This window comes from Gastrolobium bilobum, unplaced genomic scaffold, assembly GCF_033153095.1.
Source record: "Gastrolobium bilobum isolate Gb01-03AN ecotype WA unplaced genomic scaffold, APGP_CSIRO_Gbil_v1 utg3760, whole genome shotgun sequence".
In the NCBI taxonomy this organism is placed as follows: domain Eukaryota; kingdom Viridiplantae; phylum Streptophyta; class Magnoliopsida; order Fabales; family Fabaceae; genus Gastrolobium; species Gastrolobium bilobum.
In genome coordinates this window covers 257,895-329,983 of record NW_026898344.1, presented here as the reverse complement: position 1 = coordinate 329,983, position 72,089 = coordinate 257,895, and the positions used below count along the sequence as shown (strand labels likewise).

The 72,089-nt window shown below is 33.6% G+C and overlaps 5 protein-coding genes across 8 annotated transcripts; 4 read left to right on the top strand and 1 right to left on the bottom strand.

The window, feature by feature from the left end:
• The first annotated feature begins 15,558 nt into the window (after nt 1-15,558).
• Nucleotides 15,559-18,905, top strand: LOC133315072 (protein CPR-5). Of its 2 annotated transcripts, none has more exons than XM_061516623.1 (5): nt 15,559-15,971; nt 16,320-16,376; nt 16,638-16,673; nt 16,821-17,552; nt 18,094-18,905. In XM_061516623.1, exons 1-5 carry the CDS (start codon nt 15,765-15,767, stop codon nt 18,628-18,630), a joined length of 1,569 nt encoding a protein of 522 aa, XP_061372607.1. In that variant the 5' UTR covers nt 15,559-15,764; the 3' UTR covers nt 18,631-18,905. The 2 variants fall into 2 exon arrangements, with proteins under 2 accessions (XP_061372607.1, XP_061372608.1); XM_061516624.1 differs by having other exon boundaries at nt 15,906-15,971; nt 16,331-16,376.
• Nucleotides 18,906-24,743: 5,838 nt separating this feature from the next.
• LOC133315079 (protein HEAT INTOLERANT 4-like) lies at nt 24,744-41,850 on the bottom strand. The gene is made up of 15 exons (XM_061516632.1): nt 41,832-41,850; nt 36,132-36,264; nt 35,952-35,990; nt 35,804-35,857; nt 35,632-35,695; nt 35,468-35,526; nt 35,041-35,165; nt 34,880-34,939; nt 27,521-27,579; nt 27,286-27,365; nt 27,067-27,105; nt 26,542-26,601; nt 26,407-26,454; nt 25,899-26,027; nt 24,744-25,127 (listed from the first exon to the last, which is right to left on the bottom strand). Exons 2-15 carry the CDS (start codon nt 36,255-36,257, stop codon nt 25,080-25,082), a joined length of 990 nt encoding a protein of 329 aa, XP_061372616.1. The 5' UTR covers nt 36,258-36,264; nt 41,832-41,850; the 3' UTR covers nt 24,744-25,079.
• A 7,436-nt stretch (nt 41,851-49,286) lies between these two features.
• LOC133315083 (uncharacterized) lies at nt 49,287-49,733 on the top strand. Its single transcript, XM_061516639.1, has one exon. The coding sequence runs from the start codon at nt 49,287-49,289 to the stop codon at nt 49,731-49,733; it is 447 nt and encodes a 148-aa protein (XP_061372623.1).
• A 3,916-nt stretch (nt 49,734-53,649) lies between these two features.
• On the top strand, nt 53,650-65,841 carry LOC133315068 (E3 ubiquitin-protein ligase RKP). Its single transcript, XM_061516613.1, has 12 exons — nt 53,650-53,797; nt 53,968-54,073; nt 54,529-56,153; nt 57,181-57,996; nt 59,297-59,457; nt 60,419-60,557; nt 60,918-61,001; nt 63,081-63,362; nt 63,458-63,589; nt 63,915-64,114; nt 64,372-64,573; nt 65,110-65,841. The coding sequence occupies exons 3-12, from the start codon at nt 54,651-54,653 to the stop codon at nt 65,407-65,409; spliced, it is 3,819 nt and encodes a 1,272-aa protein (XP_061372597.1). The 5' UTR covers nt 53,650-53,797; nt 53,968-54,073; nt 54,529-54,650; the 3' UTR covers nt 65,410-65,841.
• A 772-nt stretch (nt 65,842-66,613) lies between these two features.
• Nucleotides 66,614-68,367, top strand: LOC133315081 (uncharacterized). 3 transcript variants are annotated; one of them, XM_061516634.1, is made up of 6 exons: nt 66,614-66,676; nt 66,750-67,142; nt 67,285-67,335; nt 67,414-67,547; nt 67,671-67,765; nt 67,863-68,367. In XM_061516634.1, the coding sequence occupies exons 2-6, from the start codon at nt 66,882-66,884 to the stop codon at nt 68,045-68,047; spliced, it is 726 nt and encodes a 241-aa protein (XP_061372618.1). In that variant the 5' UTR covers nt 66,614-66,676; nt 66,750-66,881; the 3' UTR covers nt 68,048-68,367. The 3 variants fall into 3 exon arrangements, with proteins under 3 accessions (XP_061372618.1, XP_061372620.1, XP_061372619.1); XM_061516636.1 differs by having other exon boundaries at nt 67,874-68,044; XM_061516635.1 differs by lacking the exon at nt 66,614-66,676 and having other exon boundaries at nt 66,726-67,142.
• Nucleotides 68,368-72,089: the final 3,722 nt, after the last annotated feature.

Sequence of the window (72,089 nt, the reverse complement as noted above, 5' to 3'; positions counted from 1 at the left end):
AAACACCAAAGATCCTTGTGGGAATGATATTGAGGTCTCAAATATGCTTTATATTACTTGTGGCTGCATATACTTGCATACTCTTTAGCAAGGTCAACATTACACACCCATCAAAATCCAAACTAGCATTTCTTTTTCTTTTAGTTGTGAGACCCATATAATTATATCTTTATATAAGATAATGTTATCTCATGTAACATGAGAAAAACATTGCCCTAATAATAATAATGATGAATGATGAGCCATTAAAATTTGTGTATAAGAGGAGTGCTAAAAATTAAGCCCACCAAAGGAATCAGCCCATGGATATTTTCTACATGAATTACATAATGAAGTCTTAACAACGGGACTAGGACATGTTTGGATGGGTTTTTTTTTCTTCAAAATTTTTTTTTTCAAATAAAAAAAAAATCTCAGAACAAATTTGTTTGGATGCCTACTTTTAAAAAAGCAGAAGTCATAAAAAAACTTAAAATCTTGTTTTTTTTATAAAAATAAGTATTTTTTTAAAAATCTAAATAATTTTAACTTTTATAAAAAACACTTCTAAAATAAATAAGACATAAAAAGTATTTTTTTTATAAGCTTATCCAAACGGAACCTAAAAGATGCAGTTTTTCTTGGTGTCGCAGTGTTCTTCTTGGTTCCTTCTTGTTAGGTTTTTTACTTCCACATTGTTGCAGCAGCCACGATTGCTACATTTCTTTTGTTATTTCTTTTCTGTTCAGTCAATAGTGTTTCTGGTTGTATGAGCTCTGCTTCAATTTTCCCTAGTTGAATAACATCAGAGATTGAGAAATAGTAGAGCAGTGCAGTGAAGTGTCATTAAAGTATTGTAAGTGAGTTGCCATCATAATTGGTTAATAACCGTACTTAGAGTAGTAAAAGAGCATGCTATTTATTATTATTATTATTCGTTCATTAATTAATTAATTAATTTAATTCAAGTAAAATAGGATCACGTGAACGCAAAACTCTCCGCATTAAATTTTTAATACAATTGCATTTCTAGAAACTCCAACTTTTAGTTTCTTTCATAATAGGAGATTCTATCCTAACATTTGAATTATCAAATGCATCAATTGTTATTCAATTTCACAGTGTAACAAGCATCAATTATTTTTCAAAATGAAAAGAGTAGGTGCAATCAAAATGAAAAGAATATAAAATTAAAGAAATAAATAAAATGTTTTTTGAAAATTCAAAAATAATATTATCGCTATCAAATTACATTGCAATCGCCTTTTCCTTCCATTGAATACCATACCATGCTTCTGAGTTCTGATTGCGATGCTATCTGACTTTCTAGAAATCGCACAAGCCGGCAAGACCATGATTAGATTTGCAAATGGTATAAAAAAAATAGTAAAAAGCAGAATTGTTTAAAATTTCAATTTCATTATATTGTTTTATTCAGTTGTCAATAATCCTCTAGTTACGATCGTAAGCCCAAGTAAAGGTTATGCATGTGAACAAGCATGATGTAAGCTCACCACAATGATTAGCTTTCAGCAAATGCAAATTAATCTTTTCTTATAATGATTAGACCGAGATTTGGACCTATATTCTCAAATTAACAAAGTTTCTTATTGTTAGCCCACTCCTAATAATATTTTATAACCCCATAATAGAATAAAAATTTCACTAGTTGATAAACTCGCAACAAATATTAGGCCTGCTTGTTTATGTTTTATTTTTTGAAAAAAGATTTTTTAATGGAAATATAGGTTCAATTTTTTATAATAATTAGATTTTTTTTAAAGAAAACGTTATTCTAATATTTTTCTACGAATCTAAAAAAAATATTTTCTAAAAGAAAATATATTAAAAAGTTATTTCCGAAAATTACTTTTGTAAATTTTTTTTTAAAAAAAATGCCCAAATTTATCTCCCAGAATGCTATAAAGGGGTGTTTGGTCGGCCAAAAAGTGAGATTAACGATAATGTAATCAAAAAGTTATTTGGTAGGCCAAAATTTTACTAAAAATATTGGGCGAAATTTACTGAGTCTATGTTTAGTTGATTATAAAATATAATTGGAAATTTGATGTGATATTACATATATACCCCTACTTTAGTTTCTTTTTCAACCAGATAGGGATTACACAGGATCACTTTTGTCACTTTTATTGCTACCCCTTTTTCTATTCCCCCATCAATCGAACAATACCATTGGTGGTATTGTTAACAGTAAGTTTTTTTCACAAATTACACACAAAATTGATTACTGGACATTCAGGGTATGCATGACAATCTTTCTAGAATCAATTTTTTTTAATTTCTGTTCACGAGAATAGAAATAGATAGAAAACTCGTTTGGTAAAATCGGTTTATTTTTTTGTCCCAAGGATGAATCAATTTAATTTTTGTGCTGAGGATCAAAAAAAGAATAAAAAAATTTGTTTTTTTGTTTCAGGGCACAAAATGAGAAACACTTATCTTTTTCAATCATTCTCCACCTCTACCATCATCATAACCACCACCACCATTATCCCGACACGACCATTGCCACTATTGTCCCTGCCGTCATCGTACCACCAGTGTTGTCGTCACCGTCACCGATATCACGATGCCACTGCCACCATCACTACCATCATGCCACGGTCACCACCACCACTACCATCATCGCAGTCACTGTCATTGTCATCGCCATCACCACGTCACTGCCACCACTACCACCACCCCCACCCCCACCATGCCATCGCCACCATCGCCATCACTGTCACCAACCACCATCACCATCGTTGTTGTCACTGTTATCACCACCATCGCCACCACTACTACCACTGCAACCAACCACTACTATTATCGCCGCAGTCACTGCCATCACCACCACCACCATGCCATTATCACTATTACCGCCACCGCTGCCACCACTACCATTGCCACAATTACCACCACCATAGCTGTAGCCACTGTCGTCACCACCACCACCACTGCTTTCACCACGCCACCGCCGCCTCCATCACTATTACCGCCGCGCCACCACCACCATTACCGCCGCGCCACCACCACCAATCCATATGGAAAGGAAAGTGATGATCCAAATTTTTTTTATGTTTAATAGGAATTATTTTTTATTATATTATTTGTTGTGTTATCAAACACAATTCTCATTCTCGGAATAAAAATAGAACATGTTATCTAACACATTTTTTTTTCTCAGAAACTGTTATAAGACATAGAAATAGAAAGAATTATTATTATTTTTTCAGAAATAGTGTCAAGGAACAGAATATTTATCATGTACACCCCTAACTTTCCTAGATAATTTTTTAAAAAAATTGATACCAAACATGATATTCCTATAAATCCATTCTCATTTTCCTAAATATCCAAAAAAAAAAAAAAAAAAAAAAAAAAAACCTCTTACCAAACACCCCTAAAGGTTTTGGATCTTGCATTTCAGCTTACTTGCAAGAGCAAGACAATTAAATCAGTGCATTTTATCTAGACGGTGAATGGCTATACAGACAGACAATTTAACTTGTTCTTGGTGGCAGGGATCGAAACAGAGCAGCTAGCGAACAAATTTACCAAAAGAAACAAAAACTAAATACTTACTCCACCAAAAAAGACTAAATACTTATAGCCAAATATTGCTTAAGTGGGTGTATTTTAGCAACCTTAAAATAATTTATTTTTTTAGTAAGCACCGTAAAATTATTTGTAATAAAAAAGTTTACTGATAGAATTTTAAGGGAAAAAAAGTGATTTTTTTTCTTCAAAATTAACCAAAATAAAAATGTTCTAATAACTATGTTGCCGATACTCCTTGAAGTATGAAAAGGTTATATTACTTTTTCTTTGTTTTAAAAATAACAATCACGTTCTTTTCTTTAAATTTTCACTAGAAAATTAATTTGTATTTTTTTTTTTTTTGGATGCAGTATTTTTTTTTTCTAGTACATATATATTCCAACTCATACGTCTTGTGTTTAGTTCAAATCTTTTAAGAGACAATAAATTATCAAATGTTTATTGGACTAGTTAGGTTTAGCATTGAAAAATCTAATCCAAGGAAAAAAAATGTTGGACAACACCGGGAAACTCCTTGTTTCGCCAAGGATTTGAGTTTAGGATTGAAGGTGCATGAATTGAAGTTAGTGCATGAACTTATTTTCAAGATACGTGCATGAATTAAAGTTAGTGCGAACTTATTTACTTGGAGCAAATCATTTTTTTTTAGTTTTGGGTAAAGACATGATATTGAAGAATTTCAATTTGGATTTTGAACACTTTACCCATAAAACTGTGAACCATTAAAAAATAATGATAACTCATAACTATATATAATGATGGACTCATAAATTTTTTTTTATGCCTGCGCAGGTAGTAACGGGGGTTCAGGGGCAACGCTTCAAAACTATTTTTTAAATAAAATTTAAATGTATTAAAAAACAAAAGAATATAAAAAAGAAAAAAAAAAAGAATATCAACTTAACATAAAAAAAAAATAGTATGTAGGCCCGACGGTGGCATGGATCATACTTCCTGTGCAACTAGCTGACCACATGATGATGCAAAAATCTCATACCTTAATCTCCCTAAAGCTTTGAGAAAAGGAAAAAGAAGTTGCATTCAACACCCCATATCCCATTACATATCTTAGCATAGCCTTTCAAACAGATACAAAGCCTTCTTTTCAACCTTAAACACCATAGATACCCCACAGTCTATACAAGAAGCCTTAAGAGATAGGAATTGGTCACAATCAATGATGTAAAAATTGAGACATGGGAATGTTGTTAGTAAATAATTTTTTGTGTCTGCACTTGCAGACATGGGCACCTATGTAGGTCTGCCTACGACTATATAGAGAGTATTTCATGCATTTTAAGAATATTGTAATTTTAGATAAAATTTAAAAATAATAAATTAAAATAGTATTTAAAATTATAAAAAATTATATGTATAATTAATTCAAGTAAAATCTACAAAATATAACTTAAAAAAATTAAAGGTATAATAAAGAAGACATATATATATATATATATATATATATATATATATATATATATATATATATATATAAAAGTTAAAAGGTGAGAAGTTAAGAACAACAAATGTCATTAAAAGTAAACTAGAAATTTAAAATATTTTTAAAATGATATGTTCTAATTTAAAATATAAAAATTGAGCGACTGATATTTCAAAAAGGCAGAGTAAATTTTAATGTCAAAAGAGAAATTTAAAAGAAATTATTTTAAAACTACAAGCTTTTATAATTTAGAGAAAAAATGAATTTTAAAAGTATAAGCAACTATTTTTTAAAAGAAAAATATAAATAAATGTAGTTACTAGTTTTGAGTTTTAAAAAATGATAAATCCCGGTAAAATCATGTGTCTTAAGTAGGAAAAGATTATAGTAAAAAATTATGGGAATTAATTTTCTCATGTTACATAAACAAAATATTATCTCCTACACTCACATTTCTCAAATGGGTCCCACAAGATTTTTCTCTCTCTCTCCTTTAACTTTTTTATCTCTCCTACTTTTTGTTTGAGCATGAGATAGTACTTCTCTTATACAACATAAGAGAAGTATTACCCAAAAATTATTTTACTCTTAAGAGTGAAAGACTCTATTCTTTTCTATTTTGTCATGGGGTTGAATTATGTAGTAATTTATTTAAAAAAAAAGTTTCAACCTACAATTTTTTTGCAATTAGTTAAACCCCACAGCTCTCTCTCTATATATATAAATATAGGAGTTTATATTTCTGCAGCTGTTTTGTATGTGCAGCAATCAAATATTTGTCATATATATACTTGAAAGCATTAAATGCGGGAAATTATAACCATAAAAAGGATGAAAGCATTAAATATGTGGAATCATAATCATACACTTGTCGTTGTTATACGTAAAGCGGCTGCAAAAATAATTTTAATATATATATATGGGTCAAGATCATTTCACACCAGTGTAAGTTACACTCTCAACCTTGACCATTGAGATCACTTATATCTAAGGGCTCTAATTTTTTAGTAATGTGAGCCATTGAATATAAGCGGATCAATGCTCAAGATTGAGTGTAAAACTTCTAACTCTTACACTGGTGTAAAAATATCCTGCACCTATAAGGGTAAAGATCATTTCACACCAGTGTAAGTTACACTCTCAACCTTGACCATTGAGATCACTTATATCTAAGGACTCTAATTTTTTTAGTAATGTGAGCCATTGAATACAAGTGGATCAATGCTCAAGATTGAGTGTAAAACTTCTAACTCTTACACCGGTGTAAGAATATCCTGCCCCTATAAGGGTCAAGATCATTTCACACCAGTGTAAGTTACACTTTCAACCTTGACCATTGAGATAACTTATATTTAAGGGCTCTAATTTTTTAGTAATGTGAGCCATTGAATACAAGTGGATCAATGCTCAAGATTGAATGTAAAACTTCTAACTCTTACACTGGTGTAAGAATATCCTGCCCCTGTAAGGGTCAAGATCATTTCACACCAGTGTAAGTTACACTCTCAATCTTGACCATTGAGATCACTTATATCTAAGGGCTCTAATTTTTTAGTAATGTGAACCATTGAATACAAGTGGATCAATGCTCAAGATTGAGTGTAAAACTTCTAACTCTTACACTGGTGTAAAAATATCCTGCTCCTATGTATATATATATATATATATATATATATATATATATATATATATATATATATAGGCATGATTAATTTATACTAGTGTAAAAATAATAAGTTTTATTTCAAATCTGAATCGTTGATTTCTATAAATCTAACGATTATAATTTATTATGTCATACTTATTAATTTTTAATCATTAGATTCGGAAATCAATGATTAAGTTTATCCTATCCAGTGAAAAAATCCATAAATTTAACATCTTAATTTTTTAGATTGAAATGACTCAAGCTTTTTCATTTCTCCTTATTATGGAACATATCTCGTACCGGCTTGGTTCGTTGATCCAATTATAGGAGACTATCCACACATTAAATGGATTTAAATAAGAAACTTTTAATAAAAGGCCCGACATCATATTTTAACCAAAAATCTTAAAGCATTGGGTGTTCACAATTATGTTTATGAATTCTTTTATTTATGTGTCATAATTAGCCCATCCTTTTTCAATATGTGACTTCTTATCACTTATCTCTCACACTTCAATTTGCAAGAATCTCCCTCTCAAGTGTGAGTCATATAATTATCAACTCTCTTTTAAGTGGAAGCTTTTTCGAGTATTGATGGGGTACCAATCTAGAGTGTGTCACTCTCTTAGTCCATAATATGAGTTTGCGTAGCCTGTAACCCCAACACCAACCGCCATCTCCAAATACTCATACACCGAGGTCAATCAACCAATATTTGATACAACTATTAGGTAGCAGCCAAGAGGAACCCAATTAAAAAAGACTATTATCTATATATAAAATAAGTATAAGCAACAAACCCACAATAAAAGATTTAACGCCATATCTCAACCCAATACATTAATACATTAGATCAACACGAGACTTCTTATTGTTGGGTATGGCTCATACTTCGCATACTGATGAAGGCCCTAGTTGTCGGGGTCAACAGATATGCAACTGGGGTCCCGCTCCCAGATGAGCGGGCGGGGTTCGGGAGGCAGCGCCCCCAGGCCTGTAGAGGCTAGGTACTATTGTAGGCCTCTGATTCATTGTAATTTTCTTAGCAATTTGGGCTTGGGCCCATGAATAACTGTTGTTAGGGTTTTATAATCCTATTTATATTTTCCTTGTAAACCGAGTGACTTGTAACGAGTGACGGTGAGGAGAATATAGTACAGACAAACTGGACGTAGCCTTAATTGGATGAACCAGGAGTAAATCATCGTATCAATCTCTCTACTCTTATTTCTTTTTCTATTTTCTCGATTCTGTGTGATTGTCGATTTTCAACACTTATCACTTATCACTCACCCTCAAATTTCCAACCGCTTCATCTTCTATCTTGAATTCTTGTCGATTCTCATTCTGCAGAAAAAGATCAGAACCTTGAGGGAGTGTTTGGTACAAGAGAAATTTTTTGGTGACCGGGAATCATGATTAATGGGAATATAGTAGAAATTGAGTTTACTTGGAATCTTACGAAAGATGTGTTTGGTTCGCCAAAATATTACCGGGAATATTAGATAAAAATTACTGATTCCATGTTTGGTTTAGAACGAAATATGACTTGGAATATGAGGTTATTTTACAAAAATAACCCCAAACTATTTTTACTTTTGTAATTGATAGATTGGGTCTAGATTTTTATGTGTATTGGGGTATTTTTGTCTCAAAAATTATTGTTGTGCTTTCTCTTTACTTGATATTCTGATTGGTATTCCGAATTACCATATTATTTTTGGTAATCTGAATAGTGACTTTTCTTTATAAATCAAATTACCCGTAATCCTTGGATATCCGGGAATCAAAATTTATTCCTTCTACCAAACGTGATAATTACATTTACCAAAAAAGGATTACCGGTAATCCTCTTAAAAAACTTGAAACAAACACCCCTGAAGAGAAAAGCCAACAGGTCTCTGACACATGGAACCTCTTGAAGCTACAATTGCCGTGCATGTTCCTTTTTTTTTTTTTCCTAAAAAGAAAAAAGAACCGGCTCTGGTGTACAGTTACAACTTTTTTTATAGTACTCTTGCATCTGTGAAAAGATTTAAGAGCTGCAAACTGCACATACAAAATTCAATTATTGGATTGGATATTTACAAATCATTGACGTGAAAAATCATAATTAATTGCACTTTTTATCCCTGTTGTATCTATTATGGTTTGACAACGTTGGAAAGTCCGAGTCAAAACCAAAATATTTTAACAATAAATTGCTTTATAATCTTCTCTGAAATGACACATAAATCAAACGCAATAAACTTGATATAAAGGTGCAAATTTGTCAATATATATTATGAAAGCACCCGTAGTCCAAATTTAACTTAATATAATGATACAAAATTAATAATTACGCCTTCTGATGAACTCCTGTGTCCTTATATGTTATTAGACTCTTTTTATTGTTTTCTTGGATTATATTGTTTAGCCAACATAGACATGCTGCATAAGATAGTAAAAGGGATATATATATATATATATAGGCAGGATATTTTTACACCAGTGTAAGAGTTAGAAATTTTACACTCAATCTTGAGTATTGATCCACTTGTATTTAATGGCTCACATTACTAAAAAAATTAGAGCCCTTAGATATAATTGATCTCAATGGTCAAGATTGAGAGTAGGGGTGTAAATGGGCCAGGCTGGCCCAGCCCAGCCTACGGCCCGGCCTACATTGAGCCCAGCTCAGGCCCGGCCTTTCAGAAAAGTAGAGTAGGCTTAGACTTATAAAAAAACTTTTTTAATAAATAGGCCATAGGCCAATTTTGTCAAGCCCGGCCTACAGCCTTGTAGGCTGGCCTATTTAATTTATTAAAATAAAACAATATTTATTTTATGTGGCAAAGACACAAAGTACCAAATACCAATATCTCTTACTTTTTGTGCTATTTTATTTTATGAAAAGAAAACTTGTCTAATGTCTCCAAATTTTACATGTTGCAGCTTAATACCATGGAGCAATGGGTACCTTGCTGGATTATGATGTTACTGATGAAGATCTTTCAATAATACTCTTCTTTCCCTTGTCTTGATGGTGGTTTAAAGATTTTTAAATGAATGACATTCTCTTGTAGACTTTATTTCAGCATCCAGTAATTGTATTTTTCTTATTTTTCCATTTCTTTGACTCTATTCATCTATAACATACATTCTAGAGATGAGGTATTATGTTGACTATTTCTTGTTTGTCATTTTTTTCTTATGAGAAATACTAATGCATGCATGAATGAAACTTTCTTTGCTCTATACAATTATTTTTTTTCTTAGTATATTTAATGGGAGGCCTACAAGGCCTGTAGGCCATGTCAGACTTTCTTATTTTTGAAAATGGGCCGAGCTTGGTCTACAAATAAAGCCTTTAATAGGCTAGTAGGCCAGATAGGCTGAATTTTTTTTGACGTAGACTTGGGCCACGATGGCCAAAGCCCGGCCCATTTACACCCCTAATTGAAAGTGTAACTTACACTGGTGTGAAATGATCTTGACCCTTATAGGGGCAGGATATTCTTACACTAGTGTAAGAGTTAGAAGTTTTACACTCAATCTTGAGCATTGATCCACTTGTATTCAATGGCTCACATTACTAAAAAATTAGAGTCCTTAGATATAAGTGATCTCAATGGTCAAGATTGAGAGTGTAACTTACACTGGTGTGAAATGATCGTGACCCTTATAGGGGCAGGATATTCTTACACTAGTGTAAGAGTTAGAAGTTTTACACTCAATCTTGAGCATTGATCCACTTGTATTCAATGGCTCACATTACTAAAAAATTAGAGCCCTTAGATATAAGTGATCTTAATGGTCAAGATTGAGAGTGTAACTTACACTGGTGTGAAATGATCTTGACCTTTATATATATATATAGTCCAGTGGCGGACCTGTGTGTATGCAAGTGTGTGCAAGTGCACACAAAATTTTTTTTGGAAAAAATAAAATAAAATATATTTTGGGTCATCAACTAAAATTACATGACCCAATTTAATCTCTTAAAAATAAATCGACTTGTGATCCCTTTAAATTCCAAAATAGACCAATATTAGTCATTTTGAGGGATTAATGTGGTCTTTTTGAATTTCAGAAGACCGTGATTTTGATTATTTGGGTCTATTTTTGAATTCTTAGGGATTACGAGTTAGACTTTTTTTTTCCCTAAGAGATTAAATTGAGGCCAGTAATTTTTGTTGAGGACCCAAAATGTTATATTGTAACAGTTTAGTTGACTCTTGATTACATTTTTTATATTAAGTTAAAGTTTTTTTTTTTTTTTTTTTTTTTTTACATTTCTTATACTTTATATTTATTTTCACCTTTGTATGGTTATGATTTCCCATATTTAATGCTTTCACTTTAAATATGGGGAATCATGACCATACAAAGATAGAAATAAATATAACCGTTGGATCAACATAATCGATCTAACGGTGAGATTGATTGGTAGTCACTTGGTAGTAACACAACTTGGTTGTCATAATATCCTTCCCCTTTTAATTTATTTAAATTTTTTTCCTTTATTCTTTTATTCTAAGTGTGCAGACATTAAAAAAAATTCTAGGTCCGCTATTGATTTAGTCTATTATCAAATAATATGAAATTTCATCACAGTTGCATATTCCAAAAGAGTTGCCTACCGTTGATACTTTGCATCAACATGCACTGTAATAAAAGAATCTCAAGAGAGACTAAGAGTTTGATTGTATGTTGATTTTTCTTCTTAAAAGTTAAAATTATTTTGTAAAATAGTTAATGAAATAGGTATTTTTTACTTTTATTTTTGTTTTAAAAGTTAAAAGTCAAAATACAAAATAAAAACAACTTAGATATGTTTTATAAATTTGATTTTAAAAATAAAAAACAGTTACTGTTTTTTTATATAAAACAGGCTTTATCAAATATATTTTTTATTTTTATTTTTCTAAAAATTAAAAAACTGTTTTTTGAAACAAATTTCAAACAGTCCCTAAGTAAGACGAAGGCAAAACTAAGTAAGATTATTTAGGAGAAAAATAAGTAAAAGTAAAGGGAAATAGTTCCGTCCTGTTACGGGACTAAATCCTTGTCATGTAATAAAAACAAGTTTTGTGGGATCCACCAATATGTAAAAGAAAAAGTAAAGAAAAAAAAGCAGCCCAATTTTCGATGTTAGAGTAAGATAAAAAGATTTAATGCAACACCACAAATCTATTTCCCAAAAGTAAAAGATTAATAAACGAAAGTGCTTTATCTTTTAGCAAACCATTTTCTTTTCATAACAGCTTTCTTATTTGCACACAAAAAGTTTTATATTTTTTTTTTACATTTTCCAATTAACCAATGTTTAAACATAGATTATCAAGAATTTATTCATACTTAATCACTCTACCCCATTACTCATACATTTCCATTAAATTAAACAATATTCAAAATATGAGCTGAGAACATAAATTATCAGTCCATTAATTAGCCTATGTATATATTTTTACCCAATAATTAAATTATTATTAATCAAATTTTACTTGTGTACAAAACAGCATGCGCAAAACATTTTAGTTTTCATAATCATTCTCTCTTTCATTTAGCCTGAAATTTTGAATTGTGACTCTATGGCATGGAGATTTTTGCGTTGTTAATGTATTCGTTTTCCTTTTCCATATCATGCAGGACATTGGATGAGTTGTACGAACATTCGTTGATTCATAATTTCTTATAATTATTTAAAAACTTGTCAAATATAATTAACAAAATAAGTATTTAACAAGTCAATAAAATACTATAGAAAAAAACAGTAATAACTCCTGGGGTAGTCCTTGTTTTACTAAGTAGATGATTTATTCTTGAGAATCACAATTTCTGAAGAGTATGAAGAAGTACAAACCCGAAACCTGATTAGTCGATTTATTAGGATTTAAGATATCAATTGATATTTATCAAAAAAAAAAAAAAAAATCATTTCTCCAAGGTACCTTCCATCTCCAAAAGTGACATTTACTATCATGTTTGGATTTCCAAAACATGATTGGATTTAATAGAAAAATAACTTTTTCTCTGTCAACCAAATCATAACTTAGACCTTCTTTTTATTTTTTTAGTACAAACCTAAAATTTTATTTAAACACAACTCAATCACAATTGTGTCAGACATATTATTTGCCGATGCATGTAGCTTAATTTTCACTTTGGGATATTCAAATTATAACCCAAATACAAATATTGAAAATAACACAACTTGGTACTTAATCTCCACAATATTTGATATCTGAAATAATTAAGCTATATAATAATTTCTCACTCCACCAATTTGACACAAGGTTCCAGAATGATATTTATTCAAAGGGCATTGCCGACCCTTTGAGTAGTAGCTGGATATTTAAAATTGGTATAGAGATCAAAAGTCATGGAAGAAAAGTATTATTTTGTCACCATTACCATTCTTTTTTAATAGCTTTTTTTTAATTTATAGTGGAAAATTCCTTATATAAAGATGACCATCCTATATGCCATTCTTCTCATCAAAACAATCCCTTCCATTTTATATCTCCACAGCACCTACATTGCACTTGTACTTGCTTCTACGCTTCCACTTCCTCTAGCTTTAACTCTTTTCTCTCTTCAATATGTCAAAGAAGAGAAACCAAACTATGGGAAACCCAACATGGAACATCTCTGAGAGCTCTTCAAAAGAGCAAGACCAGTTCCTCCCCATGGCCAACATTAGCCGTATCATGAAAAGGGCACTCCCAACCAATGGCAAAATCTCTAAGGAAGCAAAGGAAAAAGTACAAGAATGTGTATCTGAATTCATAAGCTTTATCACTGGAGAAGCATCTGATAAGTGCCAAAGAGAAAAAAGGAAGACAATTAACGGGGAAGATCTTCTTTGGGCTATGACTACGCTGGGGTTTGAGAACTACGTTGGACCCTTGAAGGTTTACTTGAACAACTTGAGAGAAAAGAGTGATAATATATAGTAATAATGATCACTCTCCAACAGAAGAGGATCATATTGATGTGTCAACCAATGAAGATTTTACCAGTTTCAATGGTGGCTTTTGCTATGTTGAGCCTCAAGTAATTAGTCCAAAGAACCTAACACTCATAGGAGGGGTCACCGGTTACGGAGAGATTTCCATGAACAGTGGCTATTTCTCAGAATGCGGTCACCTGTGAATGTGATGCATATGCAAATTGTATAATATTATATAATGATGTCATCCAGCTTATGTTACAATTAGTAACGGTTTAGTGATGAAGTTATCTCTTACCCCTAAAACAAGTAAGGAAGGTGTTTAAAAAAATTTCAAAATTATTTTTATGGGATATGTTATATTTACCACTATTTTTTTTATTAATTTTATTATTATTGGATCAAAATTAAATTAATAGCTCTCACTTTATGTCATTTTGCAATCTTTGATTTATTTTTGATTCTACGATAATAAAATTGATTATAAAAGGTGGTAAAAAAAATTGTTGTAGGTATAGGTATAATCTCCCCCAACTATTATAAAAGAGAAATAAAATTCTCAATTATCGTGTGTGTGTTTTGTTCTGTTTGACAAAAAGAAAGATTATATGATGGAAATATATTTATCATGTTAGAGAAATATATTTCGAGAAACATATTTAGAGAAACTCCACTTTTGTCATTTGATGGTTAGTGGATTCTCCTCCCTCCGTAACTTTTTTTTGGTTCGCTGTTGATTAAAAAATAAAAAGGAATTGGTGCAATCCAGTTTGTTGGATTTTCTTCCACACAAAAAAAACACAATAAAAAGTATTTTTAATTATCATAGTATAAGATACTAATATTAATTAACACATTGACTCATTTCAAATATTAAGTAATTGAAATATAATTCTAATTATTAATTATTATAATAATAACTAATTAATTTTTAAAAAAAAATTATAGATAATAAAAGTATCTCATATAATATTAAAATAATATATATTTGAGATCTAGAATAAAATATAGGATATTTTAAAAAAAAATCAATATAAAAGAAAAGTAATTAAAAATTTCAAAGTACCCTATATTTATTTTTCTAAATCTCAAAACGGTATTATTTAGAGTTTGTAGGAGATAATATATCTAGTGCTCCATCAGAAATATTTTTTCCTTTTTTATAATGAGTTTTATTAATGTTATGTTAAAGTAGATATATTATCTCTGTCATAGAGATAAATTTTATGAGTTTTACCATCTGAAAAATAAAAAATAAATAAAAGAAAAAGATGACACAGTTATCGAAGATTATATAGGAGGAAAAACTTATTTCACGTAGCATGAGAATAGTTTTTCCTTTTTATAATACATTAATTGATCATAATTGAATTTTAAATTTGTATTCTTATAATCAATTAATGGATGAAATTTTTTTTATAAATAAATTATCACCAATTAATAAATTTACTCAAAATTTCCATCTATTTATGAATTTACATCAAATTTTCACAAAATTATCATTAAACTGATTATTATTTATGAATAAAATTTTTTGGTGACAATTGTCTTATAGCATTTTTTGTTATTATAATATTATGTAAACATTATATGAAACCAATAAAGAGTAAGTGAGTAACAACTCAAGATTGCAGAATGGATATGAAATTTAGTCAGATTCAATAAAGACTAAATATTAGTTTGGGGTGTATCAATTTTTTTTTAAAATTTAGGGGTTAGATTATTAAAGAATTATAGGAATACTTTTAAAATCATTAAGTATTATTTGTTTAAAAATCAATTATAATCAATTATATTAATTAATAATTTTACTTGTATAATATTCAAAGTGAATGAATGTGTACTAACAAAAAAGATCACATTAAAAAATAATTCAATAACAACAGCAGCTCAGGAATGACGCGGCAAAGTAGAACGATGGTAACATTAATAAGAAAGATAGAATTACAAAAAAAATAAAAAATAAGAAAGATAGAAAGAACAAGTTTCAAAACAAAACACAAAAGGAAAATAAGAGAACATTAATTACAGTATCTGTATAACGTTGGGCGCTTAATCCTTTCAGCGTCGTTTCATATTGAAATTCATGGATGCTTCTTCCATTCTGATATGAAATTGCGAAGGAAGAATAGTAATAGTAGGGAACCCACATGTCTGAGATTGAGAATTGTTCCCCATAATCGATTAACGGATGCAAGAAGATGTCTTTGATGAAGAAGAAAAGAAGGGAAAGCTCGGATTTTTCCGAATCGACGACGTCGTCGAGTTCATCACAAAAGGCTAAAGGTAAAGAGAAGGGGATAGCGTGCAAACGACGGAACCCTAGATTCATTGTTCGCCGCAATAGGGCTAATGTAGCCACTATTGGGCTTCCTCTTGGAATGTCATTCGCCGCTGTTATGGCTCAGGTAAACGGTGTCGTTAAAGCTTATTTCTTTTTATACCTTCCAATTTCACTCTTTGACTTCTTAATGCTGATTTTTAAATTGCCCTTCTCTCTGCTATTAAAAAATAAAATTAAAAAATAAAAAATCTTGCCTTTGATGATGTTTGAAAAATTAAAAAAAATTGCTTCAATGAAATCTTGTTCTATTTTCCTACATTACCGATCACCTATGTGATTCTGTCTTATACAAACTCTTATAATGTGCTTTCTTGAATGAGAGATTACGCTAAAACTATCAACTCTAGTAAGTGTTTTAATTTTTACAATTATTGCTTTATCTTGTGCTTGTGATTTTTAAAATATTTTTTAGGTGTTGTATAGAAGAGATGCAGCAGCTGAGAGTATGTCTCCTAGTCATCTTTCATCGGTAATCTTCTTCACTATTTCTAAAGCAAACTTCAATGAAATTTGTTTCTGACTTATGCACTCAGATACCATTGAAAGACAACTTATTGGATTATAATTGTGATATTTAGGAAAATTACAAAATATAATCTTTTAGTGGTATTGTCTTGCGACATGGGAATTATAGTGCTATCCTTTTATGCCTCGTTGGCTCTTGCTGATAATTTGATTTGATTCTGATCTGAGTCTTGACCACTACACTGTTTGTGTGTGTACCTTGTAGATGTGCACGTCAGCTATCAAAGAATCTCTAGCCAATGTAAGCCCAACATCAATTGTTGAATCATCCCTTGACTGCGATTTTACTACATATCTCTAGCAGTTCATGCCAACATTAAGCAAATTCTATTTTGCTAAAGTAACGTCTGTGTGCCACTTGTTCTGACTACTGCCTAACCGGCAACAGGTTTTTGGAGACAAGCTAGATGATCTTACAAGGAATTTTGAACAATCTTTTCATAGCACTTTGAGTACTCTTCAATTAATTTATGAATCATCTTCGAGCAATGAGGGAAATAAGTTTAATCATATGAGGAGGGAAATTCCAAGTTCTAAATTGACTGGTGACAAAGAAGATTGCTCAAGTCATATTGTTACAGAGGATGGTCATTCGGGAGCACTAGCGCATGCTGAAATTCAAGATCAATCAATTAGTCGGGAAGAGTTCAGGGATAACTTTCATATGGGTTCAGTTAATCGTGATCTTACTATGCATGGGCAATCAAACCAAATGGTTTGTTTTTCTCCAACGTCTTCTGGATCTGTAATTAATAATCCTATGATTTGTACTTTTGAGAAGTCCATTGTGGAGCAATGTCGTTCTAATGACCTCAAGACAATTGAACTTGGCCTTACAATGAGAAAATTGAAAATGAAAGAGACAGAATTGGCTCTCAACTTTGATTTGAATAATCTAGAGAGATCAAAGTTAGCCATGGGAGTATCAAAGGCATCTTTCAAAGCTGAAAAATTCAAGACTCAGTTAGAAGATATGAGACACGGTGAACTGAATAGGAAGTGCATAGACTGTCTTATTGCCGGTCTGCTTATTATGTCATTCTCACTTTTGTATGGTGCTTATGTTTATTCCTATGAACGGATTACTGAAGCTTCTGAATCATGTAAACCATCAACCCAGGCAAGTCTAATCCTTTTTTTTTTTAATTAGATGAAGCTACTGCATTATGCTTTGGTTTAACAGTTATTGGAAAAGTTAGTAAGATTTTTTGTCTTGAGTTAGGGCTATAACTCTACCAGTTTGACAAAGTACTCTAATGACTTTACCTGCTGCCTTTTTTTTTAATGTTCATTGCAGAATCTTTTTCATGTGATATGGAGTAGCTAGTAATCATTGCCTTTAATGATTTTAGAGTCCGAGTACCTTTGTTCTAAAATTGCAGGGTGAAAAATAACTATTAGTAATCGCGTTGTTGAAATTTTATTTAGAAAACTAGTCAGATTTGTGTTTAAGATTTTCATATTTAGTTTCTGTTTAAGTACATCTGTGTCATGACCAAAGATTCAATAAATCATTTTCCCTTTCTTTGAGTGTAATTTAGGAATTAAGATGCTAATTATGCAAAATAGAATGTAATTATGACAGTATTTTCAGCTGCATATTATTCCAGCATTGCCTTTGCTCAATTAGGAAATATTGATGGCACTTTTCTCTATTTTAGGAATCTTCCTCCTGGTGGACTCCTAAATCAGTGGTCACATTCAATTCAATGCTTCATGTTTTGTGGTGCCAAGTTCAACTTGTGAGCCGAATGGCGTTTGGTGTCCTTATAATTCTTGGAGTTGCATATTTGCTCATTTGGCGTTCAGCAACATCATCATCACAGACTATGCCGCTTACTTTCATCCTTTTGATGTTAGGGATTGGTTGTGGCTGTTCTGGCAAACTGTGTGTAGACACACTGGGAGGGAGTGGTTATCTGTGGCTCTTATATTGGGAGATTCTTTGCATGCTTCATTTCTTATCTGTTGGCTGCACATCTGCTTTGTACCCGATCCTTCATGGACCAGTTACCACAACGCCACAAACAAAGAAGGAAAATGTAATTTTCCGGTATTGGATTCGCCGATCTTTGTACTATGCTACTATGCTTGCGTTTCTGCCATTGTCTTGTGGTCTCTTGCCTTTTGCTAGCCTAGGTCAATGGAAAGACCATTTTTTGTTGAAGGTGTCAGGTTTCAATGAATCCGAATGGTAATAAAACCAGAGTTTGGTCATGGAAAACCTTTTATGCTTACCTCTCCCCTTAACTTACTATGAGCTGCTTTGCTTGTGGTAAGCAAACTAGCCAAGCACCAGTTGTTGTATTTGCCCACATGTAGTCTTATTTAGTTCAGGTTTTGCTCATAATTTTCTCCTATGATGTAATATTTCAAGTTATGCAACGAGTATTGTATTATACGCACCGTCTTGCTTTACCTTTGATGCTGGATCCTTATTTTATAATTTAAAGATCTGGCGATGAATCATGAATGTACCAAAGTTGAATAAGTTATCTCCTGCTGTACCGTTTCCTACTTCTTGTTATGTGAAAAAGAAAAAGGACCCTGAAATCTGAATAATTCGTTGTTTCACTTGCATTCGTTCATTTAATTCATCAAACCAATCATAAAGTTTTTTTTTTCCGAGATATTCCAATCGATTCATCGTTTCGTGACTAATCCGATTCAGAGCGAGTCTCGAGATTAAAGTTTTAAATCTCTCAAAGATAGTATTAGAGAGGATCGAATATATACTTTTACTATTACCTACTCAATTTTCTGGCGTTATCGAATTATTTTTATTTGATCTATCAATCATAAAGCTAACGTCCCACACTAATGAATATTCTCTTACCTCGCTGATACTTACTGAACTTTCTCACCTAATAATGCAAGTACTGGGCACGTTCTATCGGATTCTCTATGTTATGTTTGAGACCCGATCCATTTGAATGCCATCTACCTATGTCGCTTCTTGTGAACAAATATTACGAGTTAAACCTTAGGTGGTAGCCTCTAGATTAGGCGTGAAAAGTGGCAGCTCTGGATTAGACGAGACAGGTTTTTCTTTTGGAGCCATAGAGCAATGAAATTGATCTCTAAGGACTAAGGAACACGGGTACATTATTTATTAAGTATTAGAAAAATAATTTATTTATATTACCTTCATTTTCATGATCTTTTCTATTTATATGACAATTAGATTTTTCTTTTAGGTGCTGTTTGATAGTTTTGAGAAATTTCTCCATCTATTATATTTGCATAGCATTCAGCATTTGGTCGTAGAAAGCAAGCTTTTGTCAATGTTAAGAAAGACAAGTTGGAGGTGATGTTTCTTGGTTAGTCAGCTAAATGGCAAAAAAACAATTCAAATCAGACCATAATACCCTCATGTAAAGCGAGATGGTGTATCTGTCATAATTCAGTAAGCACACGTAGTAAATATAGAATGTTGTACGTAAACCAATAAAAAACTCTATGCTTCAGTAAGCACACAATTTGATATATGTTCTGTTCATGAACCAATTACTCTTAATTTGTTGGGTACATTACACCAAGTTCCATTTAATCATAAAATTGACGAGGGGTTTACTTGTATTAATATTAAAAAATTAATAAGGAGTTACTTTTGTAATTTTATTCCATTTATTCATTAATATTTTATCATCAATCAAACATAAACTTTAAAAACTTTAATCAAGTTGTCTGGTAATATTTTGCCAAACCAAATAACTTTTTTTTTAACTTTCTTACTTAACTCACTTTCCCTACAGATCCCTGATAATTATATTTCTTTAGTATAAAAAAATTTCACCTGTACCAAACGCTCCCTTATAGTTGTTATATTTGTCTTGTTGCAGAATAAAAATTGAGTTTCCTACACATTTATAAACAATTGTGCATCTCTTTTTCGACAAAAGTTTGTATTAGATGGAAGTTGTTTTCTGTGTACAGTAACATGACAATTAGATTTCCCTTTTATTTAAAGGGAGTAGTACATCCGTGGCATTAAAAAATTATACTCCTATAATAAAAAATATTTAAAGTGTTATAAGAGTATTGTTGCGAAATCGACAAGTATATCATTCGTTTCAAGTAATAAAAGTGATAAGTAAAGATCGTTTCCACGAGGATTAATGCACCAAGTATTAATTTAACTATTCTCCTTAAGTTGGAAAAGAAAATTGGTTTGATTTGTGAAATTAATTCAGTGTTGGAATTTTAAAAACAGAATTTTAAAAACAAGAATATTAAAAAGCATGCAAGAATTAATCAAGAACAGAAAGAAAATATGAATTTGATTAAAATTTGTAAAAAGACTGTAGGCAGGATGCACTTCACCTCCGATCCTCCCTTATATTCCTATATTGTATTTTATAATTAACTAATTGGTTTGCTCAGACAATTCATTATTTTCCTATAAAATAGTTGAACCCTAATGTCTTCATGATTTCAACCCTTTAATCCAATGAGAATTCTAATGTCTTAGTAATCCCCTCTTGAATTAAGCATTAAGCAAATGAATTATAAGTCTGCAATCTATGTAAGCCTATGTCTAGGTCATGCACAAATTGTTATTCTACCCTTGTCCAGACTAAAACCCCAATATGTCTATTGTGAGTTCTAACCCTCAAAGCCCTATAATTTAGAGTAATCAGTTCTAAACATGATATGGAAAAATTAACACAGGCAGAATAAAACAAACTAACTAATTAAATTATAAAAAAATAAAGAAAATATAAAGGATTCACATCGGGTCTGTGATCCCAACTACAAAAAGAAAACTAGCCAGACATATTTGGCTTTAACAAATTAAAATAATAAAAAGAATTCATGAAAACAATAAAGAAGAAGAAGAAGATGAAGGATCAATGGTCTTCGTTCTTCAACTCCGTCGGAATCCTGATCTCCAGCGTGAGCCTCCAAGAATTCTCTTCAGCCCAAGATTCTTTGTCTCTGAGGTCTGAGTCTCTATTTATAGAGTTTGTGCCTTGCTTAGAAATCTTGATCGAATCCTCATTGTGTATCTTGGTCCAATCTTCCTTTGATTCAATCTGAGATAGAATAAAGATTTTTCCGTACCTCCCGCGCTACTAGCGCCAGTTCGGCGCTAATAGCGTGGGAGTTCTGTTCAGCATACTGGAGGTTCACGCTACTACCGTGGTTACCTTGCTGATAGCGTGAGAGTTTTGAATGGCTGTAGCGCTACTAGCGTGAGAGTTCTGGATGAAAAAGTTCCTATGGCGCTACTAGCGCCACACCCGCACTAATAGCGCAGGGCTTCAGACTTGTGCTTCCAATTTGGACTTCTTTCTGGTCTGTTTTCCTACAAAATTAGTAGAAAATCAATGACAAGATATCTGATTAAGATTTATCAATTTAATAACAATTCTAGCCCTTTTTATTCAAGATTGATCAAGATTTTTTCTCTTTTTGGCTTAAAATCATATATATGCTGGAGGCATATCAAGTACCAATCATTAGGTACACACATTTACCAAATATAATAAAAAGTAACTTATTTACATTACCCACATTTTTATGTTGATTTTCACTCATCCCATTTTGTCAATTTTTGGTAAAGGAGTAGGTGCTCTCGTAGCACTTAAAATGTGCTTTTATCTTAGAAAATATTGACAGTGTTACATAAGGGTATCTATCAACCAATTCAAACTGATTTAAACTGCGATGACCGAACCAAAAAATCGATAACCGAAAATTGAAAAATTGAAAATCGAAAAAAAATCACATATTTGGTTGGGGAAAATAGATCCAATCTAAATTGATCCAATGTATTATGTATTTATTATTTTTGAAAGATGGTGACTTGGAATGTTGTTATTTTGTAGACATAGAATCTTGGATGTTATTGATACAAACTATCTTGTTTTAGTTTTTTATTATTTATTAATCTATTTTGAGTCTTCAAGAGTTTTAAGACTTGTTTTAGTTTGAAGATTTGGATTTTTTAATGGTTTGTAACTTTGAATGACTTTATTTTGATATAGGTAGTGATTTTATGGCTGAAATTTTAACCTTTTCAAAATATCGAAAACCAATCCAATCCAAACCGAATAAAAATGGATTGGATTGGATCGGATTTTTTAAAAAAAAATTCTAAACTGAATGGATGATTAAATGATTAAACCGAAGAAATTGGATTATATGATTTTTGCTTCGAAACCGATCAAATCTAGACCGCAAACACCCATAATGCTACAGCATTACCAAGCATTAGGTATATCATATACCAAATATGACAAAAATTACAGTACCTCCACCTTTATGGTTAGTTCCATTCATATCCCTTTTTCTTGTTCGAGATAAGCAAGTAAATATTCTCATAGCATTGAAAATGTGCTCTTATCTTAGAAAATAATTGCAGTGCTACGTGAGTACTGAGCATTGAATAGATCATTTACCAAAAATGGAAAAGGTAACTTACTTACACTATCCCTCCTTTATGATTATTTTCACTCATATCCCATTATTTTCTATTTTGAAAATGGAGCAGGTACTCCAGTAACATTGAAAATATACTCATATCCTAAAAAATTTATTTACATTACTATAGGAGTACAAAGCACTCGGTGAATCATTTATCAAATATAAAAAAATTATTATAACTACCTCCACCTTTATGGTTATTTCCATGCATATCCCATTTTTTCTATTTTAGTAAAGGATTAGGCACTCCCATAGCACTAAAAAATTCTCTTATCTTTAAAAATATATACAATATTAACCGAGCATTAGATATATCATTTACCAAGTATGGCAAAAAGTAACTTATTTAAATACCCCTACCTTTATGGTTTTTTTCAGCCATATGGCAAGATTTTCTGTTTTTGGTAAGGAAAGAGGTATTACCACAACAATGAAAATGTCTTTCTATCTTAGAAAATATTTAGAGTGCTACGAGAGTATCAAACACTCAATATGTCACTTGCTAAATATGGCAAAAGTAACATATTTACACTACTCTCTCCTTTATGATTATTTTCACTTGTATCCTAATTTTTTCTATTTTTGGTAATGGATTATGTACTTCCAAAGCACTGAAAATGTGCTCATATCTCAGAAAATATTTACTGTGCTATGAGAGTACCAAACACGGGGTAAATCATCTTCCATATGGTCAAAAATAACATATTTACACTACCCACATCTTTATAGTTATTTTCACCTATATCTCTTTTTATATATTTCTTGTAAGACATAATGTTCTCATGTAGCACTGAAAATGTGCTCCTATTTTAGAAAATATTTACAATGTTACGAGAGTACCGAGCATAGGAGACATTGTTTATCAAATATGGCAAAAAAATAGCATACTTATACTACCCCCACATTTATGGTTATTATCTCCTATATCCCATTTTTTATATTTTTGAAAATGGAGTAGGTACTCTCATAGCATTGAAAATGTGTTCCTATCTTAGAAAATATTTACAATGCTACAAGAGTAACTAACGACCATTGGGCATATCATTTATCAAATATGGTAACGAGTAACATTTTCCCTACCACCACCTTTATGATTATTTCCACACACCCCATTTTATTCTGATTTTGTTAAGGGAGTAGGTACTCCTGTATCATTGAAATATGCTCATATTTTAGATAATTTTTACAGTGCCATGAGATTACCGAGCACTGGATTCATCATTTAACAAATATGGTTAAAAAGTAATCTATTTACACTACCCCACCTATTTGGTTATGGATTTGGATCCTCTCATGTTAAAAAAAAATATATGACATGATCATATGGGTGAATCATAACCATACAAAGGTAGATCAATGATGATAAAAGAGAAAAAAATATATTAAAATAAATAGTTACAAAATTATAACTATTGATTCACCTCTATATCGTTGTAATATTCCTCGTGACTCTAAAATTGTGTGTCGGTGCTTTGTTGAAACTAACAACACTTAAAATGCTACAAAAAAGACCAACTAAATAAAGAAACCCGTAACACCAATGTAGGATAGGGTTTTCATGGAACCATTTCTCCCATTATAAAGGAGATTTGCGCACTCACCCCTTAGAAGGGCTAAGGTAGTTGGCCTTTTGAATTGGGCTCCATGACCTTCGGCCTAAGCCCAAGTCTGGTCTAGAACACTTTTTAAATCTTATATTCTTAAACAAAAAACGAAAATCTTATGGCATAACACAAACTCAACAGAATTAACTCTCGAGTCTCGAAGATCTCATTTACGGAATCCAATTCACTTAGCAAATATATTTCATGCTTCGATGATAGAAGAACAGCATATTCAAAGCCTAGCTACATTAAAAGAATCTCAAAATTCTTTTAGCTTCTACTGAAAACTATGCCATACAACAAAATTTTAATGTAAAAAAGAATCTCAAGAGAGAAACCGAGACAAGCGAGAGCCACTCCAATTGAAGTGCTCTTGAATCTTAGCAATTCTCTACAAATTGGAAATCAGAAACATATATATTCCTCCTATCTTAACATCTTCGCTTCTCTGCGATTTCTGAGCTACATTTAACATTGTATGTTCCTTCAGACAATTACATCGGTAAATAAAATTTAATGAGGCACCAGGGGATTGCCTCCTGAATTCATACTCATAGGTAAAGAAATCTCCAAGTGGCAGGCAAAATTTGAAGTTATTATCGTCTTGGATCCAATCACAGAACCTCATGAGCCTTTCCGTAATATCTGTTTATGAATGGAGACTGCCAACACAAAGAATGATATTATACACATTAAATATGCAAGAAAAATACATTCTGAATGTAATCAAGTAATCAACTAGAAGTTCATGACAGAAAAATATTTTAACTTCAGTAGCATTTGCTCACACCTAAATGCCAAAAAAACAGGCCAACTTCGTGCTAAACCAGCTTAAAAGGGATATAAACTTCCGTAAACAAAATGGTTGTTTTCATAAATGTTGCTATGATAACTTCTTTTCCCTCCAATGATAGTAAGCAGCATCACATTCAGTGTAAACCAGTTTCTCCAAAAAAATATATATATATAATAAAGAAAACAAAGAATCTCACATGCCTGTTTCTCAAGATAATTGACTATAGAGAAAACTCAGATAATATTAACTTAGATGATATGGGGTAATCCTTATACAATGAAGCATAAGAGTCTGTTTAAATTGACAGAACACATCACGGAAGTAGACTGGCTAACATTTCTAAGATTTCTCACTTCTGATGTGGACTAGCTAGTTGCGTTTATTAAACCGAGTATAGCCTTTCCATCATTTGTTCTTTGGCATCTCCCCTATCATTATTAGATGTATATTTTTTTTAGACATATGCAAGTGCATGAAACTAAATTGCCTGTGCTCTTCCTCAACATTCATCGTAAGTCTTAAATTTCCGATGAGAAAATTACTAATTCAAGGGCACAAATTGATGCTTTAATGTGAAAATAGGATGTTTGGAACACAATCTCCAAAAAATTTCATTTTAGAATGCCCAAACACCTACCTTAAAATTTGATACATCAGGTGCATCTGGACTTTGCACGGGGTAGAACTTATAAAATCTCATGCTCTCAAATGCAGCTTTAGCTTCCTCACTCATTTCTTCAACGGCTTTTCTTCGAGCTTCCCTTGCCTATAAGAGACAAAATAGGTAAAATGCAGGAAGCAGCAACACATGATCATGCAACAATTAAGATGTTAGATGAAGGCAAATGAATGGTTTTATATTTTATATTATATTTCTAACACGCTCCCTCACACAAGATTCCATTAAGCTAAAAGAGTGATCAATGCATAGATTCATCTACCTGTGCTAAGAAATTTTACAATATTCATTAAAAGAATAGGAGCAACAAGGATCAAACTCCAGATCACTTGATCATAAAGGCTCTAATACCATATCAGGCAACCAATTCTCCCAAAAGTTTAAGCTGTTACATAAGTGCAAATAAATGGTTTTATATTTTATATTATATTTCTAACATGATGTGCCAAACCAAAAGCAAAAATACCTCTCTATTAGCTTTCTTTGCTTCACGTACTTTTCCCTTGACAAATTCCTAAAACAGTTAAAGGATCAGTCTGATGCCTGCTTGAAATAGTTGGAAAGCATGAATCAACTATTGATTTCCACTACTTAGTAGTACCTTAAAGGCATCTTTTTGATCTTCTGATAACTCCTCCTCTATGAGCTTATCAGTGAACTCCTGCAGAATATAGAATAATTTAGGGCATGAAGTCTTTGTCTATTATTACATTCTTTTCTAGATATCCTTCGTTGTTATCCTCTCTTTATGAGGAGTTTCAACGTGGAGAAACAATCAAACAGAGACAAAGCACTGATAAACAAAAAACTTCTCTCCTCACGTCTGTGTCTTACAAGTCCCATCTCTTACACAGATATGTCAAGATTTTTAAGAACTCAATAACATAGTAACATGCTACTTATTGTAAGAAGACAACGGTAATTGAAAATGACAATCCCAAGAAACAATAAAGTTCCTGCAGAATAATGTCAAGCACGATGATAACTGGCTATTGTATTGTATGATTGTAAGTTTCTTTTATTAAAAAAAAATAATAACCATACTTTCTACTTTAAAAACTACAACCTCTAGCAGGTTTAATCAAATATATTCTAAACTACAAACTTTAGAAAGTTAATTCGTTACCTCCAGTTCATCTAATTCCCAATCAAATTCACAGAAGACCTGCAAAAAACAAAACATAAGTAAGCATGTAGAAAACCGAATATGGCAGTAAACTGGCTTATCTTGACAATAGAAAGTTGCTTAGAAGATTCAATATGCAAACATGTCATATAAAAAAGGATCCCAAGCAATCCAAAGACTGTCAATTCACTTTGTAAAATTTTTCTCAATCATCATTACCGGTGTTGGCTCTGCTGGAAATATTATTTGAACCTCAGTGCTCTGTTCCAGTTCATCTTCCTTAAATGGCTGGTAGAAATCTGTGAAAAGAATAATGGTTGAAGAATACAATAAACAAATCCTCTTATAACAATGGTAAAAAGATAACATTTATCTTCTTTCCGCTATTGCCTACAAGTATACAACTACTATACATATTCATGTGATCAATTATACTCTAAAGCCAGAAACTCACAAGGCAAGCAGTACTCATATTTCTTTACAAGATCCAATTTCAGATGTTTTAACCCAGCCCTGTATCACAAAGATTCATATCACAAGTAAGATAAAAGCCATTCATAAACATGCTACATCAAGGGATAATAGTGGATGGATATAAAATCTTAACAAGAAACTATCAATAGCTACTATAGTAAAGGGTCAACTCATCAAGCTGGATATAGTTAATCAGCTTCCAAACACTTTTAAGATGGCAGAAAATATCAAAGCCCTATACTTTCAGTTTTCCCAATTAACATTTTATTTAATTGTCAATAGAATTAGAATCACATATCAATTTATATATTTCATAACATTTACTCTCAAGGATGGTTCGAATCCAGAAAACAACTTCTTTGCAAATATACAAGGATAAAGTATCATACAAAAATTGCCATCACCCTACCCTCGCCAGTGGGGAGTGATTTATTCACTCTCAAGAGATCAAGAGAACTAAACAATGCAGGTATGCCTGTAGTTCACATGTCACAAAGCTAGAAAGATTCAATCTATTTCTGTATCTATGTGCTGAAAACCACAGCAATTGGAATCAAGGACGAAATTTACAAAATGTTATCTAATACAAGTACAGTTGCATCAGCAACAGAGAGCGTGATTCACATGTAAGCTGTTTAAGAAACAAAACTCCTATTATAAGTAGAAGCTCATCCCACTTAACAGCTTGTCTTTAAGGAGTGGGTTCTCCTCTCCTCTACATCAGATGGTACTAGAGCCTGGTTTTACAACCCTCCAGAAAGGATGTGATGTAGATTGGGCTATTAATTTTGCTATTTAATTTATGGTTTTAATTTCACAATTAGAATTTTTTTATTTGGGATTATTCATTGCAATATGTTGAGGATTATTCCAGATTAGAATAGGAATAACTTATTAAGGTGTTTGGCTATGTTGAGTTTATAAATAGACCACTAATTTAAATATTGAGATGCCTTTGATTATTATATAAATTAATATTTCCTTTATTTAGAGATTATCTAGTATTTGAGTCACAAGAGCACTCCGTTATAGAGGATTAAGTACTCTAGGTTTATCAAGGGAGTAACCTGCCAAGAGAAATACTCTTGGATAGTCTTACATCAGGATGGATCACTCCTTCCAACCTAGTAGGATTGCCACACAAGTGTGAGTTCAATATCAGATGGTTGTGAGGCACTTAACTCCCATTTAAAGTAAGGTTCTCCCCTCTAAAGTTCTTAAGAGCTTGACTTTGAGATTGGGCTCTGCTCTAGATCAGCCTGTTAAAAAAGAAAGCATGTGCTGGAAGTTATAACATTGTAGACAGCAGAGAACCATGCTGGCACCAAAGTAGTTCTAACCCACCTCTCCTATCAACCTCTTGAAAAAGTATTATTATTTATCAAAACAAGAATAAAATAAATTTGAAAATTAGAGAATCACGCAGAAATTTGAAAAACTACGATGACATGTAGGAAAAGAGAATGATGCAACTGATGCACAACCAATCAAAACACAATAGGATCAGTTTATAGCTCATAAAATTTACCTTGAAAATGAAAAGCAATAGTGACTATAAAAGTAGATAGGAGGCAAAAGTGGAAGGACAAGAAGACTTTTTAAGCCCGGAACCTTACGACATGAAGAAAAATGTTCCTCCTAATACAACCATTGACACAATAGAGGAGGGAGGGGGAGGGGTTGACTCTGGCACTCAAAAAAAACATATCAAGTTCTAAGTGAGAATGTTCTCCAAAAGATAAAATTTTTCGGAGCAAATCTGTTAAATCAGAACTTGTAACGAATCAAACATTTTTTTTATAGTAATGAATACTCATCTTGAAACCTAAGAGTTTGAAACAGGTAATTGTTGAGCTGTATACAATCAATAATTAATTTGATTTTGATTGTGTTAGCAATTATAGGAATTAATTGTAAATAGAATTGATTGATAAGAGACATCAATTCTATGATTTTAATTTTATTTTTTTAGAGTGATTTGTGGCTTGATTGAAGCCCAAAATTAGTATATATAATTATCTCTGTACAAAGGAAGAAATACACAAATTCCATTGTTTGACATGGTATCAAATTTTTTTCCAAGGAAAAGACTTTGTAAATCTATTTCTCACATAGTGGTCATATCTCATCTTCTGTAAAATCCCAAATTCCTAATTTTTCTTCGACAATATGGAAAACATTGGACCTGCAAACCCTACCCCTTCCACAAATTTCTCACCCCAGAATATAATCATCCAACAAGACAATTCATCCCTCCTTGTATCTGTCATTCTGGATGAATCGAATTATCCTTTATGGTCTCAACTTATGGATATGCGTATTGGCGCTCGTAACAAAGCTGGTTATCTCACCAGTGCTGCGAAGAAACCGTAAGCTGATGATCCTGCATATGATGTGTGGATTATTGAAAACAAACGAGTCAAAAGCTGGCTCATTGACTCTATGACCCCCACCCTTATACATCGTTTCATCCGACTCGAAACGGCCAAAGAAATCTGGGATGCCTTATCCAAAACCTTTTATGATGGCTGCGACGAGACTCGCCTATTTGAAGTGAACCAAAGATCGTTCTCCACCAAGCAACAAGGACGTCCTCTGTCCGTTTATTTTAACGAACTTGTGTCTATTTTTCAGGAAATCGATCATCGTTCCTCTTCTTAGGTTGACACTGTTAATGGTGTCCTTCAAATGCAGTCTGTCATGTCTCACCTTCGCGTGCACAACTTTCTTAGTGGCCTCGACTCAGAATTTGATCAAGTACGTGGAGAGATCCTGCATAAAGACCCCAAATTGGACCTTGAAAGTGCCTATGCATATGTTCGTCGGGAGTTTCAACAGAAACAAACCATGAGTACCACCAACTTTGTTCCTGAACATTCAGCCCTTCTCACTCAACCACCACGCCAAGGACCAACCTTTGCACCTGGCAAGCCTCGCAGGGACTCCTCTTCTGGAAAATCCAACACCTTCCTTTGCTCTCACTGCGGCGAATCTAACCATTCTAAGCAACGATGTTATGAAGTGATTGGCTACCCTGAATGGTGGGACTTTACCAAACGTCCCCGAAAAAAGTTTCCTGTTAAGGCTATGCTTGCCTATGATGCACGGACATGGACACGGACACTGGACACGACACGACACGCTGACACGTTAATTCTAAAAAATGTCATATTTCGACACGTGGGGACACGTTTTGATATTAAATAAAAATTTTAATATACATAATATAATTTATATTTTATACATATAAGAGTTCATAATAAGTCATATAACCAATCAAATATTTAAATTTCATAACATAAATATAAATATAAATAATTTTTCGTACTTTGTTAATTTTTCATGTCAAATTTTATAACAGAAAAAAATTAATTTATAAATTATTCTTTTATATTTAGTTAACAAAATAAAATTAAGATTTAAAAAAAAAAAAGTTTCTGAGCGTGTCCGAGCGTTGACCGCGTGTCGGAAAAAGTTGACTGTGTGCCGGAAGAACGTGCCGAAGAGTTGACCGCGTGTCCCCAAATGTCGGACGCGTGTCCGAGCGTGTCCGTGTCGGACACGTGTCCGACACGCAAATTTTAAAAAAAACTTCGTGTCGGTGCTTTGGAGATGCTTGCTTCCCCTGCCAAAGACGCACCTTCTCCCATTGCTAATGTTGCCCAATCAGGTATTATTGGTAAATCTCTTGCCCTTTCTGCAAATTCTAGGAACAATACTTGGATAATTGATACCGGTGCTTCATATCATATGATTTCAGATTCGAGTAACCTGCACTCCTTATCCCCTTCTTCTCAATCCATCATACATACTGCTAATGGTAGCACATCTTTATTACTGGTGAAGGGTCTATTATCTTATCTGACCACATTAAACTTGATTCAGTTCTGATTGTTCCATCTCTTGATTACAATTTGTTGTCTGTTGGTCAACTTACCACTGCACTTAACTGCACTGTCACTTTTTGGCCTACATTTTGTGTTTTTCAGGACATTCCCACTCGGATGATTCTTGGTTATGGTGTTAAACGAGACAAGCTTTATTACTTCGAGATCACCAATAGTGGAATGAATAAGTTGGGCAAGGCATGTCACACCAGCAGTGAAGATAAGGCCCGAGCAACCATATGGCTTTGGCATAGGCGTTTAGGACATCTTTCCTTTAGTTACCTTAAGAAATTGCAACCACATTTGTTTTCAACTTTGAATTCCTATGATTTCCATTGTAGTACTTGTGAATTGGCTAAAAGCCATCGTATTCCTTATTTCCCAAGTAGTAATAAAAGTTCTATTCCTTTTGAAGTTATTCATTCGGATGTATGGGCCCTGCCAAGGTCCCTTCTTTCTCTAAGGCATGTTATTATGTTACTTTTATTGATGAATGTACCAGGATGACTTGGGTAAGCTTATTAAACAAGAAAGGAGATGTTTTTATGGCCTTTAAACACTTCCTCAGCATGGTTAGCATCCAATATCAGTGCCAAATTCGTGTTTTACAAGTTGTTAATGGGATGGAGTATCTTGATAGGAATTTTACTGATTTTCTTAGTCACATGGCATAAGGCATCAAACTTCCTGCACTTACACTCCACAACAGAATGACTTGGCTGAGAGGAAGAACCAACAACTTATGGAAGTAGTTCGGACATCCCTATTTGGCATGAATATGTCTCGAACTTATTGGGGAGAGGTTGTGAAATCAGCTGCATACTTGATTAATCGTACTCCCTCTCGGGTCTTGGCTTTTCAAACTCCTCAACAAAAGTTGCAGTCTTTTTTTTCTATCCCTCATATTCCAAACTTTGAGCCTAGGGTCTTTGGTTGCACTGTGTATGTTCATATCCCCAAACCTCTGCGCACCAAGTTAGATCCTTGTGCTAAGAAGTGTGTATTTGTGGGTTACTCAGATCTTCAAAAAGGATACCGGTGTTATGATCCCATCCTTCACAAAATGCATATTACTCTGGAAGCATCTTTTCGAGAATCTGAGCCTTATTACTCAGGGGGAGCCTCCGAGACTTCTCCTCAGGGGGAGAGCTATAGTGGAGAAGAAGTCCTCTTTGATGGATGGAATCCAACCAAGAGCAACTCTTCCCCAATAACTGAAAATGCTTCTGCCCTTGATGGACTTCCACCTGTTATCACTACCCTTGATTATGCCCCTGCTGATATGGTGCATACTCCATCTACTGAACTTCCAACTTTAACACCCATAACAGAAGAATCATCTAGGGATGTCACTGATACCTCACCCGAGGAAAATACTAAGGTACCTTCTTTCTCAACTCCATTTGATTTACCTGAAACACATATTCCTACTGAAAATATCTTAGATCCTCCACATATTAATATTAGGTGTTCCTTGAGACCTAACAAAGGTGTGCCAAAAAATCAATATGAACCAAACCCAAAAGCAAATGTTAAATATCCAATTAGTAGTTATGTATCCACTCATAGCTATCTGAATCGTATCCTCTGACGGTTAATCAATTGTCCAGTGTATCTGTTCCTAACAATTTGCAGGAGGCCTTACATGATCCAAGGTGGAAGAAAGCAATGAATGAGGAAATGGAAGCATTACAAAAGAACTCAACATGGGAGCTAGTTCCCTTGCCAAATGGAAAGAAAACCATAGGGTGCAAATGGGTGTTCACAGTTAAACTAAAAGCAGATGGAAGCATTGATAGGTACAAAGCTAGACTGGTAGGAAAAGGATACACACAGAAGTACGAAGTAGATTATCAAGACACTTTTGCCCCGATTGCAAAACTCAATACTATTCGAATCCTTCTGTCTATTCTGCAAACAGAGATTGGCCCCTAAAAAAATTTGATGTTAAAAATGCCTTTCTAAATGGAGATCTTGAAGAGGAGGTCTATATGGAGATACCACCAGGTGTCAAAAAGAGCTCCATGGGAAAGAATGAAGTTTGCAAATTGAAGAAAGCTTTATATGGGCACAAGCAATCACCTCGAGCCTGGTTTGGAAGATTTTCTCAAGCCGTGAAGAACTTTGGGTATAACCAAAGTAATGCAGATCATACTCTCTTCATAAAGAACAAAGATGGAAAGGTAACAGCATTGATTGTGTATGTTGATGACATGGTTTTGACTGGTGATGATCCATGCGAAATGAAGTTATTACAGAAGTATCTAGCAACTGAATTTGATATGAAAGATTTGGGACAACTCAAATACTTCTTAGGCATCGAGATTGCTCGAACTAAACAGGGAATCTTTCTCTCTAAAAGAAAATATGTACTGGATCTTCTTGCTGATACAGGATTGCTTGCATGCAATCCAGTGGAAACACCTATAGAGATGAACCATACACTTGGTATCTTCCCCAATCAAGTCCCAACCGATATTGGCAGGTATCAAAGGTTAGTTGGTAGACTAATTTATTTATCGCACACTAGGCCAGATATAGCTTATGCCATAAGTGTTGTGAGCCGCTTCATGCATGCTCCTAGTGTGGACCATATGAATGATGTATATCGAATTCTTAGGTACCTAAAGGGTGCCCCAGGACGAGGTTTGTTGTTCTCAAAAAATAACACTTCATGCATTGAGGGATATACAGATTCTGATTGAGCTGGCGATCAAACCACCAGGAAATCCACTTCTGGTTATTTCACCTTTGTGGAAGGCAACTTGGTGACTTGAAAAAGTAAAAAACAAAAAGTTGTAGCAAGGTCAAGTGCAGAAGCTGAATTTTGAGGTATGACTCATGGTGTGTGTGAATTATTGTGGATCAAAAGTGTCCTAAAAGATTTAGGAGTTTGTTATGACCATCCTATTAACCTGCACTGTGATAACAAAGCTTCCATTGAAATTGCACACAACCCAGTTCAGCATGATCGGACTAAACATGTGGAAGTAGACAGACATTTCATCAAGGAGAAATTAAATCAAAAAATTATACACTTTCCTTTTGTAAAATCTGAAGATCAACTTGCTGATATATTGACTAAAGCTGTGTCTGGGAAGGTGTTTCAAGCTGCTATTGGCAAGTTGGGCATGATAGATATTTATGCTCCAACTTGAGGGGGAGTGTTGAGTTGTACACAATCAATAATTAATTTGATTTTGATTGTGTTAGCAATTATAGGAATTAATTGTAAATAGAATTGATTGATAGGAGACATCAATTCTATGATTTTATTTTTTTAGAGTGATTTGTGGCTTGATTGAAGCCCAAAATTAGTATATATAATTATATTCTATACAAAGGAAGAAATACACTATTTACAAAAAAAAAAAAGGAAGAAATACACAGATTCCATTATTTGACAGTAATCAATACAGACTGTGAGAGGAAGTGCAAAGAGAAAGCAATACCTTCTTTGGGTGCAACGCAATATAAATATTTGAGACTTCACTCTATCAACTTGGCTTTCTCTGTTCAAGACAAAAATAATTATATAAAGAAGAAGTTCAAAGATGACGATGAAGCAATTTTTTGAAGAAACCACCAAGTATATACAAATTGGGAAGAATACCTGTCCTCCAAGGGGATATATGGAACCCAGCCCATTTTCATTTGTTTCATGGGAATTATCTCTTCAGCCTCTTTCTGGATTGAGTTAATCCCAATTTTATCAGATGGTGGTAAAGGTGATACAACCTGTTCACAAAAGGAAGTTGAAACATTTCTTATATTTATATAACAATGAAGAATAGAGTTCACAATCATCAAAATTGATACAATTACAACCTTGGCACCCAAAAGGCTAAGCATAAGTATTTCAATATGTGCAAGAACGATGCCCCACAAGGAGTGACACACAAACCACATCAAGAAAGCACAAATGACTATCGTTATTTGCACAATCAAATGATCCAATTTTCATCCAAAACAGCTCATAAGCAATAATCAATTTAGCCAACACATGTAAAATGTAGACAAATCGCGGTTTGACAACTTACAGCTACAACAACAGGTACGCAGGCAACTTTGCTTTCATCTTTAAACGAAACCAGTTGAGCTGAAAGATGTCACGAAGTATAAGAGATAAGACAAATGAGCTATCAAGTTCAAGCTGAATCCTTGCGAAATAAAAATGAAACACTGAAGCTTGCGAGCTACTTACGCTCAGTGCAACCAAAGAGATAAACTTTTTTCCCATGCAGCACACCACCCTCTTCAAATGCATTCTGAACACAATTTAATGACCAAATTAAGCAATTAATAAAAGCCAGCACTTCAACATTCATCAACAATGAAAATCTAAGAGGAAACTTGTCTTTGGTCACAATACTCACTTCCAGGTTCGAGAAATTCCAGTTGTATTGATAGACAGAATCCAATTGATCCCACTGGCATTGTAATGAGAGTTAGTAAGAAAAACACGAGACAGCAAGCAATCAACTTACTTATAAAAGAAGAAGAAAATCTACGAAATAAACAAACCTCTGTTCCAACAGGGAATGTTTCTATCCATAAGTCTTCCTACAAATATTTATCAGTAAAAGCAATGAACTTTAGCATATTTGGGTGATTTGATAACACGGGTAGTAGTAATACGAAGCGTTTTACATGAACAACTATCAAAACGAGAAAGATATTCAAATTGGAAAGTAGGTTGTGTACCAAGTTGCGCTTATCCTCGAAGTACTCGTCGGGTTTGGAAGGCTTAGCTGGTTTAGTGGATCGCTTCTTGTTTTGTTTGGGTTCTTCTTCGTGGTGCCTCGTTTTCCTCTTCGTTCCTTTCCTCATTGTGAATCTAGAGAGAGAGAGGATTCAATTCAAATGTAGAGAGAGAGAGAGAGAGAGAGAGAGAGAGAGAGAGTGGAATTTTTAGCTGAAGGCATGCGTGAGTTCAACGCGGAGGGAGAGGGTCAAAATTTGAAGGCGGGGAAGGTTTTGTATAACAAAGTTTGGAATTTATTGCTTTTCAAAATTACCACTCACATCAGAGATGAGATATAGAAATATAAAAATTCAACTTGTTTTTGGAGATATAGAAATATAAAAATCAAACGCGCCATGAATTTTTCGGACACGCAGACAACTTTTTAAGACACGCAGTCAATGTTAGGACACGCTCGGACATGTTTTTTTTTTAATTTTAATTTTATTTTGTTAATTAAATATAAAAGAAATAATTTATGAATTAATTTTTTTCTGTTATGAAATTTGACATGAAAAATTAACAAAGTACAAAAAATTATTTATATTTATATTTGTGTTATGAAATTTAAATATTTGATTGGTTATATGACTTATTATGGATTCTTATATGTATTAAATTAAATTATATTATATATATGAAAATTTTTATTTAATATCAAAATGTGTCCCAACGTGTCCAAATATGACATCTTTTAGAATTAACGTGTCGGCGTATCGTGTCGTGTCCCGTGTCCCGTGTCCGTGCATCATAGGGTGGCAATGTAACATCCCGAGCGCTGACGAGGGCGGGGAGTGATCGCCGGTGCAAAGAGGCACGGACAAGGAACGGCTCCTGACAGGCTTCCAGCGGGGGGTTACATGCATGAATGAATTGAATCGACACCCGAAAGAGAGGGATTCCAAAGATTGTGCAGGTGTGAGACTGCACAGTTTGGGAGAGCTTATAAGAATTAATTGGTACTACCTATGCCAACAAGATGCATCTTCTTTTCAATAGCCCGGAATGGAAGAACTCCACAGTTAAGCGTGCTTGACTTGGAGCAATTATGGGATGGGTGACCTCCTGGAAAGTTTTCCCAAGAAGTGTGCGAGTGAGAAAAAACACACTGAAAAGTCTCGTGTTAGTATGTGGGGGTAGTCATTGATTCTTAAAGCGACCGGGCGTTACAAGTGGTATCAAAGTAAGGCCTCTCTTCTAGTACGGTGTGGTTCGAGGATGAATCAGGCGGAAGCTAGTGGGCATGTAACATCCCGAGCGCTGATGAGGGCGGGGAGTGATCGCCGGTGCAAAGAGGCACGGACAAGGAGAGGCTCCTGACAAGCTTCCAGCGGGGGGTTACATGCATGAATGAATCGAATCGACACCCGAAAGAGAGGGATTCCAAAGATTGTGCAGGTGTGCGACTGCACAGTTTGGGAGAGCTTATAAGAATTAATTGATACTACCTATGCTAACAAGATGCATCTTCTTTTCGGTAGCCCGGAATGGAAGAACTCCATAGTAAAACGTGCTTAACTTGGAGCAATTCTGGGATGGGTGACCTCCTAGGAATTTTTCCCAGGAAGTGTGCGAGTGAGGAAAAAGTACACTGAAAAGTCTCGTGTTAGTATGTGGGGATAGTCATTGATTCTTAAAGCGGCCGGGCATTACAGGCAAAGTGGCCTCAACTAGTCTCGTTAGCTCATTTAACCCACCACTAATGGCAATTTGGGTTGTATCAACTCGTTAACCTCTTTGACTGCCCCACTTAAGGATGGATCAAAACATGTTTAACTCGTTCTGTCGGGTTAATTTTAATTTTTTTGAAAAATAATGAATGACATTTTTTACACTTTTTATCTTTATTTAATACTTTTTACATCTACGAGGAGTATAACTTTTGAAAAAAAATATTATTTTCTAATATCTTAGCTGGTTGGCGAGGCAAGGAAAGTTGAATAAAGGTTGCAAAGTGGGCCGACCTGTAAGAACCCGTACCGTTAATTAAGAAAATTAATTAATTAATTATGAGAAAATAAGAAATGATTCCATAATTGACCCTAATAATTATTTAGAGGCTCTAATAATTATGGTAAGTGATTAAGAATGCTGAAAGTCGTTTTTCGAAAGAAAAGTGCAGATACCGGTTCTGCTAGTCGGTATAAATGCGTACTAAAAAAGTATCCCGAAAAATTATAATAAGTGCACGATAATTACTAGAATATTATATAGGACTTGTAAAACGAGTTTCAAGTCCAAATAATGAGAACTAGTACCAGAAACTGATACTGGCTATGAAAAGCGCGTATCAGAAAGGTGCTCAGAAAAATGTAATAAAAATATGAAAATTCTTGTAAAATTGAGTAGGTTAAGAATCCAAAGTTTGGGATTAAAATGCTAAGCGTAGCAATTAAAGCTAATACTGCGTGTTTTATTGCTAAGTGGCTATAAATACTCTCTTTAAGGGCACTCAACCCTAGAAAACAGACTTTTGAGCGTGAGTGTTGACTGGTCAGGTTGTTGAGCACTGTTCCATAGCCTTGGTGCCTCCTTGTGTGAGCTTGAAGCCTTTTCTTCCACTTTTCTTCATCAAAATGCCTTACTTGAGTAAAAGTGACCCTTGAGGTTGAGTGTGAGGGTTTGTTTCTTAGTGGTGGCCACTGTGTTGGTGGTGCTTGAGGGCTGTGTTCTGAGTTGGGGTGAAGGGGTTCATTTTCTTGGTGCTTGATGCTCCAAGAAGCTACCCTGTGAAGGAAAGATCCCACATTGTTGCTCCATTTTCGTATCTTGTCCTGGTTAGAACCTTGGAGTGGTCTTGTGAGCTCCAAGAGCACCATTGTTGGGCTGCTTCAAGCTTTGGTAAGCCTTACAACCTTTGATCATGAGTTTAATGGGTTAAAGTTGATGTCTTGGCATGTTTAATGAGTTAAGCAAGTAACCATCAGTTGTATGAACCTTAATGTGCCTAAAAATGCATGCTTTAACGTGTTTAAGTGTTAAAAATGGAACCTTGGAAGGATATCTTCACGAAATGCAGTTTTTGCATTCTGTCGTGAAATATCTGGATATTTCAAATATCCGGATATCTGTCCGTGAAATATCCGGATATTTGATATCTGGATATGGGATTTGGATATCCGGATATTGGATATCTGGATATTTGAATCTAGATATCCGGATATTGTATATCCGGATATGGTTAGTGAGATATCCGGATATTGCATATCCGGATATGTCCCCCAGGAATATCCGGATATTCTGGGATTTCGTAGAACAGTAGCTGTGCTGTGAGGACAGTAGGCCATTGGGGGTTTTGGGACCCTAGATTGATGAAATTGAACTTCTGTAATTAATGAACTAAGTCAGAATCATCTGATTAAGGGCTTGTGGCTTTTTTGGAAGCCTTAAGACGTAAATCGTTAAAGGAGAACGTAGTCTTTATGTTAATGCTTTTGAGTTACGTATGTTGATACACTTGCTGGTCCTAAATCAGATTGTGATCTGCTGTGTGTTGGACTTGAGCGGTGAGGACTCTTGGCATTGGATAGTGAGCTTGCAAGGTAAGCTTTCGTGTCCTCGGTTTATCCATGTTGTGGTTCCACCATGTCCCATGGGGATATGGTTATATGCATGATGTGTTACATGCTTTTGATGTTTTGGAAATGCTGTTGAGCTATTATATGCTAGTGCCTTTATGATATGCATGTGGTGTTCCACCTATACGGTAAGCCTGAGTATGTGGTACATACAAGATGGTGAGGCTGTGAGTGAGGTGCAAGCGGTGTTCCTTGTACTACGTGTGGGTAATAGACATATTCCTGCATTTCTCTGGCCAGTAGAATAGTATCAACACACATGGCACGAATATCTGTTGCACTGCATAGTTTTGGAACTGATATTGATATAAATGCTTTTAGAACTTATATTGCACATGTAAGTGAGCTTGGGGTGGAAGATCTTTGAGGACCCCTTGTCTTACTGAGATTTCTGGTTTAGAGATCTCACCCCACGTTTGGAGAATGCTTATTTCAGGGTCAGGTAATGTTGAGACCTCAGGCGGCAGGAGGCCGAAGCTGAGTTAGATATTGATGATATTATATGCTGACATGTTGGATGCTGGATATGCTTGCTGTTTTTATGCTTTTAGCTTCATGTTATGATTTTGGATTATCTTGTTTAGACGTTGTTGATTTGGTGAGCATGGGGATTGTCCATACCACGTAGACTTGTTATGTCTTGCTGTTATTAGAGTTGTATTAATGTATCAGGATATTGTCCGGATTACGTGATGTAATGTCGTGACTTAGATACTTACTTTATATGTTATATTGAGGTATTTCAGTAGATGTCTTATTGCAATTTACATTCAAGCGATATTTTGTGAAATTGATTAAGTAATCAAGTTGGTAACTGATAATGACGTCATAATTGAAAAGAAAAAGAATATTCCGCATTTTTAATTAAGCGTAACTTAATACGATATAATGATAACATTACCGGATATATACGGGGTGTTACATGACCTATCCCGACATGCTCCCAACCCGCCAAAAACAGGTTGTGGCAGGATGGCCTGCCTCTTGAATGTGGGTTACAAATATTAACCCGCATCATTTTATGGTGGGTTGGCAAGTCAACCTGTTTAAAAAATAAAAAATAATTAACATTTACTAATAAATTATATTTTATGAATTTTATAATATTATTTCATTTCATTTCACACTTCCTTTAGTTTTTTCAATCTCAAACCTAAATGTATGCTAATATTTAGTCAGACATTCTTTAGGAACTCGTTTTTGCCTCAATATATAGATAATTTTTATCATAAATAAAGTCTTTCTTCTTTATTTTTTCTAGGGGAGTACTAAGATAAAATTTTTTGGATATCACAAAAGCTTAGTGACAAATAAAATACTACTTAACAGTAAAATGAGTTAATAAACGACAGAATTTGGCAAAAATAAGGGTGATCCCACGCCCTGAAGGGGGTGTCTTATGCTCAGAGTGTCGAATTCCTTTGGAAATAGAACTCCTGAAACCAGTCACTTACACAGAAGTCTGACCGATCGCCCAAAACCGCACACCGTAGTGCAGAGAATTCAATAATTGAGACAAGATGCATTACCATATGCAGGATTCGATGCAGAAACAGAAATGCAGAACACAAATGCAGAAATGCAAAAGAATACAAAATCATAAATAGGAAAACAAGACGACACAGTGTTGGAAGCACAGATGCAAACGCACACAGAATGCAGATGTAGAAAACAATGCAGAAAACAAGCAAGTGCATAATTGATGCGGAAAAGATGCAGAAAAACTAAAAAGATGTAGAAAAATTATGCAGAAAAAAATCGTAAGCAGAAAACAACAAACAGATAAATCAAAATGAAAACTGCAGAAAAACAATTTTTTATTTTTTAAAATAGAAGCAGAAAAATGAAAATTAAAAGAAGAAGAAACAGAAAAATCAAAACGAAAATTGCAGAAAAAGAGAAATATTTTTTTAAAAAGAACATAAACAAAAAAAAATGAAAATAAAAAATAAAATAAAAAGAAGAACAAGAAAATAGAAAAATTAGAGAAAGAAAAAGGAAAGAGAAAGAACGCTATTGACGCGCAGATTCCTTGGCAACGAAGCCAAATTTGACGTGCGCTGTCAAACTCACGCAAATTACCGTTCTTAGGTTTGTAGTGATAGGGCAACTCGGATCGTCTCCCAAAGAACCTGCTAGAAATCAGAAACACTTTGTAAAAAAAAAATTAAAAAGAAAGGGATTTTGTTGATTTGAAATTTAAATAAAAACAGATTTAAAATTTGAATTTAAAAATTAGAATTAAAAAGCAATCAACCTAAGGAATCAGGATTCAATAAATTATTTCATCATTCGATTAAAAGATAAAATTATCAATTTGTGATTAACCCCAATAGAATTCGGAATCCTCAAATTCAATTGGAAACCCTCTCTAGACTATCGCCTAGCGTTTGGTTGAATACAATATCTCAACTATGCGATCGCAATAGTTTTGATCTGTTCAACTTATGTTCATCAGATAAATTAATCTGACCATTAAATCTAATGATCAATTTTCCCTTATAGAATGCAATCGCATTATTCAATTTGAATGCCTACAATCGCATGATATTCAAACTGAATTGGGAAAAAATGAAACTGATTTAAAAAGTTAAACACAGATCCTCTGAAATAAACTAACGAACCTTTAACCTTAGATTGATTAAAGGTATTTAGCCTAGCTTCGCGAGGTTAAACATCATTGAAAATAAAATAAAAAAAGAAGAAGAAGATGAAAAGAAAAGAATGCAGAATTTCAAAGAAAACTCAAATAATTGTTCAACTCCAAAATCTGACTGCCAAAGGTTTCCTAAAATTTCCCTTAAATAACCCACATTCAAAACGGGTTAAGGTTCACCACTTCGGTGCATACATAAAATAAAAACTTAATAAAATAAAACAAAACATTAAAAAATGGCGTTGGGCCCTAAACATATTGGGTTCTAATCTAATTTACAAGTCCAAACGTTAAAATAAATTTCAGCAAAAACACGTCATCTTAGGCTCAGGTTTCGACCATCTTCACGTCCGAATTTGGCTTTAGTAGCTGAAATAACGATTATAGCTCTTTCTGTTAGTTGAAAAAAGAAATAAGAACGGAGTCAATCGAACATCTGTAGAGTGAGAGATGCCCAAAATACGAAAGTAGTGTAAATCTGGAAAATTTAGACGAAAATCAATTAAACCCAATTAAAATCTAAAATTTTGATTTGACCCAAAAGAATATTATTTAACTCAAATAAATCCTAAAAATACTAACAAGAGTAACAAATAAGTGTAACAAAATACATGTTATCAATTATCATCACATGTAGTGATAATAATGGGAATACTCAGTTGAAACAACATTTATGTCATCAGTTTCAGACCATGAATCTTGGGAACTTCGATATTTTTTGGGAATTGAAGTGGCTCAATCTAAAGATGGTGTGATGATATCTCAAAGGAAATATGCTTTGGATATCCTTGAAGAGACTTTCTTGTTAAATTCTAAGTCTGTTGAGACATCTATATATCAAAATGTTAAGCTTATACCAAATCAGGGGGAGCCCTTTTCATGTCCTGAAAGGTATAGAAGATTGGTTGGAAAACTGAACCACCTCACAATTACTTGGCCTGACATTTCATTTGCAGTTAGTGTGGTAAGTCAGTAGAACATTGAAATGTTGTTATTCAGATTCTCAAGTATATCAAGGCACCTCCAGGAAAAGGTCTTAAATATAAAGATAAAGATAATATTAAAGTTATTGGATACTCTGATGCTGATAGAGCTGGTTGTCCTAATGATAGGAGATCTACTACTGGATATGTCGTATTTGTTGGAGGTAACTTGGTTTCTTGAAAAAGTAAGAAGCATAATGTAGTAGCCAGACCAAGTGCTGAAGCAAAATATCACTTCATAGCTACTACTACGTGTTAGCTCATTTGGCTTAAGCAACTTCTTAGAGAGCTCAAGTTTGGAGACTCTGGATCAGCAACTCTCATTTGTGACAACCAAGCAGCATTACATATCTCTTCCAACCCGATATTTCATGAAAGAACCAAACATATTGAGGTAGATTGTCATTTTGTTTGAGAATAGGTTCTTGCTGGCAAAGTTACAACTAGTTTTGCACCCTCTAATAATCAATTAGTAGATGTACTCACAAAGTATTTGAGGGATCCTCGAATAGAGTATATATGTTAAAAGCTTGATGCCTATGATTTATACGCTACCGCTTGAGGGAGAATATTGGAAATAATATTGTAAATATATATTTTCTTATTAGTATTTATGTTAAGTATGGGTTAAACTCATTAGATTTTCTATATATTGTACACACTTGTACTGATAAGTGTCAAAGACACTATGTTTTTAATATTAAAATTACTTTAAATATTGATTAATATGATTATTAATTTAGTGTTATTAATAAATCTAAAAGATATTAAAACACCAACAACTTGATAAGATTATAATCCCTTATCATATTGTTTCAGGTTCAATGTAACAAATCACTAATTTAATGGAAAAGACAACTCAGATTAGTTGCAAAAGATAAGGATCAAGAAAAATAAATAATTAATCAAAATTAATCCTTAGCGAGCTTGGTCCAAATTAAAAAGTCTATTTTTATTTCTATAAAAATGCATGTTAATCGGCTCATTCCAAACATTCGGAAGACAAGGCAGAGGAGCGCTTGGGGAGACGATTGCAGAGCAGAAGGAAGAAGAGAAAATCAAGAAATTACAATGGAGTTTTCTTGCTAAGTCCTATGAATATTTATAGTTTCTTTTCATCTATTGTTCTTGTTTTCTTGAACATGTTAGGCTAGTTTTCTTTAAGTAGTTAGGGAAAGACGGAACCAATGGGTTCTTAAACGCTGTTTTTTTTCCTCATGATTTATATTCTTGATTTAAAGTTATGCAATTAATCTGTGTTAAATTCCTAGTCTCGTTTATGATCTGGTCAATCTTGAATGGGAATTATAATCTTGCATGAACAGGGATGTTGGTGTTTTGATTTTTTTTTGTTGATTCTTAGAATTTGTATGATCTAGGGATAAACTTATGAATTCTACAATTGTAAGGTTCTTGCGTTAATGCTTGTTTTATTAAAAAGTACTGAGGGATTAGGATTTTGAGTGAAGTAAAGGATTAGATTACCAAGAGATTGGGATCTAATCAAATATAGAAAGAACTGTTAATAACTTGATCTTGAATCTTAATTACAAGAATAGGTAAACTCGTTGAGGAAAAATTGGAGAAGTTGAGTCCTAGCTACGTCTTTTATTAAAACTTAAAACCAAATTTGTAGCATTATTAATTATGAATTTAATTTCTTAAATATTGAAAATTAAAAATAAGTAACTTTCAAAATTCTGTTTTAATTGTATACAAAAAAAAATCTGTTTTAATTAAATTAAAATATTTTCAAGAAAACCTTTCACGATCGATCCAACTTTAATTGAATAGGTAAATTAGTGATTGGTTATCAATCCTTGTGGGTTCGACAACCTTATTTTACCACTTTATTACTTGTACGACCGGTGCACTTGCCGAATTCGCGCAACATATACTTATTCAATATACGGATTATTTAACAATTCCTTTCTTATTCAATAAGTTGAATTTTAACTTAGTTTGGTCGTAACCTTAAATTTTGATCAGATTTTCTTTTTTAGGAATCCAACATTATCCCAATGATGAATGGAACGATCAAGGTTTATGCAAAATGCAAAAAAGTGCCAACTTGAACTTCGCCACAACTGATGGTGCGACGTTGCAAAGAGAGTGGAAACTTAGAAATTTCTTAAGTGAAGGGATGGTTCAGTACTTCAGTTCATGGATGCCAAACTTAGGCCTTGAGAATTTGAGAAAAGAAGTGATAGAGGGTCACCATGAAGCCAGATATGTCTATTCCATGCATTTGATGTTTTGTGAAGATGAAGAAGAAAGAAATAAAGGATTCGAACATTTTTGCTCCTTTAGAAGGGATATTTACTAAAAGCTCTTCCAAATGAGTTGTTAGCACAGATTTTCGCAAAAGTAGCCACTCATTCCATCACTGACATCTCAAATGTTAAATTAATTCGTATATTTTTTTTGGAAGCACGAGAAGATAATTATGTGTATAAGCATGCATCTATGGACAATCTGGGATTGGTTCCATTGACATGGTTCAATGATAACAAAAAATCTGAATTCATGCAACGTTGCAGAGAGAGTGGAAACTTAGAAATTGCTTACAACTTTGAAATTTTTGTAGGAATACAAAGAGGATCACCAAGTTTATCATCCTGAAGCACAAATGAACAACAATACAACACATTCAAAAAGGAATTTTTTTAGCTTTATGGTAAAAAACAAAGTAAATATGACAAAAATAGAAATTCTTAAGAAACGAGTAGTTGATATCAAATGGGAAAATATTCGAGAACTAATTTTAACATTAATAAGGGTTCCATGCAATTAAACTTATATACTAAAATTAGTGGGATTTTAACCCTTGATCAAAACAAAAGAAGCTATTTATAATGATCAATACACAAATTACAATAGTTGTTGTGTTATGTCATATCATGTCTGAGGCTTTAAGTTTTGAAGCTTGATGAAATGGTTAATTCAAGAATAAAAGGGGTAGAGAAAATGAAGAAGAGATATTCACTAAAATCTCTTTCAAATGAGTTGTTAGTACAAATTTTTGCAAAAGTAGCCTTTGATTCCATCACTGACATCTCAAATGTCAAATTAAGCTGCAAAAAATGTCTGGAAGCAGTGGAAGATAAATATGTGCATAAGCATGCATCTATGGATATGTTGGGATTTGTGTTATTGGCATGGTTCATATATAACAAAAAATATGCATTCGTGCAACGTTGCAGAGATAGTGGAAACTTAGAAATTTCTTACCGTGAAGGGATGGTTCAGTACTTCAGTTCATGGATGCCAAACTTAGACCTTGAGAATTTGAAAAAGACAACGATGGAGGGACATCATGAAGCCATATATGTCTATTTCATGCTTATGATGTTCTGTGAAGATGAAGAAGAAAGAAAACAGAGATTCGAACATTTTTGCTCCTTGAGAAGGGATATTTACTAAAAGCTCTTCCAAATGAGTTGTTAGTACAGATTTTCGCAAAAGTAGCCTCTCATTCCATCACTGACATCTCAAATGTCAAATTAATCCGCAAAAAATTTATGGAAGCAGTGGAAGATAATTATGTGCATAAGAATACACCTATGGACAATCCGGGATTGGTTCTATTGGCATGGTTCACAGATAACAAAAAATCTGAATTCGTGCAACGTTGCAGAGAGAGTGGAAACTTAAAAATTGGTACAGCTTTGAAATTTTTGTGGAATTCAAAGAGGCTCACCAAATTTGTCATACTGAAGCACAAATGCACAATAGTACAACACATTCAAAAGGAAAATTTTTAGCTTATCAATGGTAAAAAACAAAGTAAATATGACCAAAAAAGGAATTCTTGAGAAACCAGTAGTTGATATCCAATGGCATAACATTTGAGAATTAATTTTAACATTAAGAAGTGTTCCATGCAATTAAACTTATATACTAAAATTAGTGGGATTTTATTCCTTGATCAAAACAAAAGAAGCTATTTATAATGATCAATAATACCCTCAAATTACAATAGCTGTTGTGTTCTGTCATATCATGTCTGGGCTTTTAAGTTTTGAAGCTTGATGAAATTGCTGATTCAAGAATAAAAGGGGTAGAGAAAAAGAAGATGGGATATTCACTAAAATCTCTTCCAAATGAGTTGTTAGTACAGATTTTTGCAAAAGTAGCCTTTGATTCAATCACTGACATCTCAAATGGAAATTTAAGCTGCAAAAAGTGTCTGGAAGTAGTGGAAGATAATTATGTGCATAAGCATGCTTCTATGGACATGTTGGGATTGGTTCCATTGCTATGGTTCACGGATAACAAAAAATTTGAATTCGTGCAACGTTGCAGAGAGAGTGGAAACTTCGAAATTGCTTACAGCTTTGAAATTTTTTTGGAATACAAAGAGGCTCACCAAGTTTGTCATCCTGAAGCACAAATGCACAACAGTACAACACATTCAAAATAAAATTTTTTAGCTTAGCAATGGTAAAAAATAAAGTAAATTTGACCAAAAAAGGAATTCTTGAGAAACCAGTAGTTGATATCCAATGACAAAACATTTGAGAACTAATTTTAATATTAAGAATGATTCCATAAAAATTAAACTTATATACTAAAATTAGTGGGATTTTATCCCTTAATCAAAACAAAAGAAGATATTTATAATGATCAATAATACCCACAAATTACAATAGCTGTTGTGTTCTGTCATATCATGTCTGAGGCTTTAAGTTTTGAAGCTTGATGAAATGAGTGATTCAAGAATAAAAGAGGTAGAGAAAAAGAAGATGGGATATCCACTAAAATCTCTTCCAAATGAGTTGTTAGTACAAATTTTCGCAAAAGTAGCCTTTGATTCTATCCCTGACATCTCAAGTGTCAAATTAAGCTGCAAAAAGTTTCTGGAAGCAATGGAAGATAATTATGTGCATAAGCATGCATCTATGGATATGTCGGGATTGGTGCCATTGGCATGGTTCACAGATAACAAAATATGCATTCGTGCAACGTTGCAGAGATAGTGGAAACTTAGAAATTTCTTACTGTGAAGGGATGGTTCAGTACTTCAGTTCATGGATGCCAAACTCAGGCCTTGAGAATTTGAAAAAGGCAGCGATGGAGGGTCATCATGAAGCCATATATGTCTATTTCAAGCTTTTGATGTTCTGTGAAGATGAAGAAGAAAGAAAACAGGGATTCGAACATTTTTGATCCTTGAGAAGGGATGTTTACTAAAAGCTCTTCCAAATGAGTTGTTGGTACATATTTTCGCAAAAGTAGCCTCTCATTCCATCATTGACATCTCAAATGTCAAATTAATCTGTAAATTTTTTTTGGAAGCAGGGGCAGATAATTATGTGTATAAGCATGCATCTATGGACAATCTGGGATTGGTTCCATTGGTATGGTTCACAGATAATAAAAAATTTGAATTCATGCAACGTTGCAAAGAGAGTGGTAACTTAAAAATTGCTTACAACTTTGAAATTTTGGTGGGAATACAAAGAGGCTCACCAAGTTTGTCATCTTGAAGCACAAATGCACAACAGTACAACACATTCAAAAAGAAATTTTTTAGCTTAGCAATGATAAAAAACAAAGTAAATATGACCAAAAAAGGAATTCTTGAGAAACGAGTAGTTGATATCTAGTGGGAAAACATTTGAGAACTAATTTTAACATTAAGAAGGGTTCTGTAAAGAACCTTGAGATACATCACCCCAAAAGCTAGCTCAAAGGTAGGAGTGCCCAAGGCTGGTGTATCCCAAGGTTATTTACAGGTTCCATGCAATTAAACTTATATACTAAAATTAGTGGGATTTTATCCCTTGATCAAAACAAAATAAGCTATTTATAATGATCAATAATACCCACAAATTACAATAGCTGTTGTATTCTGTCATATCATGTTTGAGGCTTTAAGTTTTGAAGCTTGATGAAATGGGTGATTCAAGAATAAAAGGGGTAGAGAAAAAGAAGATGGGATATTCACCAAAATCTCTTCCAAATGAGTTGTTAGTACAAATTTTCGCAAAAGTAGCCTTTGATTCCATCGCTGACATCTCAAATGTGAAATTAAGCTGCAAAAAGTGTCTGGAAACAGTGAAAGATAATTATGTGCATAAGCATGCATCTATGGACATGCTGGGATTGGTGCCATTGGCATGGTTCACAGATAACAAAAAGTATGCATTCGTGCAACGTTGCAGAGAGAGTGAAAAATTAGAAATTTCCTACCGTGAAGGGATGGTTCGGTACCTCAGTTCATGGATGCCAAACTTAGGCCTTGAGAATTTGAAAAAGGCTGCGATGGAGGGTCATCATGAAGCCATATATGTTTATTCTATGCTTTTGGTGTTCTGTGAAGATGAAGAAGAAAGAAAATAGGGATTGGAACATTTTTGCTTCTTGAGAATGGATATTTGCTAAAAGCTATTTCAAATGAGTTGTTAGTACAGATTTTCGCAAAAGTAGACTTTGATTCCATCACTGACATCTCAAAAGTCAAATTAAGCTGCAAAAAGTGTCTGGAAGCAGTGGAAGATAATTATGTGCATAAGCATGCATCTATGGACATGCTGGGATTGGTGCCATTGCCATGGTTCACAAATAACAAAAAATCTGAATTCGTGCAATGTTTCAGAGAGAGTGGAAACTTAGAAATTGCTTACAGCTTTGAAATTTTTGTGGAATACAAAGATGCTCACCAAGTTTGTCATCCCGAATCTCAAAGGCACAACAATACAACACATTCAAAAGGAAATTTTTTAGCTTAGCAATGGTAAAAAACAAAGTAAATATGAACGCAAAAGGAATTCTTGAGAAACCAGTAGTTGATATCCAATGGGAAAACATTTGAGAACTAATTTTAACATTAAGACGGGTTCCATGAAATTAAACTTATATACTAAAATTAGTGGGATTTTATCCCTTAATCAAAACAAAAGAAGCTATTTATAATGATCAATAATACCCACAAATTACAATAGCTGTTGTGTTCTGTCATATCATGTCTGAGGCTTTAAGTTTTGAAGCTTGATGAAATGGGTGATTTAAGAATAAAAGGGGTAGAAAAAAAGAAGATGCAATATTCACTAACATCTCTTTCAAATGAGTTGTTAGTAAAATTTTTCGCAAAAGTAGCCTTTGATTCCATCGCAGACATCTCAAATGTCAAATTAAGCTACAAAAAGTGTCTGGAAGCAGTGGAAGATAATTATGTGCATAAGCATGCATTTATGGACATGCCGGGATTGGTGCCATTGGCATGGTTCACAGATAACAAAATATGCATTCGTGCAACGTTGCAGAGAGAGTGGAAACTTAGATATTTCTTACCGTGAATGGATGGTTCAGTACTTTAGTTCATGAATGCCAAACTTAGGCCTTGAGAATTTGAAAAAGGCAGCAATGGAGGGTCATCATGAAGCCAGATATGTATATTCCATGCTTTTGATGTTATGTGAAGATGAAGAAGAAAGAAAACAAGGATTCGAACATTTTTGCTCTTTGAGAAGGGATATTTACTAAAAGCTCTTCCAAATGAGTGGTTAGTACAAATTTTCGCAAAAAGTAACCTCTTATTCCATCATTGACATCTGTGAATCATGCCAACCAAGAGCGATAAATAAATGTAACAAAGTTTTTGTTCGAATGGGCTAACGCACGTGTTAATAGAAAAGAAAAGAAGAATAATGAAAAAGAGTTAACGGTTTTGGTGCAGTGGGGCTAAGTGCGCATCATGCACTTCGAGTGACGAGAAAAGCGGAAAGAGCATTATTTATGTACTTTATAATGGAGAAACGTTCTGAACTTCTCATACATGAGTGCTAGAGCATAAAGGTACCACCACACTACTGTAGTGTTTCATGTCAAATGCTCTCAAATAGAACATCTCGATCACCATTATAAAGAGCATCATCCATGAGTGGATCAGTTCACTTGCATTCCAATTTGTTCTTGCAAAAGTCAACAAGATTCTCTCTTTTGATTCTAGTCTTATGACTTAAGACTTATATGATTTATCCTTCTCTCAATAGCTAATTACAGTTTATTTAAAATGTATAATTGTGTTTACCTTCAAGAGAAAATAAATAAATGCAGTTGATTACATAACAAGCAATTTTATATTCATGTTTGGGGTAAGATGATACAGTCATAAAAAAGTTAAGGAAATTATAACGGCAGAGAAAAGTTATTATAGCAATACAGAGAGTTGATACATATTAAACAGGAAGATATGTAGGAGAAAAGTATTATTGAAAATAATATCAAGAATCACTTTCTTTGTGATGTAATTTGTCTCTTTTTGTGTTTTTTTAGATTAAATTGTAATTTGTCTTCTTTTAGAGCTTTCCTCATAAGCTTTTTCTAACATAAGAATAAATGTTCAGACTTCAGAGAGAAGTCAAAATTTATTGTTTTTCGTGTGAATAGAATTGATTCTACGTATAAAACCTACATTATTTTAAAGAAATATTTACAATTACATCTCAAAAGTAACTTTATTTTATTACTTAAAAAATCAATCATTTTAAATCAAATTTTAAAATATTATTAACAAGCATGAATTAATTTTTTTAATCAGTTTTTCTACAATAATTGTTTTATTAAAATATAGACTAAGCATGCATTATATTCTTTTTAGTAGTTTTTTTTCTTCTTAAAGTGGTTTTATTTTATCTTATCTTTCTTTCATATACATTTTTTAAATATAAAAAAAATTAACACAACAATTACTAATTTTAACAATATTAATTTTGAAATTAATTTATTAAAACATAAATTAAATGGACCCAACCGTAATGTTGGGAATCAAATGTCAATTCTGAAGTTAACACATGAGTAAATATAAAATAAAATCCAACATAAAATTGAGCAACGAATTCACTATTAGTCTTCTTCTTTCTTAATTTTAATATATAGTGCTGTTGGCATGTGTATAATTAGTTATATGTTAGGGAAAAAAGTATCTAATGTTACTTTAGATAATTTTGTCTAATGTTCATTGAAATGACGTCGTATTAAAGTTGAAAAATAAAAAATTAGAATGATAAAGAGTATTATAACCTTGAAATAAATAAAATTACAAAAACACCATGATTTCCGCCTCAAAACGACGTCATTTCGATGAACATTAGATAAAATTATCTAAAGTAACTTTAGAAAAAATAAACCTTCTATGTTATTATGTAATTCATTATCTAACGTGAACCTTCATATCATTTGTTTCTATTTTTTTTTTACATAAAGACCAAACATTAAAATAAAATAAAAAATCTACATGTTAAAAAATTACATCTCCACATACTAGAAAAACAATATTATGTTATACATTTCAAAAGTATTTACGGTTTAGAAATTTACGGCTTAACTTATATCAGATAAGACTTATAATAGTCTATTATATCTAGTAAAATAAAATATGCACAAGTCTTATTTTTTATTTATTTTTTTATAAAGTAGGCCATAAACTTTCTTTTTTAAGGTTCGACCTATAAGCCTAATAAAATATAAAAAATTATTATTTTAATAATTCTAAAGCATAAAGTAATATTATTTTAATTATTTTTTAAATTATTAAATGCCTATAGATTTAAATAGACTAGTCTTTTATTTTTTAAATATAGATCAAACTAAATTTATAATTTAGATTACACAAGATTAACATACTACGAGAAATATTTTAAAAAAGTCTAACCTAGTCCAAGTTTGCCGTGATCTATTCTATTTAAACCCTTACATGCAATTCCAAAACAATAGGATGAATAGTCCTAGTTCGATAAAATTTTATTTCATGACGTATTATAAATATAACTTAATAAATGTGAGTTCTACGATTAATACTTAGGATCTCGATTCATTTCTAAAACATTTTCTTAATATCTAATAATTTTTCTACTACTTTAAGAATATAATAAAACATTCAATGTTTTTTTATTCGATAATCAAAAGATTACTATTAAGAAAAAGGGTTCTAGTAGTATTATGTAACATTATGTAAGTGTTGTTTCCAACTCTCACATCAAAAGGGAGAGAGAAAGTGGAATGATGAAAGAGAAAGAAAAATATGTGGACCCCACTTCTTTGATGTGTGTAGAAAAGTGAAGTTATATTATGTTAAATGATAAACATAAAACAAAAAAAATACAATTATTCGATTAAAAAAAGAAAAGCAACAGCATAGCATAGCATCTTTTGATCCAAAACCGAATATGTTCCCCGTGGCCAAGCGCGGTGAAACGCATGATGGACCAAGCAACAGCAACAGCAATAAAATTAAAAAAGAAAGAGGAAAACAAAACAAAACTGTTTCAAGCACTGCGATTTCTAGAACGGGTGGCCCCTGTCGTTCCAGTAGCCAGTACCAGCAGCCACCTATGGTTTCAACCACTGATCGACACGTGTCAGTCGCAAGTCCATTCGATGAGGCTCGAGTCAGCGCGCACGGGGTTTGGCTTTGCCCTTCTGCTTCGTTCACAACCCCCAAACTTTTTGGCGAAAATTATTAGGAAGAACCAGAATCATTATTATTATTATTATAGAATAATATAATAAAAGATTAAATACGATTTCTCCCTCGAAATATTCCACTTCTCATTCTCTCGTATTACTGTTACAGTGTTACTGTCACGAATAATTTGTAATCGAATCACGGAACAATGGAGCCTGCAAAACCCTAGCAACCTTCCGCCGCCTTTTCTTTCGCCGCAGCATGAACCTCATCTGTAAGTATCTATTTTTTATTATTTGTTTGTTTAATTAATAATAAAAACTTCAAAGCCTTTTCATATTATTGGGGCGCTAATGCTTTTTGGTTCAATTTAAGGGACGATGTACAATTTCCAATATATATATATAATTTATTTATTTTAAATTGTCGTTGTAATCAAATCTTCAACCTTCTATGTAATTTCCTCCCCTTTTTCTGTTTTGTTTATATTTCGCGAGAACTGATATTTATTTTATTTTTGCTTAGTTTTTGGTGAGAGATTGAACCTGAGTTAGACAGTACTTGCTGGGATTTTTTTTTGTTGTTGTTAGATACGAGGAATAAGTTAGATTTGTTGTTTTTTTTGTTTCTGAGTTGTTGTTTGTTCATGTTAATTATTGAGCAATAACTAGATTTTGCGCTCTGAATGTCGGGTCCAAACTGTTTAAAGATTTCATAATTTTGTTTTAGCATGGATCTCGAATATCTAGCGAGCACAATTGGCTTTGCGACGGTTGGCTGGTATTTGAAATTGGAAAAGTTTTCAGCTGGCTCTGGGCTTGTTGAGGGATAGTGACCTCTGTTTTCCTCAGATGGGTGAAGATAACCCGCGCGTTGGTGGGTTTTCAGCTGGTCTGGCTGTGATTTTGAATGGTGAGGACAGTAAGAAAAATCTGCCAAAAACTCGGCTTCTTTCTTGCTGTGATGATTTGGGTCAACAGTCTGTGGAGCGAACCCTTGAATATGTGTTTGGCCTCCCCAACAGATCACTCAGTTCATTGACCGGTCCAGTTGACGTCAATTTGATTCGCTCTGTCATTAGGAATGATTTCTCAAGATGTAATGCGAAACCAGATGATTCTTCTAGTGAAAGGGATGGAATTTGTATTAATATCAAAAATGGCAATGTGCCTGCTGTTGTAGGCCTAGAGGAATCCAGCATCTGTGGTGATATTAAGATCGTCAAGTCACCTTTTCTTATAGAGAGCTTGGCGATGTTCAGTAGTGCCCGGGCTAATACTTGTGTTTGGAGAGGAAAATGGATGTATGAAGTTATGTTAGAAACATCTGGCATACAGCAGCTTGGCTGGGCCACCCTTTCTTGCCCTTTCACTGACCATAAAGGTGTTGGTGATGCCGATGATTCATATGCTTATGATGGGAGACGAGTTAGCAAGTGGAACAAGGATGCTGAGACATATGGTCAGTCATGGGTTGTTGGTGATGTCATTGGATGTTGCATAGATTTAGATCGAGATGAAATACTGTTCTACAGGAATGGTAATTCACTTGGGGTGGCATTCCAAGGAATTCGAAAAATGGGTCCTGGTTCTGGTTATTATCCAGCAATATCTCTCTCCCAGGGTGAAAGGTGTGAATTGAACTTTGGGTCCCGACCCTTTAAGTATCCAATTGAAGGCTACCTCCCTCTTCAGACTCCTCCCTCTAAGAGCTACTTTGTCACCCGATTGTTGCAATGCTGGTCAAGGCTGTTGGACATGCATTCAGAGGAACGAGCTGAGCATTCATTAGTTCAGAAATTGAGAAGAGTGAAAAGATTTGTTTCATTGGAAGAAATTTTCCATCCTGCCTCTCATGTTATATGTGAGGAATTATTCTCTATACTTGAAGCAGATGTTGGGAACGCAGAGTATATGGTTTGGGGTCCATTGTTGTCCTTCATGTTTGAAGTTTTTAGATTGCACGCACCCCATGATTATTCAAGCTTGGATAAAGTCGTTGAAGAACTGCTACAATTTCTAGGATCACATGTGCTGTTTGAACACATCATAAATGCCCTTTCCTGTGGTTGTAAAATAGCCTCATTAGTTTTAACTGAATGTCCTTACTCTGGATCATATTCTCACCTTGCATTGGCATGTCATCTTCTAAGACGAGAAGAACTTATGGTGCTTTGGTGGAAGTCACCAGATTTTGAATTCTTGTTTGAAGGTTTTCTGTCACAAAAGACTCCAAACAAGCAGGATCTTGACTCCATGATACCAACTGTTTGGTGGCCTGGTTCATGTGAAGATGCATCTTGTGAGGGTAACATGATGTTGACAACCACCGCTTTGTCTGAATCAGTTAGCAAGGTAAATTCCTTTTCCCCTTCACCTAGCTTCACTTTTATATCTGGATTGAATATATTTTACCCGTTGTTTCTATTTAAACTTTGATGATGCAACAAGCAAGCCGTAAAACTGATAAGATTTTGAATACAATAATCATATACATTTTCGATGATTATATTGAATTGTTACTTTGTCTTGTAAAAAATTATCTATGGCTTTGTTATGATTAGGGTTTAGGTTTTGTTATGATTGATGGGAGTAAGATAATAATACAAAGGGAAGAGTGTTAGAAAGTGAATAGAAAGAGTGACATGTGGTTTATTCTATTTTTTTGAGCCTAATGAAGGAGTCTTTTTTCTTTCCTTTTATTTTTATTTTTTGGTTTAATGACACGATTTTACTCAATAATATTGCTTATTGTTACTGTCTCTCCTACATTGGTCAATGGGTGTAGGGGCATGATTCTAAGATTGCAGAAACAATGCTGGGACCTGTCATTTATGCATGAAGCTGAATGAAAATGAGAGAAATTTATATAAGTTTACTATTGAATATGATGCCAAAGCTTATCACCTTAACACTTCCCCTCTTAAGTCTTAACTAATCATGTGATCTAATAGTGAATTAGGGCAATTTCTGTTATTTCTTAAGATACAAGGTTGAGCAAACTGAATGTTCAGTTCTTATTTATGTTGATTTGTTTGTTATGAAGTCACTTTCACTTTATTTCATAGTCTTCTTCTCCATCATATTTTCATGGGGTCATAGCATGAGGCTAGTGATTGGGGGTTGCAGGAAACCTCATGCCCTCATAATTTTGTACAAAATAGAAGAAATTTTTCATTTGCTAAATACTTCCTATCGTTTTTATTGTGTAGTCATTATGCTCATTATTTAACAATATAATGCAAATGATAGGGTTGTTTATATGAATTTTTTGAATAATATTTCATTCGTATTTGAAGGTAAAATTCTGTGCACTATTGTGCAACTTGGTGCTCCTTTCATATTTTCCCTATTTCTCTAAGAATACTTCTTCCACATGTAGATTGAGGAGAAGCATAGGGACCTCTGTCGCTTGGTGATGCAATTTATACCGCCTACGACACCTCCCCAGTTACCTGGATCAGTATTTAAGGCATTTTTACAAAACCTTCTACTGAAGAACAGAGGAGCAGAGCGAAATGTCCCACCCCCTGGAGTTTCTAGCAACTCCGTTCTTGTTTCAATCTATACAGTTGTACTCCATTTTCTATCTGAAGGATTTGCCTTGGGTGACAACTGTGGCTGGTTAAAGAGCTGCAAAGCAGATGTTGGTTTCCTTCATAGAGGTGGTCAACAAAGTTTTCCTGTACACTTGTTTCTAAAAAGTGATCCTCAGAGAACTGATATTTCCAGGCTTGGGGGATCCTATACCCATTTATCAAAGCTACACCCTGCAATTGGTCATGAATTGGAAGTGGTTGAATGGGATGAAGGTTGCATGGATAATGATGAAACCAGAGTGACTCATTCAACCAGGCAGAAGCCATGTTGTTGTTCTAGTTATGATTCTGATTTTACAAGAAACTTGAAGGTTCCAGCTAGATACCTGGCCAAAGGTTCTCGTGGCCATTGTAGCTCTATACCAGAAAGACCTGCTCACGTTGCTGCTGAATGCAGTGATGGGAGCTTGGAAGATGAGATAACAGATAAACCTAGTTCCAGTGATCATTCTGAACCTGAGTATGGTTACCGTCAAGTGCACCATATGAAATCTCTACCGAAGGATACTAATATGTCTACAGCTATGCTACGAGAAGAAGAGCTACTTGATGCTTTGCTGTGGTTGTATCATGTTGGTCTTGCTCCAAATTTCAAGCAGGTGAGATCATGTTGGAATTTTTTTTTGTAATATTGCAAGTTTTGATGGTGAATAACATGAATTTCTCTGAAATGCCTGAACTTCTTATAAAGATTGAGAAAGAAAAATGTAAAGGAGTTGTGGTGGTACACAAGAGTTCAAGAACAACTAGTTACACTCTGCTAAGGCCAATTTCTTCTTTTTTAAGGTCAATGCTTACACTCTACATACTAAGTTTCTGACTTGGTATGTATTTGGATTAACGTATTTTGTGTTCGAAACAACTTATAATTAAAATCTTAGTGAGAGAGTTTTTGAAAAGAAAAAAAAAGATTTTTCTCCCAAAATTTATGAAAACCAAATATTCATTTTAACTCCTATTCAGATAAATTACATTGACCTCCCTTGAGGTTTGCGTAAATTACACTACCATATCCTCTTGTCTAGGAATGACTGAACCTTCCCTTGTCTTTGATTTTTCACCTGTACGGAGTGGTATATCTGAAAGAATTTATATGGGATAGCTGTTTGATGAGAATTCATAGCAGAGGAGGTTAGTCAATGTAATTTCTGGAACCGGAGGGGAGGTTTGTGAAATTCACGAACCTGCAGGGATATCAGTGTAATTTACTCTGAACTCTTTAATAACTATTACCTCAAGACTTTCTTTTTGCAAATATGATGAGAAACAGTCTGGGCATTTGCTACAAAATCCATTTTCTTGGTAAAATAAGATGGGAGGGGGAAACAAAATCAAGAAACACACACAGTGGAGGTAAATTGAGATCATTTAAGACTTGACACTCTTACGCCATTCTATAAATTTTTATAGCAAAATGATTTTTGTTCATCCGACCATTGAGTGATAAGTAAATTGTTTTATATTTTGTATCAAATTTTAAAGAACTAGAGCAAGTATGCAATCAAATGATTGGTATTTTTGTTTGTTTAAAAAGCATTTTTTACGTTAATTTTAAGACATTTCAATCGACAGTCAAACATTCTTTCATAAATGTAAAATGTTACTAGCATGATTTGCATGGCACAAATTTTCCATCTAATGGTGAAATTTATGAAAAATGCATCCTGCAAAAAGATATTCTTTAGTATAAATTCGACTTTGCTTTACACCAGTGTCAATGAATCCTAATCCAGTAGTATGATAATCTTCCTATGGTGCCCTGAACTTCTATTTTGCTCATCCTCATTTTGGCAGGTGTAATTTTTGAAATTTCCAATCACTTAATTGATTTTGAATATCATTAAAATTGTAGGAAAAGATGGAAAAGAGATATGAATGTTATTCTTACTGTTTTTGCAGGCATCATACTACATGACTCATCAAGCACAGTCAATCTCCCTTTTGGAGGAAACTGATAAGCAAATAAGAGAACGGGCTTGCTGTGAGCAATTGAAGCATTTGAAAGAAGCTCGAAATGAATATAGAGAAGAGGTTATTGATTGTGTTAGGCATTGTGCTTGGTAAGATGACCGTCAGAAGTAGCACTTAAGCTAATTTGTCTTGTTTATTCTTTCCCTCGTAGTTTTTGTTTTTTTTCCACTAGTAGGGGTTAAATGTAGTTTATGTTCTAAACTTTTCATTATCTTATTGTTAACCAAAATTGATAACTTCCAATTTGATGACAACAGTTTTATGGTGTACTTTACTTATTTTGTAAATTTTTGGCAGTATGCATTCTGGCTACAGTTAATTAAGATCTTTCTGGTTGGATTAACTTGAAAAAGAGTCTGTTAATATATTTCCTTCCTCACTTTTTTACACTGTTTATTCATTGGGCCCTACTTAGATTACTGAACTAAATTAAATTTTAATACAGGGAAAGATGTTGACCATAATTTGGAAGAATTGAAATATGGTTATTATTTTTCAAGCAACGGAAAGAGTATGCTTTCTTAGTGTTCTTATTTCTTTTCTCTATTTCATATTTGCAATACATTTTATAAAACTCATGCTATACAGAAGGTTTGAAGCTGTACTTTATGATGTATAATAACTTGCATCAGCCTACACTGTGCTGTCAGTTTGATGTTTACATGAAGTAGCTCATTATAATATGTTTTGAAGTTATATTAGTTGTGTTTTGAGATCTAGATATTATATTTTGTTGTTAATTATTAATAAAATTATCATTCCTATACCTGCGTGCCTGTGAATTCAGATTTTTGCTACTGATTGAACTTTTCAGGTATCAGTGTTTTATAGCTACCTCTCTTTCATATTAAATCAACATGATAAAAACTTCATATTCGAATATATATCAATGTTTTGTTTCAGTCTGTGTTTTCTGGAATCTAGATAGTTCTCAAATACTAATATCCTTTAAAAAAAAAGCCTAGCAATCATAATTCTTGATAAATTTGAGATGTTTATCATTGTTGTTTTCCTTACATTCCTTTTTTTGGGTCATTTATTACTTTACAGGTATCGCATCTCTCTATTTTCTAGATGGAAGCAGAGAGGAATGTATGCAATGTGCATGTGGGTTGTCCAGTTGTTGCTGGTTCTTAGCAATATGGATTCAGTGTTTATCTACATACCTGAATATTATCTGGAATCTTTGGTAAATAAGCATTTGTCGTTCGTTTAAATTTAACAGAAGTTTTGACTCGTGGTGCTGCAGAGTACAAAACATATTCACTAGTTATCCGCTTTATATATATGTATTTGGGGGTTTTCCTGTTACTTGTCTGTCAAACATATTAGACCGGGTATCTGACGCATTATGCTGAGACTGAAAGGAAGAGGGTTGTAATAGAAAAGCATTAAGTTGATATGAATTTGGGTTGGGATTTATTCATATTTAACATTGCTCAATTAATTTTCTGAAGAACACATTAATTCATTTATTAATTTTTCTCTTAGCATTTATTATAGCTATAAATTTTTTTCTCTTGGCATGAATATTTCCTCCTTCATACAGGTTGATTGCTTTCATGTGTTGCGGAAAAGTGATCCTCCATTTGTTCCATCCACAATTTTCATCAAGCGAGGACTTGCTTCATTTGTATGTGTCACCGTTTCAATCTCTTTATCTTCATTTTTCTTTTTTGATGTTTGACTTGTGCTGGATGTAAATGTAACCCCCATCATTGATGTCCATTAGAGGATGGATTTGGGCTAGTCTTCTGCCAATCAATTTCACTGCCATCTGACCATTGATTAAGGATGTTAGCCTTAGGTTTAACTTTGCCTTGGCTCTTTCATCTATCTTCACTGCACAACTCTTTTATCCAAAATCTTATTGTATTCAAGATTCTGTTGTTTCTCGGGATTCCAATTTTTTCACTTAACTTTAAATGATAGGGAATCCTCTGAGTTGAAGGTTCTTTTGAATCTCCTTGATTATTTTCATTTGTCCTCCAGTCCAGATAAGAGAATTTGGTCTTTGATCCTTCTACGTTGTTTTCTTCCAAATATATATATATATATATTTTAATTCTTAACTCACTTTTTGAATAGAGAAACATTCCACCTTAATAAACCCTTTGGAAATCTAAAGCTCTCTGTAAGGTAAGTATTTTATGTGGACAGCTAGGGTTAAAAGAATTAATACCAATACACGCTGAATATGTGTAGCCCACAGAAGGCAATTTCCCCTGATGTGTGTGTTATATTTGGTGTGAGCTCAGAGTCTGTTGCTCACGTTTTCTTGCAATGTTTTGATGCTGCTGCTTTATGGAATTCTTTGTTTTTTTTTTTTTGGAAAGTGTTGGGTGTATCCCAAGTCCTTAGACAAGTTTTACTGGTTTTGGAAGAAGTTAAGACAAAGTTTTGTGGCAATATGCAATATTTGCTACTCTTGGGTGCATTTGTGTGGAGCATAACTCTCACATTTTTTAGGATATCTATTCAGATTAGCAGTTGCTTTGGGATAAGTTTAAACATTTGGCTTCCATATGTTGTAAAGCGTATGGCCTTTTTAAAGGAGCGTCCCTTACATATATGTTGAGGGATTGGGTAGCTTTTCCACATTGATATCTTTTGATCCCTGGTGTATACTTTTTCTTTCCTCTTTTTAAAGGAGGATTTCTTATCCTCCTTTCCATCTGCAATATTCTTTTCCCTGTTTTAACTCCTAATAAATTCCTCCTTTTATAAAAAACGGATGTAAGCCTTAGCGTTTCCTCTGAAATGGTTAATTATTCCATGCAAAATAGATTGGTTGCTTGCAGTTGACTGTAAAATAATACTGAAGTGATATGAAGCATCAGTTTTAATTTCAATAGTTGAAGACTTGAACTTGCTTGTTATGATTCCTTGGTTTGGCTATATCTTATCTTTAATGTTATAAAGAGAACAAAGGGGTACTTCATATTTGCATGTTTTGTCTCAGAGTTTCGAAAATATCTGATTATATTAATTGAGATATTATAAGATTTATGGGTATAAGAGTAAATCAAATATATATATATATATATATATATATATATATATATATATATATGGGTTCATCTAATCTTATGTTGCATGAGAGAAGATCTCTCATGTTATAGACACACATGTGGTGGAGTCCGCCATTTAAAAAAAAGAAAAGAAAAGAGTGTCACGGTTTTCGATGAGTCTATTGTAGATAAAACTACTCTTATGTTGCATAGGAGTAGTTTTTTTCTATATATATATATATATATATATATATATATATATATATATATAATATATATATAAAGCAAATTGACATTTCTCAATAAACTTGTACTCATTTTGTCCAGTCACATTCCTTCTTTTTCTTTACTGTTACCTTCACTAGTTTTTCTCTTGACTGCTAACATGTATGTTTGTGTGTCTTTCTTGCATGATGGTAAGGATTGGATTGTTGATGAACATTTATTTCAGTTTCACGGATTAATCTAGTTATCCTTTTATCTATTGGTACCAAAAACAAAAACTGATTGTTGAAGATCTGATTAATTTTGCTTACTATGATGATGAAATTTACTGTCGTACTACATACATCTGAAGATCACAAATCAATCTGTCATTTGTACTACGGCATGCTTGATGCTTGTAACCCTTGCTTTTTGTAAGTTTGTGGACTGTTTTTACCCCCGTGGTTCTAAGTTATGCTTGTATATCTTTGCACTAGGTCACCTTTGTAGTCACTCATTTCAACGATCCAAGAATATCAAGTGCAGATCTCAGGGATCTTCTTCTTCAGTCTATATCTGTCCTGGTGCAGTACAAGGAGTATTTGGCTGCTTTTGAGAGCAATGAGGCAGCCACCCAAAGAATGCCAAAAGCTTTATTATCGGCATTTGATAACAGATCTTGGATCCCGGTGACAAACATACTCCTGCGATTGTGCAAGGGTTCTGGTTTTAGTTTTTCAAAGAATGGAGAATCATCTTCGTCATCAGTTCTTTTCCAAGTATGTAACAACCTCTTTCTGTCATGATGTAATTTTTGCTTGGATCGAGTTCTCTCGACAAAGGTTTTAACCCTGTGACTCTTGATGCAATGTAGAGGTTGCTAAAAGAAGCTTGCGTAAATGATGAAGGATTGTTTTCTTCTTTTCTAAACCGTCTGTTTAATACACTCAGCTGGACCATGACTGAATTTTCAGTTTCTGTTCGAGAAATGCAAGAAAAGTGCCAGGTATGAATATCTTTTTCTGTCTTTACTGGATTTGCATCTTGGTTTGCTTTCTCTCTTCTTATTCTGGTGGCTTAAGTTAGAGTTCTGTAGCATTAATAGTACTTATGCTATACATGGGATCTGAGATTTCAGTTTTTTATGTACTCACTTTTGTAGCTGATCTATTTTTCTATTAATTTATTCCAAGGCATCTTGCATGCATAAGATTGACGCTTTTTTTTTATTAACATAATGATTGCTTAGTTAATTTAGAGTGTAATGGGCTATCTTGATATATCTGTGTGCATTATTCCATTAATTTATTGTTGAAACACTTCTTTCACAGGTAATAGAGTTTCAGCAAAGGAAATGCTGTGTTATATTTGATCTTTCATGTAATCTTGCAAGGATTCTAGAGTTCTGCACTCGCAAGATTCCTCAAGCATTCCTGTCTGGCCCAGACACAAACCTACGGAGGTTAACTGAATTGATTGTATTTATCTTAAATCACATCAGTTCTGCAGCCGATGCTGAATTCTTTGACTTGTAAGTTCCAAGCCCGTGACTAAAACTTGAGTTTGTAGACCAGAAGTGAATAATTTTTTCTTTTCTTTTCAAATTGTTGTTTATCCATCTACCATATGCAAGACTGCTTCCCGATAGACCTCCATCGTTTCTATGACCTAACTTGACCCTATAGAGGCTCGTTGGGAATTTGAAACCATGTGAGTTAGTTGAAAATAGTTTTCATCAATTGATTTTTGACAAGAGGTTACCCATCTTCTTCTTCTTTCCCCTTTCAGGTCCCTTAGACGGCATAGCCAATCTTCAGAGAAAGTAAATCGAGGCATGATATTGGCACCTCTTGTAGGGATCATCTTAAATTTATTGGATGCTACTAATTTGGCAGAATATCAAGAGAATGGTCTTTTGGATGTTTTTGCAAGCATGGACTGTCCAGATACTGTTCATTATGGATTCCAGTATCTTCTGGATTATAACTGGGTTAGATTTTGTGACTCTTGATTCCTAAGTATTCAGAATGCCTTTGTTTCTAATGCACTCTTAGTCCAACTTTTTGAAAATTCCAATTGATTCAGTTCTTTAATTTGTTTTTTTTCGAACTTGGTGCTATCTAATGCTAAATTAGTAACAAATTCAACGTGGAAAAACATTCACACCAGAAAATGCTCAAGGAGATTTTAGGTCTGAGAATAGTTGGTGTGCATGAATTTATTATCCTCCTTTGGTACAATTCCTTCTCAGTTTTGCAGACTTGCATTATATATTAAAAATTGATATCTTTTTCCTGTTTTAACCTCAATAATTTAACTAGATCAGTTCTCATTTTAGCAATTTGGACATCTTATGAATAATTTGAAAGGGAAGGAGAGGTATTGAAAAATTATCAGTTCTGCATTATACATGTTGTGATTCTAGTTTTCCCCTAATCTTTGTAAGAGTTAGTGTTAACTCGTCTAAGTGATGTTTTTTTCTGACACAACTCATGTTTACCATCTTTTTTGCTTTCATTTTCCCAGGATGGATCTGTTCGGGGGGAAGCTTGTGTGGCAAAATACGAACAGCTAGAGAATTTTCTGAGCCTCCTTACTTGCCGCAGTGTGTCACAACATGATAAAGTGGATAGTGTGGGAGATACAGATCTTGATGATAGCTTGTGCTGCATATGTTACGCATGTGAAGCAGATACCCAGATTGCACCTTGTTCACATAGGTCTTGCTATGGCTGTATAACAAGGCATCTTTTGAACTGCCAGAGATGTTTCTTTTGCAACGCAACAGTGACAGATGTTAGCAGAATTGGTGAGAAGACGGGCTAAGGAGCGTCTATTTTGTGGTTGCTTGGCTTCAGAGTGAGCCAGTCAGTAACTAATTTTTTTGCTTATTGATGAAATTTATATTTAAGAAATGACAAGAACTGTAGAGTAAAGGAAACAAAAGGAAGGAAAAGATGGGGAGAAGAATAGAAAAAAAATAGGGGTGGGGAGAGTGGGTAGGGGTAGTTGGGTAGGAGTAAATACTTTTCGAGATGGTGAAGTGCTTCATATGGGGTAGGAAGTTGCCATCAGTGAATTAAGAATTTTTGTAGGCTATGTTAGAGGGGATTATTATGTAAATATGCGATGTAAAATGGCAAGCAAAATCGTCGGTTTCTTTCACTCAGCACGATCACTATATATTGTTCCCTGAATTGGCTTGGAAGGCCGAAACGTCAGTGTGCGGGGTAGAACAAAACGTTCTTTAAAACGCTAGTGCAGTAATTATGGTAATGCGAGTGTAAAGTACTAAATTAAATTGGTGCGGTTGACATGGTCTGATTTATCACATTAAATTTTAATAATTGTTAGGAAAGAGAGACTCTTTAAGCTGGAAAACGTGTATTTCGGTATTATCGATTTTATAATTTGGGCGATCTACCAATCACAATAGGTGGATGCCTCGTCAGGAATTTGATTGGCAGAAATGTTCTGATTTTGGGTATGTTTGAAATCTGTTTTTTAAAAAAACAGTTTTTTTTTATTTTTAGAAGATTTTTTTTTTATAAGACCTGTTTTGTAACCAAAAATAAATAAATTAGAAACTGCAATTGTTTTTTAGATTTTAGAATCAAGTTTAAAGAACATATTTGAATTATTTTTATTTTGTGTTTTAATTTTTAACACAACTTTAGTTACAAAAGGCTTTTGTTAGTAACTTTAAAGACAAGTTTAGTGGAAGGGTTTATTAATTAGAATAATAATCGAAATTTAATAACTAATGAAAATAACTCGTAAATTTATAATATCTCTTTATATACTTTTTACTAAAATTAGATATAACAGAAAATACTTTTGCTTGAGAAAAAAAAATCTGTCATATTCACTTAAATTCTTAAATTTGACAAAAAAAATTCCTGTGATAAAAGCAAAAATATTAAAGAATAAATGAAGTAATGTGATAATAAAAAAAAAAATTAGAAATAAGTGAATTTATGTAATTTTAGTAAGTGTAGGTCTGTAGATTTATACCTCTTTTTTTTTCGATCATCTGGGCGCTGAATACCCTTCAAGCTTCTTTTCGAGTATTGATGTGTATTTCCATTTCCAGGTTGAGCTCTTCCCACTGTGATTATCTTCTTCTTTCTGTGGCTCATAATAATGCATACTTATTTTCTTTGCAGAAACCCAAGCCCAAGCCCAACTGTTGAAATCGAAGGTTCTGTTTCTGGCCAATTAGGTTCGGAGGATACGAGGTGGAATACTGCTTGTGATTGTGTTTTTGTGTGTCTGTCTCAGCGATCGATCACACAGAAATGCTGAGTTCGCTTCGATTGCAAGCTTCAAAGCCAGGCGTTGTTGTGTGTTGCAAGAACACCAACATTGACACACAAGTTGTTACCCTCTCGTGTCTGAAACGCCCTCCCCTGCCCAAACCCTTATGCTCTTTCACCCTACAATCACGCCAACCATCATCATCGCATTACACCTCCACCGTTGGATCTTCACCGCTTCATCTCTCTCATTGGAACCTCACCCAACGCCATCTCACTCTTCTCAATGTCCTTGCCTGCGTGGTAGTAGCTTACCCTTCACAGTTCACACACACAGTGACACACTCTCTCTCTCTCTCCAATTCAATTAATTTTAGGTTTTTTTTTTTTTAAAAAATTTAATTTTATGTTATATTTTGAAACCTGTGCATCTTTTCTTGTGCAGACAGCGATATGTGCAACGTGGCTGATTTGTTCTGCGATTCCCGCGCTTCTGGTTTGTGTTCTCGAAACCCCCTTTTTGGTAATCTCTCTATATCTTTCTTTTGATTGTGAGAATTTCCGTGTTGTGAAGGCTTTCAAGAAAGCAGCAGAATCACTGGAGAAACTTATGGATGCCACGAGGGAGGAACTTCCAGACACCATGGCTGCAATTCGATTATCCGGCATGGAAATCAGTGACTTGACCACTGAGCTCAGTGATCTTGGGTTTGCATCTTTCTTTCTTTCTTTCTTTCTTTCTTTTTTCTTTTAAATTTTGGCTTTTGCTAATGCTGATGTAAATGGAATTAAAAATTTTAAACCTTGTTTCAAACTTTAACTTGTGTGCAGGCAAGAGATTACACAAGGTGTTAGAAGCTCCACTCGTGCAGTTCGTTTGGCGGAGCAAAGGCTTCGTCGCTTGACTACTATGCCTCCTTCTTCAGGTTTGTCACCAATCATGGATGTGTTGTTGGATTCCTATCTTTTGAGTTTGTAGGTGGGGCAAAGAATTTTGCTCCAATGTTCTTCACTTGGTTATAGCTTCTTTGCAGGGAATGGCCAGCCTGAAAACTGAGGCTGACCCAGGTGGACCTGTGGTAGCTAGAACCGCAAGGGGTGCCAGAGAGGGCATTGTCAAGGGTCGTGCTATCTTGCAAATGTTTTTCACCCTCACTCGATTTTCAAGGTTTGCTCTCAACTATATCACTGGACGTAGACAAAGCTAGGGGCCAAAGAAAATGCCAGATCTTCATGGGGATCAACATCAATGTTCTATTCTCTAGATATCTTTTTTCTTCTTCCCTTTTTTCCTTTACTCTTTTTTATTGGTTAGAGATTTTACATTTTAGTGATTTGGGATTTGTGATGCCAAATGCGCCACCCTCCACTACTTGTGTATTGATCTTCTATTTGATTTGATCATGGATGGCTTGGTTGTGCACTTGTGCCATTTTCTGTTATTACAGATTTCCCTTTAGATGTCGCAACAGGGTCTCTAATGTAATCAATTGATGTTTTCACAATTTCTATTAATTTTTAGGATGAGTTTTGGGGGAATTCATTCTTGCTCTTATATATTACATCACCTTAGGGATATGGGTGAATAAATAAAATATAGAGTCAGAGATTTGTACTGGGACCTAAAATGAAGCAACGGATTAACTGCATGCGAGTCTGAGCTCTCCAAAAATTGACACTTCTTGTTTCGAACTCTTATGCTCATAATATTGTCTTTATCAAATTAAAATGGAACAATTAATTTATGAAATTATTATTAAGTAACTCTTTTGTATTTTTCTACTTCCGAGTATTTAATCTGGACCTTTAAAAGTTGTGCTTTCGGTCAGCCGTTGTGTATCTAAGCTCAAGATGATGAAATAGGTGGAATTAGTTGAGTCAGATATGAGTGTTGTATTTCCTTTAATCGCTTGGAAATGATGGAGATGCTCTACAAACAGTATTTACAAGAGGAGAAGTGCTCGTACTTGTAGACTGTATAGCACTAAATTGGTTATATTGGACCTGGAGAAGCCATCTGTACTTCAGTGGGTGATTACTTAGGTGTCTGCTTTTTTAGGGTATCAAATCAAGATTAGAGAATTTCGTTTAGACTTTTTTCACCATGTTCCAATGCTTATAATTGGCGATGAAAACATAACGAATTAGACAAAGACGAAAAGGGATCTTGTAGGTGACCATGAACTTCTATGACTAGAATTGTGACAACTCACAAACTACATCGCAGTCCCCTGTTGACAAACTCGGGGACCATCACCGAATGACCGAATCATTATTGTCCATCGTGTTGATAACTGTTCATTGACCTTAGACAAGGTGAACAGTCTACTTACCAGAAGCAAATTGGGATAGCCATGAAAGACCGCACCGAATGGGTTTCATTTTCTTGGTGATTCTGGCACATTTGGGCATGCGGTTAATAAACATGAAATTTTATTGCTGAGAAACTAAAATTTGGAGAAGATAAACATGAAAAATTTCAAGTGAGCTTTCTTGAATTCCTTGAAGACTAAATGAGAAATGGGGTTGCAGTCATCTTGGTTTTTTACCTCAATGAAAATACAGAACAAAAGCCTTGCCTTTGTTTCTGGCAGGCACCAACTTCTTTAAGTTCGTTTCCTTTCACAATTAGCAAAGAAATTGATCTCTAAACATTTTCAATCCCTTGGATTGGGACAAAAAATTTCAATAATATATGAAAATGACCACATCACCTTATTTAGCGACTTATAAGGATAATCAACAAAATCAAAGCGACTTCTTCATGCTTGTACTAGTGAAAGTAAATGACAATGTACAGCTCCAAGAAAAAGCTAGTAAAGTTACATGAATTAATGTGCAAGAAATGAAACTTCAAATGCTGTCTCAACTTTCCAACCGTGAACATGCTCCACCGAGCTAGTCAGTTAGTTTAGTAGCAATGAAGTCTCTGATTCCATTCTCCATATTCAATGCAACTGAAAACAACTCCAAAATGTATATTACAGGCAAATCTGAAACGAAGAGACAAGATACAAAATCAGGCACATAAATATAATTTAACTTCGTTGAGATATGCATATTGTTGTAATATTTAAGACGAAGAACTGTTGATTTGGCCTCCACTTCCAACGCTTAACGGTGGTTTTGGTGGCCTCTTCATGACTCGTGTTATAGTGGGGGTTACTTCTCCATCATTCTCAAGACCCAGGCAACACAGGCATTTCGAGAAAGCTTTCACAACTTGTTCTAAGAAATGGCATGGGCTATATGAAAACCATGCTGATGCTCTTTCTCTCTGCATCTCTCTTATCGTCTCCATATTTCCTTCCTCTTTCTTTTGTTGCCCTTGCTTTCTTCTTTCTTTCTTTTTTTGTGTAATTTCACTTGTTTAATGTGTGGCTAACTGGATATCTGACTGACATGCTACTTTGTGTTTCGAAGATGTCACTGCATATATAGAGACACCTGCCACACAAAGCATATTAGTTGTCTTTCACTTGCTCTTTGCCGTTTAAGGTCTCGGGTTTGGTACTTGTTATGGACGGGATGTATAGCCTAACAATCCTATTACTACTAAGATTCGATAGGAATATCAGAATCATATAATCTAGAGAGATCAAGGGATAAGATCCATATCTCCATCAATCAAGTCAGATTTCATATCAATTGAAAGATCTCAAAGGTCCAAGTCTATGAAAGTAATCCTCGTAAATAAGAAAGACTCCAGGTACATACTTTTGACCTATTTAATATTACAACCATAAGTTTATTGCTATAAGACACTCACGTCTTGGCTATAAGTTTAATGCTTCTGCGCAATGATTGAAGTATTGGCTATAAGCCACTCAAGATATCTATATCTAGAATATCTCTGAACGCACACCCGTAGCCACCTTGTCACTTGGTAGTGCCAAGGCACTACCTTAGTTTCAAAATTTTGTTCTTATTATATATAAATATATATATAATTAATCATATAATCATATAATTGGCCGTGTCTAAAATTATAATTTGGCACTATCTAAATAAATATAATAAAATGAGGACGGTTATACTTACAATTTTTTTTTACAACCTATTACAACCATATCTTAACACTGTTGATTTCCACCAATCAACGGTTATTAATTATTGTGAATTAATAATTAATTAATGAGTTTAATTTACAAAAATCATAACCGTTGATTGGCGGAAATCAACGGTGTTAAGATATGGTTGTAAGAGGTTGTAAAAAAAAAGGTTATAAGTATAACCTACCTCTAATAAAATTGTAATGTTTTTATCTTCAATTTTTAATTTTTATCTTTTCCCTCATTTTTTTAACCACTCATTTGTCATTTTACATTTTTAAACATATATATATTTTTTTTTATACCAACATCTTCTTTTATACAATTCTCTTACCCCTCCCCTTTTTTTTTCTTTTTTTTTCTCTTTTTCAATCAGCATCCCAAAATATCCTCCCTCCATATTGCCCTAAGTCTTGTTCTTCTTCTCAAAACTAACCCCACTCACTGCCAAGCAACAAACTCAATCAACCTCCTTAATTTGTTAGTTCTGGAGCGCAAGTTTTTAACAAATGATTACTAGCCACACAGTTTAGCTAATTAAGGAAGATCATATCAATTTCATTTTGTCTCTACTTTCATCAAAGAAATTCGAATCCATTTGATGTATGACTGAATACAGCAAGGACTTATTACTGTTATAAATTCTTATATTTGAAATATTTATCAGAAAAATTAATACATTTATTGTTTTTATATATAATAATAAAAATTTCAATGTTATGTGACATTATTTAGTAAATAATTTAGATAAATATGTTAGAATTCATAATAAAATTTTTTCCTGATAAATTTTTGTAATTACGATAAATATTTTGATAATTTGATATGTCAAATTTTTTAGCACTATCTAAATTTTTTTGTTGACTCCGCCACTGCACACACCCTTAAAGTATTTTTGTTGATTGCGCCACTGCACACACCCTTAAAGTATTCTTATACGGTTGAATGGAACGCAAGATTACTCTAAATTTATTTTGTACGTCCCACTACCATCTGATGCACTGTATTGTATCACCTTGTATTCATAAACTAACAAATAACATCAAAGATTGGAATTTGAAACTTTTATAGTTCCACCACGATAGCACATGGAGTCAAAGACGTGTGTACACGCTACACAGTGCAGCCAGACCATTATAATACGTGTAACTCTGCATACGCTAGTGGAGCAGGCAGTGATATTTTAACGAGTTTAAAG

Bases quoted from the DNA above. Each gene is read 5' to 3' on its own strand.
- LOC133315072 (XM_061516623.1), top strand. From the start codon at position 15,765: ATGTCTTTGATGAAGAAGAAAAGAAGGGAAAGCTCGGATTTTTCCGAA. The intron at 16,674-16,820 runs GTAAGCCCAACA...AACCGGCAACAG, and splicing joins TCAAAGAATCTCTAGCCAAT to GTTTTTGGAGACAAGCTAGA. The intron at 17,553-18,093 runs GCAAGTCTAATC...TCTCTATTTTAG, and splicing joins CATGTAAACCATCAACCCAG to GAATCTTCCTCCTGGTGGAC.
- LOC133315079 (XM_061516632.1), bottom strand. From the start codon at position 36,257: ATGAGGAAAGGAACGAAGAGGAAAACGAGGCACCACGAAGAAGAACCC. The intron at 34,940-35,040 runs GTATTCTTCCCA...TGTCTTGAACAG, and splicing joins TATATCCCCTTGGAGGACAG to AGAAAGCCAAGTTGATAGAG. The intron at 26,028-26,406 runs GTATTTTTGCTT...TGTCTCTTATAG, and splicing joins CAAAGAAAGCTAATAGAGAG to GCAAGGGAAGCTCGAAGAAA.
- LOC133315083 (XM_061516639.1), top strand. From the start codon at position 49,287: ATGGGTGATTCAAGAATAAAAGGGGTAGAGAAAAAGAAGATGGGATAT.
- LOC133315068 (XM_061516613.1), top strand. From the start codon at position 54,651: ATGGGTGAAGATAACCCGCGCGTTGGTGGGTTTTCAGCTGGTCTGGCT. The intron at 60,558-60,917 runs GTAAATAAGCAT...TCCTTCATACAG, and splicing joins AATATTATCTGGAATCTTTG to GTTGATTGCTTTCATGTGTT. The intron at 63,363-63,457 runs GTATGTAACAAC...GATGCAATGTAG, and splicing joins CGTCATCAGTTCTTTTCCAA to AGGTTGCTAAAAGAAGCTTG.
- LOC133315081 (XM_061516634.1), top strand. From the start codon at position 66,882: ATGCTGAGTTCGCTTCGATTGCAAGCTTCAAAGCCAGGCGTTGTTGTG. The intron at 67,336-67,413 runs GTTTGTGTTCTC...CGTGTTGTGAAG, and splicing joins CTGCGATTCCCGCGCTTCTG to GCTTTCAAGAAAGCAGCAGA. The intron at 67,548-67,670 runs GTTTGCATCTTT...ACTTGTGTGCAG, and splicing joins ACTGAGCTCAGTGATCTTGG to GCAAGAGATTACACAAGGTG.